The 62,218-nt window shown below is 40.7% G+C and overlaps 1 protein-coding gene across 1 annotated transcript; it reads left to right on the forward strand.

The window, feature by feature from the left end:
- Positions 1-31,353: 31,353 nt before the first annotated feature.
- On the forward strand, positions 31,354-51,573 carry LOC120861012 (m7GpppN-mRNA hydrolase-like). Its single transcript, XM_040236718.1, has 4 exons — positions 31,354-31,564; positions 44,025-44,176; positions 50,454-50,581; positions 50,991-51,573. Exons 1-4 carry the CDS (start codon positions 31,512-31,514, stop codon positions 51,231-51,233), a joined length of 576 nt encoding a protein of 191 aa, XP_040092652.1. The 5' UTR covers positions 31,354-31,511; the 3' UTR covers positions 51,234-51,573.
- The last annotated feature ends 10,645 nt before the right edge of the window (positions 51,574-62,218 follow it).

Here is a 62,218-nt window from a genome sequence, read left to right on the forward strand (position 1 = left end):
CGTCCGATACTCACCCACTCTCACTCTCGTTTTCTTTTTAAAAACTGTTTTCAGACATTTGGTTGTAAAGTGTCACTTCATGTGTGTGTGCTCAGTTGCTCAGTCGTAACTGACACTCCACGAACCTGTGGACTGCAGCCTGTGAGGCTCCTCTGTCCATAGAATTTTCCAGGCAAGAATACTGGAGTGGGTTGCCATTTCCCTGTCACTTCAGCCCAGAGTATTTGTATCCAGACTGGGAACAAACTTTAAAGCAAAGCAAGAACTAGAATGACCAAGTCTGAGACAGTCTCCAGACCTTGACTTATCAGCTGAAAGGGAAAATGCAAAGAATATACTGTCTCCTATTTCTACATAGAGTGGTGAATTTGTAGCAGTAGTAAGATTTTACTCCATTACATAGCGGATGTGGGTGTTTATGCCTTTTTGGATGTCTATCTTCTCTATGAATCAGTCTTTGGTTTTGCCATAAGATATTCAGAAACATTGTGTTACTTATTAACTTTATCAGTTAATTACATTTTCTATATATTTTATGTTAGGAGTAAAACTCAGTTGCTGTTTATTTAGAGGTTTGGGGTCAATCATCCTTTTTACTTCTTTACGGCACTTATCACTGTCGCTGTATTGTGCATTACTGATATATCTCTCCCTACAGAATACAGTCTCCCTGAGAGCCAGAATTTCATTTTGTTTTCAGCTTTACCCGAAGTGGGTCCACATGCCAGGCACCCCAGAGGTGCTTTATGTATCAATCCCAATCTTTCCCCTTTCACCTAAAAATAACCACATCTTGGCTTGTATGGTCATCTCCTTGCTTTCTTTATAAACTGTCACCCAAGATACATCTCTAATCCCTATAGTTTTTTAAAAAATGTACATCTTTTACGTCTCTTTCAATTCTCCAAGTACATTCCAATCTTCCTTTGTCCCACCTTTTTCCTTCCAACTTAGTTCTGGAGGAATCTGGGTTGTTTGATTTGCTTGCAGAGTTTCCTACAACTGGATTTTGTTATTAATAACTGCATTTCCTGTTACTCTGTCTCTTGTATTTTCTACAAATTTGGAATGAGATTATGAACTTGATCAGATTCAGGTACAATTTCATTACAGAGTCCGTTGTAGGTGGCATGGAGGAGACATGTAATAGACAATTGTCTTTCTTTGTGTAGTGGCAGCAATTAATTAGTTGATTAGGCTTTGCAAAATGGTGATATTCAAATTTAATCACTCTTTTTAGTTGGAGAAATACTTCAGTAATGAGAAATTTCTCTATCTCTATAAATATGTGAAATACAGAAAATAGATATACAAAAGGAAGAAAATATACTACCCATAGACCTACAGGAAGAGACCTAGTAAAAGATGCATTTCAAAAGAAGAATAATAAACCCACAGAAGAGAAACTAGATGCACGAAAAAAATAGTGAGCACAGAAATTGATTAATTTTTATTGACAGTGTTGATTTACAGTATTATACTAGCTTCAGGTATAAAACATGATTAAAATTATAGATTATATTCCATTTAAAGGTATTCTGAAACACTGGTTGTGTTCCCTGTGCTGCCCAATGTATCCTTGTGGCTTATTTTATACTTAGTAGCTTGTACCTCTTCATTCCCTACTCACATCCCTATCTTGCCACTCCCTGCTGCCCTCTCCCATCTAATAACCACTAGCTTTTTCTCTGTATCTATGAACCTGTTTCTGTTTTGTTCTATTCATTTGTTTATGTTTTAGATTCCACAAATAAAAGATAACATACAGCGCTTGTCTTTTTTCATCTGAGTTGTTTCACTAAACATAACACCCTCCAAGTAAACTATGAACATTAGGGCACATTTATGTTTTTGAATTTTTGTTTTCTTTGCATATATACGTAGGAGCAAAATTGTTGGATCATATGGTAGTTTTAGATTTTTCCAGAAACTGCTATACTCTTTTCTACAGTGTCTGCACCAGTTTACATTTCCACCAACAGTGTACCAGGGTAGCCTTTTCTCTTTGTGGTTCAGTCGCTCAGTCGTGGCTGACTCTGCGACCCCATGGACTGTAGCTTGCTAGGCTGCCCTATCCATGGAATCCCAAACCCATGTCCTCGACATTGGCAGGTGGATTCTTATCTACTGTATCACCAAGGAAGTCCTCTCACTGTGTTTTTTTATTTGCATTTCTTTGATGATTAGCAATGATAAGCATCTTTTCACGTGCTTATTGTCCATCTGTGTATCTTCTTTGGAAAAATGTGTGATCAGTTCTTCTGCCCATTTTTTATTTGGGTTGTTTGTTTTTCTGATACTGAGTTGTATGAGCTGTTTATATATTTTGGATATTAATCCCTAATTGGTCATATCATATGCAAATATCTTCTCCCATTCAGTAGGTTATCTTTACATTTTGTTGATGGTTCTGTCGCCAGTGTATGCTCCTCAGTTCTGTCTCGTCACAACAAAGATTTGGAGTGGTGGACATTAAAGCCCTCGGCACATGACTGCCCTCGGGTCTTGGACAGACGGTGTTATAGCTCTTAGACAAATCAGTGTCACAGCTCTGTTTTATTTAGAAAATAGCAAGAGAATCCATCTTCCAGGCGTGAGAGCATGCCGACCCAAAGACAGAGAAGAGAGTCGGGGAGCGCTTCAGTGTGTGGGAGAGAGAAAGAGAGAGCGCTTGGCTCCTCCTTTTATATCTCTCCCCCCCCCCCCCCCCACCCCCCACTCCCGGCCTGTCCTATGTAAACTGGGCTAGCCAGGGGTGCTGTTTGTTCTACCTGAGGGAGGTCCTTACTCAGGTCCTCAGACCTTCCTTTGATCTTCCTTTGTTCTATTTTCATGGGCTTTTCCCTTCCTTGTCTTTTAGCCACCACTGTTTTGGACTCCTGTTTCCTATTCTAACTACCTAACAGTTTCTTCCTCAAAATTGAAAGTATCAATACCCAGAAAACAACTTGTAGGCGTACACCACAGAGAAAGTCTTCTCTATGTGTGTAATTGGATATGAACAAGAACATTCTTTGCAGCCTTTTTTTTGAACCTGGGTAAAACTGAAAGTAGTTTAAGTGTGCATCAACAAGAAAATGGCTTTATAAAAATAAAATTCTAGATACTTGAATTATTCACAGGTATATTAACATGAGATAAATTACAAATATATATTGTGAAGAGAGAAAGAAGAGGGTGCAGAATAATGAGTAAAATATGATAACACTTAAAATATACATGACAGTAATAGAATATGTTATGTATGGATACATATGAATATGCAAATATTTGCAGGAATGATATTCATAATTTTGAATGTCTTTTTTGTTTTGTTTGTTTGTTTGTTTATGTTTTGGCCTTGTCACATGGCATATGGAATCTTAGTTCCCAACCAGGGATCAGACCCGTGCCCCCTTAAGGTAAAGCGTAATTAACCACTGGACTGCCTGGGAAGTTCATTCAGTGACATTTATAGAAAGATTTTCTAAGACATGGAGAAAGAAGCTTCCAATACTTAAAATAATGGTGTCACAAAAAGTCAGAGGTGACTAAGCATGCATGTATATGTGTAGAATGATTATTTATAGAGTAATACCATATTTTATAAATCTGCTTATAAAATGTGTGTAAACTTACTTAAGCCAAGTTTATACAAGTCTAAGAAAATAGTTTGTAGTCACTAGAATTGCTGCAGTTATATCAACAAGGCAGTAATCTTTATTCCTTGGCAATCCTGGCAAATGTGAACCACATGTTGGTTTCAGCCGAGTTGTCCTTCCTTAATTTGTGGCTTTAAATATAGCCATGTTAAGTCCGGTTTTCGTGGCTTAGGTAGAATTAATCTGTCAACAATTATACATTTATTAAGTAGTATATCTACAAGTTTCTGTAGGAAATTTTAAAAAGATAAAATATTTTCCCTATACTCAAAGAACTTAAAATCTAATTCTAGAAATAAGACAAACTGAGGACAGTATGAAACCAAATTTAAGCTAACTTATACGTCATGTGTGATAAGAATTTAGAAAAGTTGGAGATCAGATGAAACCTGATAGCAGCAGATGAAGCTTCACGAAGTAAGTGAAATGTGAGTTGGGCTTTTAAAAATGAGAAAAATATACTCTGGTACAGAGAAGGAAAAACGGACTGTGTTCTTTTTCCAGATGGGAGGAAAATTCATTCCATCAACCACTGATCCTGGATTTAAAAACAGGTCAAATCATAAACACTTGTTCAGTAAGGTAGCTTCTGGTTGGATAACTCAGTGCTCATGTCTTTTCCTGCCTCAACTGTTTACTAGGCTGAAAATTGACAAGAGAGTAAGGATTATGCCATGCTTCTTTCTGTCCCCCTTGAAGTCTGGTATAACTTATGGCAAGGAGCAGAAACACATATAAACGTGCAAAAGTGAAAAACAGGGGCTTACTGAAAGCATACTGGGGTTTAGTAGATGTGAATGCTTGCATTCAAAGGGCCTGAGAATTGGAAAGTTGGGCTTTGAAATCTACTCTGTCTCTTCCATCTCTTTCTTTTCTTGATTTTCCCCTTTCTGTCTCCTTCATTGTTGTCTGCCTTCTGTTCACTCACGTTGCGCATAGCTCAAAATAGCAGACTTGATGTGTCAAGACTTCAGCTGGACATTCCTTTTGCTTTTGCAAATTCATTTCTTGGAATGCATGCTGTAAATATGCTCACATAAGTACACAAAAATAAATATATAAAAATCTCTGGGGGAAAAAAGCCAGAAGTAGTCTAAATGTCCATCAATAAGAGACTATTTAAATAAAATTATGGTATAACAATTCAGTGATATGTTTGGTAGGTGAACCTAGTGTTCACCAACATTTCTTAGTCTCTTCTCTTCTGAGTCCATGAAGGGCATATACTTCCCTGCCCCTTTGAAGTTGAGTATGCTGATGTGATTTGATTTGGCCCCTGGGATTAAACAAGCATTTTAAGAGCCCATGGCTGACCCTCCATGCTCCCTTCTAGGGTGGCATTTGTAGAAATACACATTGGGAGGGAGAGACAGAGGCAGCTAGACTGAGCCTTGACAGCCAGGTCAGCGAACTTCACACGCACAGGAAATCAGCTTTTGTGTTAGGCCACTGAATTCTGGTGTTGTTATGATAGCATAACATAGATTATCCTGACTGATACTGTCTACTAAGCAGCCAGTAAAGTGAATGAGGCAGATAAAAATGAGTTGAAATGGAAAACGTCCAAGATAGACTAAGTGAAAAAGACCTTTAAGGGACATAGATTTATACAGAATTATTCTAAATTGTTGCTTTCCAATTGTGGTGTTGGAGAAGACTCTTGAGAGTCCTTTGGACTGCAAGGAGATCCAACCAGTCCATCCTAAAGGAAATCAGTCCTGAGTAGTCATTGGAAAGACTGATACTGAAGCTGAAACTCCAATACTTTGGTCACCTGCTACGAAGAACTGACTCATTTGAAAAGGCCCTGATGCTGGAAAAGATTGAAGGCAGGAGGAAAAGGGGACGACAGAGGATGAGATGGTTGGATGGTGTCACCGACTCAATGGACATGAGTTTGGGTGGACTCCGGGAGCTGGTGATGGACAGGGAGGCCTGGCGTGCTGCGGTCCATAGGTCACAAAGAGTCAGACACAACTGAGCAACTGAACTGACTGAACTATGATTTTGTGAAAACAGATCTGTAGAAAAAGACAGACTGAGGAACTCTTCCAAATAAAGGAGATGAAAGAGGCATGCCAACTAAAAGCAGCGCATGACCTGGTGTTGGATATTGGACCACAGAAAAATGCCTTTTTTTTTTTCCAAATTTGATTTCACCGAGTCTCAGTTGTAGCACTTGGACTCTCAGTTGTGGGATCTAGTTCCTTGACAAGGGATCAAATCCAGGTCCCCTGCATTGGGAGCTTGGAGTCTCAACCACTGGATCATCAGTTGGTTTTCCTTTTGCTATAAAAGACATTAGTAAGATAATTAGTTACACTTGAATAAGATCTGTAGCTTCAGTTCAATTCAGTCACTCAGTCATGCCCGACTCTGTGACCCCACGGACTGCAGCACGGCAGGCTTCCCTGTCCATCACCAACTCCTGGAGCTGAATTCCTTGCTTTTTCTATTATCCAACGGATGTTGGAAATTTGATCTCTGGTTCCTCCGCCTTTTCTAAATCCAGCTTGTATATCTGGAAGTTCTTGGTTCACATACTGTTGAAGCCTAACTTGATGGATTTTGAGCATTACCTTGCTAGCATGTGAAATGAGCACAACTGTGCGGTAGTGTGAACATTCTTTGGCACTGCCCTTCCTTGGGACTGGAATGAAAGCTGACCTTTTCCAGTCCTGTGGCCACTGCTGAGTTTTCCAAATTTGCTGGCATATTGAGTGCAGCACTCCAACAACATCATCTTTTAGGATTTGAAATAACTTGGCTGAAATTCCATCACTTCCACTAGCTTTGTTTGTAGTGATGCCTCCTAAGGCCCACTTGACTTTGCACTCCAGGATATCTGGCTCTAGGTGAGTGATCACACCATCATGGTTATCTGGATCATTAAGACCTTTTTTGTACAGTTCTTCTGTGTATTCTTCCTACCACTTCTTAATATCTGCTGCTTCTGTTAGATCCATACTGTTTCTGTTGATGCCCATTTTTAAAAATTGAAATATAGTTGATTTACAATGTTCTGTTAATTTCTGCTGTACAGCAAAGTGATTCAGTTATACATATATATTCATTCTTTGTTATATTCTTTTCCATTATGGTTTATCATAGAATACTCAGTATAGTTCCCTATGCTATAGAGTAGGACCTTGTGCTTTTTCATTCTATATAACAATTTACATCTGTTATCTTCAAACTCCTGGTCAGTCCCTCCTCCTTGGTAAGCACAAGTCTGTTCTCTATGTCCCTGAGTCTGTTTCTGTTCCATAGACAGATTTATTTGTGTCATATTTTAGATTCCAGCTGTAAGTGATGGCATGATATTTGTCTTTCTCTGTCTGACTTACTTCACTGGATTTGATAATTTCTCACTTTCATGCATTGGAGAAGGAAATGGCAACCCACTCCAGTGTTCTCGCCTGGAGAATCCCAGGGACAGGGGAGCCTGGTGGGCTGCCATCTATGGGGTCACACACAGTTGGACACGACTGAAGTGACTTAGCAGCAGCAGCAGGCCCACCCATGCTGCTGCAAATGGCATTATTGCATTGTTTTTTATGGATGAGTAGTGTTCCATTGTGTGTGTGTGTGTGTGTGTGTGTAAAACATCTTCTTTATCCATCCGTCTGTTGATGAACCTTTAGGTTATTTCCACGTCTTGGCTATAGTGCTGCTATGAACACAGGGGTGTATGTATCTTTTTGAATTGTAGTTTTGGTTGGATATATGCCCAGGAGAGAGACTGCAGAATCATATGCCAACTCTATTTTTAGTTTTTTGAGAAACGTCCATACTGGTTTCCCATTGATGCCCATTTCTTGATCTTTATAATTATACTATAGTTACAGAGAAAAATGTCTGTGTTCTCAGGAAATACATCCTGATGGATTTAATGGTAAGGGGGCATCATATTTGCAACCCAATTTCAAAATGTTCAAAAAATATATATAGAGAGAGGATAATAAAACAAATTATGGCAAAATGCTAATATTTGAGGAGTCTAGGTGATGAGTATGTATTTTCTGTGCCATTTTGGAATTTTTCTATAAGTCTGAAATTATTTCAAAGCAAAAAGCCAAAAATGTGTCTTTACACATATTTATATCTGTTTTTATATTCTTAGACATGTTTAAAAACTATAAAAAGTCACTATCTCTGGGTATACGAATGAACAGATGGATGCAAAGTCCTGGGGTAGAAGGAAGACCTTTCTTTTTTGTAGGACAGAAAAGTTTATTGCAGGCCCAAGCAAAGAGGACAGGTGGCTTTTGCTCAAAAATCTTGAATGGACTTTTACTTTTCTTGGAGTACTTTGATTCTACTTGAATTCACCAGAGAAAATATATATTTGCTGTTGTTTTCAGATACAGAGATTTGGGGTAATTTGGCTTGCAGCAAAAGACAGCTAATATATCTGGTGCCTCCTAGCAAAACAGAAATTACTGCAGGAGAATGATGACAACCTAAACCACAACCCCCAAAACCAGAGAATTTAATGTGATTTAACTATAGCATGAAAGAGAATTTCTGGGAATATTAAGGGTAATTTTCTAGATTTAAAATTTATTAGATAAATTTAAATAAAGGATGGTAGTGTTGAAACCTGAATTAGTGGTCTGGAAAGGGAAAAAATGGAGTAGGAACCACTCCAGTATTCTTGCCTGGAAAATTGCATGGACAGGGGAGCCTTGCAGGCTATAGTCCAGCTATAGTCCATAGGGTCAAAACAAATCATACATGACTGAGTGACTGAGCACACGGGAAGAAAGATTTCAAAACACAGAAGGAAAAAAGCAGTAGAAATGGAAAAATAAATAAATGAATAAAGACATGAAAGACAGATACCAGAAATGCAGCGTGTAAATAATATTACCAGGGAGAGAGAGAGGAACACATGGAGACGAGGCAATAACTGAACCAATAAAGGAAGAAATTTGATATGAGCTAGACTTCACTTTCATTTTTCACTTTCATGCATTGGAGAAGGAAATGGCAACCCACTCCAGTGTTCTTGCCCGGAGAATCCCAGGGACGGTGGAGCCTGGTGGGCTGCCGTCTCTGGGGTCGCATAGAGTCGGACACGACTGAAGCAACTTAGCAGCAGTAGCAGCAAAGGACAATTTGAATCTGAAAATGGAAAGGTTCCTGAGTTCCAGTCAGATTGATTAAAACACGGTAGTAACAAAAAACCAAACATATTTACACACAAATATGTTCTAGTAAAATTCCTAAACTTCAAAAGTCAACAGTACTAATCTTTTTAAAATTAATTTATGTATTTTTGATTGCACTGGGTCTCCATTGCTTCACATGGGCTTTCTCTAGTTGCTGTGTGATTCTTATCCACTGTACCACCAAGAAAGTCCAGCAGTACTCATCTTAGAATCTACTGGGTAGAAAGAAACAGTTACTAAAAAAAGAAAACTATCAGCCTGGCACCAGGTTCCCCATTAAACGTCTTAAGCTAGAGAGGATGAAATAAAATCTACAGAATACTGAAAAAACAGAAAAGAAAATCCTACCCAAGGACCTTTGCCCATCTTAGACAGTATTCATTTAAGATGGAAGAAAAGTCTGTGTGAATCCACGAGGATTCAGAGAGCACTCCACAGAAGTTCCCTACGACACAGACAAGCAAATCAGAACAGGGGCAAGGGGACCAGCAGACTGTTTACCATGAGGTGTTAGGAAATCTAGGGTCTTCTCTGGTGGCTCAGACAGTAAAGAATTTGCTTGCGGTGTGAGATACCCAGGTTCGATCCCTGAGTTGGGAAGATCCCCTGGAGAGGGAATAGCTACCCATTCCATTATTCTTTCCTGGAGAATCCCATGGAGAGAGGAGCCTTGTGGGCTACACAGTCTATGGGGTCACAGAGAGTCAGACAAGACTGAGTGAGAAATCTGATCCGGAACTGCTGTGTGTGCATTCAAGATAAAATTAACAAAAATGAATAAATACCCAACTGTCACTTTTTTTCTATTTTTTAAAAATTGAAGTATAGTTAGTTTATATTGTTGTGTTAGTTTTAGCTATACAACAAAGTGACTCAAAGTATTCAAGTAACCCATGTATATATGTGTGTGTGTATATAGTTATTTACTTATTCTTTTTGATTCTTTTCTATTATAGATTGTTACAAGATGTTGAATATAGTTCCCTGTGCTATACAGCAGGTCCTTGCTGTTTATCTATTCCTTATATAGATAATATATACAGAATATAGATATACATTAATCTCCAATTTATTCTTCCCTCCTTTTCCCCTTTAGTAACCATGACTTTATTTTCTATGTCTATGAGTCTATTTCTGTTTTGTAAATAAGTTTCTTTGTATATCACTTTTTGTTTTTTTCATTCTTCTCTCTTTTTCTTTTTACAAACCCTTGTGTGCTGACTTTCAATAGATCTCAGCAAGAGTGTATCATTTTTTTTAGATTCCACCGATAAGTGATACCATATGATATTTGTCTTTGTCTGACCTACTTCACTTGATATGCTAATCTATGTGTCCATCCATGGTGCTGCAAATGGCATTATTTTATTGTTGCTTTTAAAGAATATTTTTATTTCTTCCTTTCCAATTTTTATTCTTTTAATTTCATTTTCTTTCCTTACTGCACTGATTATGGGCTTCCAGTATAGTGTTGAACAGGAGGAGTGAGAGTGAATATCCTCCTTTGTTCCCGGTCCTAGGGAGAAAACATTCAGACTTTCACCATTAAGTATGATCTTTTAAAAAATGCATTTATTTAATACATATTTAATACCTTCATCAGGTCTTGATTGCAGCCCTTGGGCTCTCTGTTGTGTTGCATGGGCTCAGTTGTTGCTGTGTGTGGACTTAGTTGCCCCAAAGCATGTGGGATCTTAGTCCCCGGACCAGGGATCAGACTTGCATCTTCTGCATTTGAAGACTGATTCTTAACCACTGAAGCACATGGAAGTCCCAATTTCATTCTTTTTTATGACTGATTAATATTCCATTGTATATATTAATATACACCACATCTTCTTTATCCATTCCTCTGTTGATGAACACTTCAATTGCTTCCATGTCTTGGCTATTGTAATTAGTGTTGCTATGAACACAGAGGTGAATGTATCTTTCTGGATTATAGTTTTCTCCAGATATATGCCCAGGAGTGAGACTGCAGGATCAAATGGTGACTCTAGTTTTGTGTTTTGAGGAACTATTTCATACTGTTCTCCATAGTAGCTGCACGGATTTGCATTTCTACCAACAGTGTAGGAGGGTCCCTTTTCTCCAGCATTTATTATTTGTAGACTTTTAAAATAATGCCCCTTCTGGGGACTTCTCCGTTAGTCCAATGGCTAAGACTCTGCCCTCCCAATGCAGGGGGTCTGGCTTTGATTCCTGTTTGGGGAACTAAGATCCTGCATGCCGCATGGTGAGGCCAGAAAAAAAAAAAAGGCCATTCTGACAGGTGTGAGATGATACCCCATTGTGGTTTTGATTAGCATTTCTCTAAGAATTAACAATATTGAAAATCTTTTCAGGTACCTGTTGGCTGTTGGTATATTTTCTTTGGAGAAATGCCTATTTAGGTTTTTTGCCTATTTTTTTTTAACTCCTTTTAAAAATGTATTTGGCTGCACCAGGTCTCAGTTGCAGCATATGGGCTCTTTTACTTGTTGTATGTGTGATCTAGTTTCCTGACCAGAGTTTGAACCTGGAACCCCTACATTAAGACTCCAGAGTCTTAGCACTAGACCACCAAGGAAGCCCTTCTACCAATTTTTCAATCAGGTTGTTTGTTTTTTGATATTCAGCTGTATGAGCTGTTTGCATATTTTGGAAATTAATCTCATTAGTAGCATTATTTGAAAATATTTTCTCCCAGTCCATAGGTTGTCTTTTCATTTTGTTTCTGGTTTCCTTTGCCGTGAAAACGTATTTTAGTTTAATTACGTCCCATTTGCTTATTTTTGTTTTTATTTCCATTATGCTAAGAGATGGATCCAAAAAAACATTGCTGCGACTTATGTCAAAAAGTGTTTTATCTGTGTTTTCCTCTAGGAATGTTACAGTATTTGGTCTTATTTTTTGATCTTTAATCCTTTTAAGATGATATATGTATATGGTGTTAGAGAATAGTCTAATTTCATTCTTTTACACATAGATATCTAGTTTCCCCAGCACCACTTATTGAAGGAACTGTCTTTTCTCCATTGTATATTCTTGCCTCCTTTGTGGTAGATTAATTGACCATGAGTTTGGGGGTTTATTTCTGGGTTTTCTATTCTGTTCCATTAATCTACATTTCTGTTTTTGTGCCTGTACCATACTATTTTGATTAGTGTAGCTTTCTAGTATAGTCTGAAGTCAGAGAACATGCCAATGCCTTTTATCAAGATGCAATAATTGAAAAGGATAGTAATGTCTATGACTGGTGGCAATGGAGGTGAATGCAGGGGAAGGCAAATGCATACAATACATTTAAAACTGTGCATTCAATACTGTGCATTGGGAAAGCAATCTGGGAGTACCTATTAAAATTTGAAATATGCACACCCTTGACCAAGTTCTCTCACTTCTGCTAGAAATAAAGGCACCTGTACTTAAGGACTTGCCTAAAGGACTTTTATCGCAGAACTTTCTGCAAGGACAAAAGGCAGAAAACAATGTGTATGACATCAGTGGGGAAACAATTGACTAAACTGTGGTATAGCCACATCATAGAATATTAAGAAACACAGAATATTATAAATTTAAAGAATGAGTAGATTCTCTATCAGTTGACCTGGAGAGATTTCCATATACTTTTACTAAAGAAAGAAAATTTAAAAAATTTTATAACCATCATTTATTTTGTAAGACAATGAGGAGGAAATCCTCATGTATATATGTTTGTCTAAAAGAGTAGGGAGGGAATTCCCTAGCAATGCAGTGGTTAGGAATCTGCACCACCACATAGTGTGGCCAAAAGAAAGAAAAAAAAAAAGAGTAGGGAGAAGGCATGCAAGGACATGCCAAGATTGTTAACTTGCTCAGAGTAGGGAGAATGGATTGTTGGGGGGAAGGGGAAAGAGGAGGTAAGCCAGACTAGGGATAAAAGCAGGACAGGGGAAGTGAGCAATAATTCATTCAATAAGTCAGGCTACTTGTAGCACCTGTATCAAGTGGGCTGATGGTTTGCAAATAAAACTTAAAATTTGTAAAAACTAACATATGCTTTTGTATAGCTTTTATGGTTGTTTTCTAATTATGGATTTCTGGCAGAATGGGTGTTTTACCTAAATTAGAGATGCATGCTGTACACACCAAGTTTAGCAATGCAAATTCTCTTCTGTAGAAAATTAAACAAACAGACTTTAACGGAGGTACTGATGCAAGGGCAAACCAGTTCTTTGAAACCTGGCGGTCTGCCTGCTGGGCGTTATTTGCCATTCTTTCCTAAACAAATACTTCTGAAGAAACGGCACTCAAAAGCTAGAGTATATAAACTTTAAAACATGAAATTCTGGAAACTACACATTTATGGTTCGCATACTCCACTGTCATGAAAGTAATAATATGTATGGGCAAATGTACAGAAATTAACAATCTATTTTTGCATATGAATGATATCACAGTTTGTACTTTTTCAGCATAAAAACACATACATTATTTAATCCCAGAGTGAGTTCTCCATTGATTTGCATGAATTTTTCATATTCAAAGTTAGGAAAATTAACTTTCAGAAAGCTGCTTACTAGTCAAAACAATAAAGCTCTTTTAAGAAGTAAAATGGAAAGCACTTAATTTCTGCTTAAAAAAAGAAAATTCTCACTGACAGTGTCTATATGTAATCAAGTTTAATGTATTAATGCTCTTTGTGGACATTTGGATTTTTAGAGGGGAAAATGTGTTAGGACAAAGGTCCAAGTTTCTAAAATGGCATTTCCAACACTAATGAAAATGTGGATTTGGCCTTTCGTGTGCAGGGAGGCCCATGCAAAATTAGGACCAAGTGCTGTGGGCCCATCCTTCAACTAGCCCCACCCCTCAGAACCCAAGACAACAAAGGGCATACGCAGACGCCACAGTTTGAACAGGAGAACAATTATCAAAATCTCTTTGTTCATTTACAATGAACAGTCTTTAATTACTAATCTTTTCTTACTGTGTCGCTGACTCAGAAACTGTAGCGCCCTCACCCTTCCAATTCCATACCTCGTTCCCAAACTCTGGTTCTGTTTAGGACCCTCCAGACCTGGCCTTGGGACCTGGCTTCCTGATACAGTTTGACATTGCCTGATCTCAAAAGGTTTTAATCTGAACTTGCTCCCTCTCCTTTGCAGGGCCTTGCATCACCCTTGACAGTGCTGACGGAAGGCTACAAGCGACATAAAATTGTAATCTTAAGTTGCTGGAAGAATGTCGAATTGAAATAGCACCTAAGTTGAGTAATTTTTTAAGGCTGAAGGTCCCATCACAACCATTATCCTGCCAAGCAGATGGTCAAGTTGGATACTCAGCATGTATCCAATCTATATATAGGATTTGGAACTGCTGCTGCTGCTGCTAAGTCGCTTCAGTTGTGTCCGACTCTGTGTGACCCTGTAGATAGCAGCCCACCAGGCTCCCCTGTCTCTGGAATTCTCCAGGCAACAGGCAACACTGGAGTGGGTTCCCATTTCCTTCTCCAATGTGTGAAAGTGAAAAGTGAATGTGAAGTTGCTCAGTCGTGGAAAGAAGGAAAGTCGCTCAGTTGTGTCCGACTCTTTGCAACCCCATGGATTGTAGCCTACCAGGCTCTTCCATCCATGGGATTTTCAGTCGTGGAGGCAGTGTCAAATTCTGCATCTCAGATTTCTTTCAGGCTTTCCTCTCTATGCCTTTTGTTGACTCACTGTTTTTTGGAGGTGTGAATAATATTAGCCAACCATCTGATTCAGCTCTTCCTGACATTTCATTTAGGACATATTGACTTTACTGGTGTAATCAGAGTGCTCTCAAGTTCTCCAGGTTTCAGAGGTCATTCTTGTTGAGTGTCAAAGTAGAGGGTTGAAGCTCTCATCTCCATCCCCACACTTGCTTTTGGATTGCTGCTCCATTCCTGCCACTTCTCTGGTTCTCTTAAGCTTCTTTTTACACTGCTTTGCTCCCCTAATAAACATACACTCCACATGTAGGCACACACTTCTTCCTTGATTCCCCCAAATACAGGAAGACCAGACTTGCTGTGTATGTCAGTCAGGACTTAGCGTTGTAAGAGTCAGACACTCATCTTGAGAGGGTAACAGGCAGGAAGGCTGCTGCTGCTAAGTCAGTTCAGTCGTGTCCAACTCTGTGCGACCCCATAGATGGCAGCCCACCAGGCTCCCCCGTCCCTGGGACTCTCCAGGCAAGAACACTAGAGTGGGTTGCCATGTCCTTCTCCAATGCATGAAAGTGAAAAGTGAAAGGGAAGTCGCTCAGTCGTGTCCAACTCTTCGCGACCCGATGGACTGCAGCCTACCAGGCTCCTCCATCCATGGGATTTTCCAGGCAAGAGTACTGGAGTGGGGTGCCACTGCCTTCTCCAGGCAGGAAGGCTAGGGGTCTCCAGGCAGGAAGGCTAGGGGTCTCCAAACAGAGGAAATAGGCTGCAAGTATCAGATGTTTTCTATCTCTCTTAAGGGGCAGGAGGAAACAAACTACAAGTGTCAGATTTTTTTCCCATCTCTATACAAATTAAAGAGGAGGTTTCTCTTAAAATTCTGTGTTGCCATGATGACACCTGGTTCCACCTGAACTTGTCTTTTCTCAAACCTTGAGCTAATCAATGCGTTTTTCTTATGGGGAACCAGTCACCTGTGCCAATGTTATCTCAAAATGCTTGTTGTGGGTGAGCGGCCTGGTGCCAGTCTCTGAGTTTTGAGGCATTTTCTTTCTCCAATTAGCAACCTGCTAGTAGCTATATAACATCCAGCTAGAGACTAGCAGGGGGGCACTTCCTTCTGATGTCTATGTAAGAAGCTTTCTCAATCTCTTTTGTACTTTAATAAAACTTAATTACACAAGAGCTCTGAGTGATCAAACCCGTCACTGGTCCTGGATTGAATTCCTGTCCTCCAGAGACCAAGGATCCCGGTGTCTTTCATGGCTCAGCAACAACCTTTCAATCTCAAATGGGTTTTAAAGAGTAACCGCACCTCCATAAATATAAGAGAATGTACTGGCTAAGGTAATGAAAAATCCAGGGGCTACAGGTATTTCAAGGCTCAGTTGTATTCCAGGGTTCAAACAATGTGACCAGAATTTTGTTTTTTTTTTCCATCTCATATCCTTGTTTCCTCTGTTTTGGCTTCATTCTCTGGCAGGCCCTCCTAAGTGATAGCAGAGAAGGCACTGAATTTCCAGGCTTACATTCTGAGCCCTTTAGCAAGCAGAGCAGAAAAAAGGCATTCCTTTCCCACAAAGTCCCCCAAATGTCATAGCATTGGGTCTACTGAGCATGACTTGGTTCCTAGCTTAACCCTTGAGAAATCACTGTGACAGATGCTCTTGGATATTGGGGACTAGGATGAAGTGGTTGGGGGTAAGGAATCAACCGCTCCCAAAACACAAGGGTGAAGGTGGGGGAGGAGGTACTCCTGAAGAAAACGTAGCTTCATGTTACCAGACAGAAAATGGATTCTGAAGAGAAAAAGAAAAAGAAAAGATAAGACAGATGCTCACTACATTTGGACATCAGCAGAGAATAAAAAAAGGAATCTATCTTTAAATTAGTGCATACTGATATCCTGGTTCCCAGATCATCTCTGCAGGAGGCTGTCCCACCAGCTGTCACTCTCCTCAGGCCCCTGGGTAGCAGAAGCATCTTTGAGAGAATAGATGCTAGATTTGGGAATCTTGAACTTAAATTCGACCCAGGGTCAGGCCCTCAACTATATGTTTTTTTTTTTTTCCCCTCTTCTAAAATGAGAAGAAATCTTTCTTTTCTGCTCCTTATCCTTTCTACAAACTTTGTAACCCTTTTTTCTGTAGAGGCTCAATTCTGCTCAAAGGAAGAGAAAATTTTGCATCATTCCACAGAGCTGGTTACCTTCCAACTGTTTCAAACTTTTCAGTCTATAGTCATTTCAGGCCTTTAATTTTATATGATCAAAAGCCTACTGTGGTAATTTTTTTTTCCAAATCAAAACAGCAGTCTCCAGACTCAAATGAAAACAACCTTTGCCTCTAGATAAGGAGAAGATTGCTTATGTCAGTTTGGATTACTGTCTGCATGTAAGAGAATAAAGTCCTATAGATATCATGGCTTAACAAGATAAGTTCACCTCTTCTCTCCTCTCTCTCTCCTCTCTCTGTTTCTCAGTAAAGTACTACAGAGAGGTACTCCAGGTCTGATTTGGTCGCTTCAATTCATCAGAGTCCATAGCATCTTCTATTTTACTTCTCTGACCACAGGGTCAGTTGTTGGCCACAGGAAGGTATAAAGAAGAGCTTGTCACTTTTTAAAGAAAATTTATTGACGTCCCAGACTACCCTATGCATATATCTTCTTGGCCAAATTTTGTTGCTCTATCAAATCACATATAGTTGTGAGAAGAGCCAGGAAATAGTTCTTAAATGAGTCCTTAATTTTTTATTTAATTTTTTAAAATCAAAGTATAGTTGATTTACAATGTTGTGTTAATTTCTGCTGTACAAAATGTAGCAAAATGATTCAATTCTTTACATCTGTGAGTCCATTTCTGTTTTGTAAATAAGTTCATTTGCGTCATATTTTAGACCCCACGTATAAGTGATATCATGTGATATTTGTCTTCCTCTTTCTTACTTCACTTAGTATAATAATCTCTAGGCCCATCCATGTTGCTGCAAACGGCATTATCTCATTCTTTTTTATGATTCCATTGTATATATGTACTACATCTTCCTTATCCTTTCATCTGTCATTGAGCATTTAGGTTGTGTCCATATCTTGTCTATTGTGAACAGGACCACTATGAACATAGGGGTGGCATGTATCTTTTTGAGTTATAGTTTTGTCCAGATATATACTCAGGAGTGGGATTGCTGGATCACACAGCAACTTTATTTTTAGTTTTTTAAGGAACCTCCATACTGTTTTCCGTAGTGGCTGCAACAACACACATCCCTTTAACTGAAGGGGAAGGGGAGCCTGGGTGTGGGCAGAGGCTGCTGGCGGTAGCAGTGCTGGTGACTCCTGGCCATCCGGGTGGTGACTGCAGCTGCTCTGCAGCCCCACCACGCTGCTCTGATACTGGAGTTCCAGGGTGCCTCTCCACTGTGCTGTGCACTGCTCTCAATCCCTTATTTGAGCTCATATTTTGCTGTCTGTTTATGGTTCCTAAAATTTGGCCAGTTCAATTTTAGGGTTATACCAGGCAGCATGTTTAACAGCTCTGAAAAATAGGTTTTGGTAATTTTAAGCAACTGCCAGTTAAGTCCCCAGAGAGGGCAATGGCAACCCACTCCAGTACTCTTGCCTGGAAAATCCCACGGACTGAGGAGCCTGGTGGGCTGCAGTCCATGGGGTCACTCAGAGTCCGACACAACTGAGCGACTTCCCTTTCACTTTTCACTTTCATGCATTGGAGAAGGAAATGGCAACCATTCCAGTGTTCTTGCCTGGAGAATCCCAGGGTCGGGAGAGCCTGGTGGGCTTCCGTCTATGGGGTCACACAGAGTCGGACACGACTGAAGCGACTTAGCAGCAGCAGCAGCAGCAGTTAAGTACCTAAGCAAAGTTGAACGGAAGGTGAGTAAAACTGATGAGGGTCTTCATTTGTAATACACAATAAACGCCTGTCACCCGCACAGAAGATGCTGACTGTAGAAGGGCATCATGAAGGATCCTTAAGGTTATGAAAGCATGTGCCTTGACTGTTGGTTCAGTCTCCTGGTTGTGATATCCTGCTACAGTTTTATAAAATATTACCATTGTCAGAAACTGGGTAAAGGGCATATCAGAGGTCTCTTCTTAAAACTATATATACGTCTCCAGTTTTCCCAAAATAAAAGGTTTAATTTTACAAAAGTTCACTGCATCTCGTAAATTATATCTCAATAAAAATTTTAAGTTAGCTGCATTTCCAATTAGTGCACTAAAAAGGATATGTTTAGAATGCAATTAAAAAAAATATTGATTGATTGATTGATGAGGCTGTGCCGGTCTTAGTTGCAGCATGCAGGACTTTATTTGCAGCATGTGGGATATTTTTTAGTTGCAGCATATGAACTCTTAGTTGCAGCATGTGGGATCTAATTCCCTGACCAGGGACTGAACTTGGGCCCCCTGCCTTGGGAGTGTGGAGTCTTAGCCATCAGACCACCAGAGAAGTCCCTAGTGTGCAATTTGGGCTATTCTTATCAATTTTTTCCACACAAATATTAAAAAAATCAGGAGGTCAACTGAATTCAAATGTTCATTTTTTTAAATTATGAACATTTGAAAGTATATACAAAAGAAAAGTATATAAAGAAACTCCATGTACTTACCACCCAACTTCAAAAATTATCACCCTTTTGCTTACCATATTTTACCTGTTTGCCTTGCAACATTTTCCCCCAGTGGATTATTTTAAAGCAAATCCCAGACATTATTTTACCCTTAAATAATAACTGTTTTAAAGCTAGGTGATCCCATGTGCAGTGAATCAGTTCAGTTCAGTCACTCAGTCAAGTCCAACTATTTGTGACTCCATGGACTGCAGCGTGCCAGGCTTCCCTGTCTATCACCAACTCCTGGAGCTTGCTCAGACTCATGTCCATCGAGTCAGTGATGTCACCCAACCATCTAATCCTCTGTCGTCCCCTTCTCTTCCTGCCTTCAATCTTTCCCAGCATCAGGGTCTTTCCCAGTGAGTCAGTTCTTTGCATCAGGTGGTCAAAGTATCGGAGTTTCAGCTTCAGCGTCAGTTCTTCCAATGAATATTCAGGACTGATTTCCTTTAGGATGGACTGGTTGGATCTCCTTGCAGTCCAAGGGACTCTCAAGAGTCTTCTCTAACACCACAGTTCAAAAGCATCAATTCTTCAGTGCTCAGCTTTCCTTATGGTCCAACTCTCACATCCATACATGACTACTTGAAAAACCATAGAATAAAGGAGCTAACGCTCCATAATTTCAATTCACTAAAACTAGCAATTGGAAAAGGTCAGTTTTCATTCCAATCCCAAAGAAAGGCAATGCCAAAGAATGCTCAAACTACCGCACAATTGCACTCATCTCACACGCTAGCAAAGTAATGCTCAAAATTCTCCAAGCCAGGCTTCAGCAATACGTAAACCGTGAACTTCCCGATGTTCAGGCTGGTTTTAGAAAAGGCAGAGGAACCAGAGATCAAATTGCCAACATCCGCTGGATCATGGAAAAAGCAAGAGAGCTCCAGAAAAACATCTACTTCTGCTTTATTGACTATGCCAAAGCCTTTGATTGTGTGGATCACAATAAACTGTGGAAAATTCTGAAAGAGATGGGAATACCAGACCACCTATCCTGCCTCTTGAGAAATCTGTATGTAGGCCAGGAAGCAACAGTTAGAACTGGAATGGAACACCAGACTGGTTCCAAACAGGAAAAGGAGTACCTTAAGGCTGTATATTGTCACCCTGCTTATTTAACTTCTATGCTGAGTACATCATGAGAAACGCTGGACTGGAAGAAACACAAGCTGGAATCAAAATTGCTGGGAGAAATATCAATAACCTCAGATATGCAGATGACACCACCCTTATGGCAGAAAGTGAAGAGGAACTAAAAAGCCTCTTGATGAAAATAAAAGAGGAGAATGAAAAAGTTGGCTTAAAGCTCAACATTCAGAAAATGAAGATCATGGCATCCGGTCCCATCACTTCATGGGAAATAGATGGGGAAACAGTGGAAACAGTGTCAGACTTTATTTTTTTGGGCTCCAAAATCACTGCAGATGGTGATTGCAGCCATGAAATTAAAAGACGCTTACTCCTTGGAAAAAAAGTTATGACCAACCTAGATAGCATATTCAAAAGCAGAGACATTACTTTGCCGACTAAGGTCCATCTAGTCAAGGCTATGGTTTTTCCAGTGGTCACGTATGGATGTGAGAGTTGGAGTGTGAAGAAAGCTGAGCGCCGAAGAATTGATGCTTTTGAACTGTGGTGTTGGAGAAGACTCTTGAGAGTCCCTTGGACTGCAAGGAGATCCAACCAGTCCATTCGAAGGAGATCAACCCTGGGATTTCTTTGGAAGGAATGATGCTAAAGCTGAAACTCCAGTACTTTGGCCACCTCATGTGAAGAGTTGACTCACTGGAGAAGACCCTGATGCTGGGAGGGATTGGGGGCAGGAGGAGAAGGGGGACGGCAGAGGATGAGATAGCTGGATGGCATCACGGACTTGATGGACGTGAGTCTGAGTGAACTCCGGGAGTTGGTGATGGACAGGGAGGCCTGGCGTGCTGCAATTCATGGGGTCGCAAAGAGTCGGACACGACTGAGCGACTGAACTGAACTGAACTGAGCAAATTTCAGGCACCATGACATTTGTCAATGGTTCCTAGAAATGGAAGTAAGGGGGTGGGTAGCCATAGAGAAAAGCTACAAAGCAAGGATACCTATAGAGTGTGACAAGCAGAATAATGCCCCCAAAGATATCCATTTTAATCCCTGGAATCTGTGACTATATTGTTAATGGAAAGGGGCGATTAAGATTGCTAATCATCTGGTTTTAATATAGGGAGAGTGTTCTAGATTATCTGGATGAGCACATTGCAGTCACTGGGCTCTTTAAAAATGGAGGAGGAAGTAGGAGTGAGTCACTGGGAAACAGGACTGTGAAAGAAGTTCAGAGTAATGTGATGTGAGAAGGAATTGACCAAACATTGCTGGCATGAGAGGGGAGGAAGAGAAGCATGAGCCAAAGAAAGCAGGTGGTCTCTAGACGCTGGGAAAGGCGAGGAAACTTACACTCCCTTAGGACTGCCAGTAGGGAACACAGCCTTGTCAACACCTTGATTTTTGCCCGGTGGGATCTGTATTGGGCTTCTAATCTACAGAACTATAAGATAATAATATGGGCTTCACTGATAACTCAGTAAAGAATTCACCTGTAATGCAGGAGGCCCGGGTTTGATTCCTCAGTCTGGAAGATCCCCTGGAGAAGGGATGGCCTACCCACTCCAGTATTCTTGGACTTCCCTTGTGGCTCAGCTGGTAAAGAATCTGCCTGCCATATGGGAGACTTGGGTTCAATCCCTGGGTTGGGAAGATCTCAGTATTCTGGCCTGAAGAATTCCATGGACTGTATAGTCCAGAGGGTCACAAAGTGTCAGACATGACTGAGGGACTTGCACTTCATAAGATAATAAATTTGTATTGTTTAAGCCAAGTCTGGTAATTTGTTAGGGCAGCAAAAAATATAAAACTACAGCAGAGAGTGAGATTGTATCACCCTTTAGCAATGCTGCAATGACTATAGAATGGAGAAGAGAAGCCTAACTTTAAGACAGGAGTTTTATTATGTGGGAAAGGGCTTTTTTAGAGATCTGAATCATTTAACCAGATAATAATATAATTATCTGAAGTTGTTAGAGTGGAGGTTCAGTTTTCAAGTCCAGCTCTCGTGCTAAAAAGATGAGAAGGCAGTTTGATATCAATTTTAGAAATGGGAAAAAGGAATGGACACTCACTGGTGGTAGAGATAATACAGACTTCTGGTATTTTGGATTCTGCTTTCCTTGTGTTTTCTGGGAACAGTTAGGGCTTCCCAGGCTTATCCCAGCTGGGGCCTCTGTCTGGGGAGATTAATGGACCAACTCTGGACCATGAGCTGCACGTTGACCATGTGGAACAGAGATGGAACCCAACTGAGCTGATTATTTTGATAATGAGTGATTGGAGGAGTACTTAGGACTTGCATGCTGTTGTTTCAACAAAAATTTCTTTTAAATTCAATGTGAGATGTTTTGAGACTAACAGCTTTCCCCAGTTAAGATGCTTACAAGGTCAGTTAAAGAAAGAAAAACAAAACAGACTCCAGCCCGCTTACTCAACAACAAAATTTATTCAAAAAAAATCAACACCATAATTAGGGTCTATTAGTAATTTAGTTTCTGAAATTTTAGTTAAAAAAAAAATCCCTTCATCAGTGATAGGGAATTAATAAGAAAATTCTTAAGAACTCTTACAGAAATTATATTTCTGATTTTAAAAAATTAAGAAACTATTTCTAAAACTGGAAAATCCTGAAGTAGTTTTCTTTTTCCTGAGCTATCCTCATACAAAAAGAAGGTTGTTTGCCACCAGAGTAGAGCTTTTTGATTTGAATCTGGTAAGTTTACTTTCTCCCTTTGAACTGCCTCCTACAATTCTGGGCAAACTTATTAGGGCATGGAAGTTAGACATGTCAGAGGAGCAGGAAGGGGAGGGAAAAAGTAAAGGGAGATATGTTAGCGTTCTAGCATCAAAAGTTGCTTTATATATGTATTTATTTTTGAACTTCCCTGGTGGCTCACACAGTAAAGTGTCTGTCTACAATGCAGGAGACCTGGGTTCGATCCCTGGGGTGGGAAGATCCCCTGGAGAAGGAAATGGCAATCCACTCCAGGACTATTGCCTGGAAAGCCCCATGGACAGAGGAGCCTGGTAGGCTATAGTCCATGGGGTCGCAAAGAGTTGGACACGACTGAGCAACTTCACTATGCATATATTTATGTTTAACACACATAGGCATGTATTATATATTATGTTGTATATTTCATATCTATTACATATATTTATATTATATATAATATATACATATATATATAATATGGATATACACATACATAGAGGAAGAGAGAGCAAGTGAACTCTGCATTGATTAGAATTCTTCGGTACAAATATCAAAAACCCATCAGAGCTAGAATGAGTTCATCTGTTCCAACAGATTTCTAGGCAGAGATGCACTTTTTTAAGGAGATTCACACTTACTCATGTTAAGATTTTGTATCTCATCACTGCTTCCTCAGTAGTCTCGGCATACATTTGGTGATAACTTACTCATTTGCCTATTTTTGACTAGCAACAGTTTATACAGTGCCCGCCATGTAACGAAAGCATTCTAAGCACTGGGGATTCAATGAATAGCATGGAAAAGATCCCTGCTTTCCTATAACTTATGATATAGTTGGGGAGGGGAAAAAACGAGTTAAAAAAATCACATTGAGGAGCATTGTATAAAAGGAAAGAAAGGAAGGCAACTGATAATAGCAGTAGAGACTAGTTACGACGGGCAGGGAAGGGTTTCTGAAGAGGTGATGGTTAAGTTGTACACAAAGGATGAAAAGGAGGGAATTATAGATGGAGTGGGCAACATTCCAGGTAGAGGGAATGATATGCAGAAAGATTTTTGAGTTTTTTTTTTTTTTGACCGCATAGCTTGTGAGATCTTAACTTCCCGACCAGGGATTGAACCTACACCCTCAGCAGTGAGAGCATGATATCATAACCACTGCGTTGCCAGGGAATGCCCAAGAGTTTGGAGTTTTTTATGAATTGGAAGAAGACTAGGGCAGCTGGAGTGTAATGAGATGAAAATGGGACATAGAAGAAAGTGAGACTGATAAGCAGGTGCTCCACCTTATAAAGTCTCTTAGACTATGCCATGAAAATTTGATTTTCTTCTGAGGGTCAAGCAGGAGAGCGGTGTGGTCAAATTTGTATTTTAATAGGATCACTCTTGCTGCTACATGGAGGCCGAATTAAAAGATGGCAAGAGGGGAAGACAGGAGAGCAGTTGGGAACCCATCAAAGTTGTCCAAGTGAGAGATGAGGTGGCTTGGACTGAGGTGGGGAAAGCTGAGGTCGGAGAGAAGGGGATGGGTTTTATTTATTTATAATTTGTATTGAAATATAGTTGCTTTAAAATGTGTAGTGTCACGTGTACAGGAAAGTGGTTCAGTTATATGTATGTAAAGAGGGTGGGTTTGAGATAGGTTTGGGAAGTAGATTGGACAGGACTCACTGATAGACCGGAAATGGTGAGAAAGACAGGAGTCAAGACTCACTCTTGGGTTTCTGGTCTGAGCCTCTGGCTGGCTAGTGGAACATATCAGTTGAAATGATTTGGGTCCAAGTAACAGAAAGCCTTGGCTGAAATAAAAAGATACGTGTGGGTTCGTGCAGGTTCAGCTGTAGCACAGGCTTCAGGGTTCACGGAATTCCGCAGTTCTTGAGGAGTCTGGCTCACAGTTAAAGACCCACGTGGGATTTTTCAGGCCTATCTCCTGGCCTGGCAGGCCTCCTGGGGAATGTCCACTTTCCCTCCACAGCCTTGGTGCACAGCCAGTGCCCTGCAGTTTGGGAGAGGGGGCTGCTGTCAACGCTTCAGGCCCCAGACTCCTGTGCTTCTCTCTGTGCATTCCTAGCTCCAAGGCCTTCCATGCAAGGTCTCTTTAATCTTTAAGACAGTTCTGCTGACACTTCCTTATCCAGGAAGGGGGAATACTTTTTCACTCCTAGCTCTTTCCTCCTAGTCTTCCTTCCCCAGTGTCTGTAGAACAGCTGGAGCTTTCTGTTCAGTGAATCCACCCCCAGCATAGATGAATCTGAGCTAATCCACCTGACCTTGACCATTGCTGTGTTCCATGGAAAAATGGAAAGGTCTCGTTTTAACCTCTTTCTCACCCTGTCACAGTAAGTGGTTAAAGGCTTAACTCGTCATTTTTTTGCTTGCTGGTTTAATTGGCTACTTTGACACCTGGCAGCTCTCACTCTCTCCTCTTTTTATTGAGTGTCATCAGATCAGGATATGATGTCTGGGACTACCAGGGCCAACTCACCAATGTCCTGAGTTAACAAGTGGAGTGGGTCCGAGCTGGAAGACCTACAGAGCTGTCAGGAGCTCGGCTGACTTGAGAGAGGCCAGTAAGCTTGTTCAATATTATTTTTAGAATTCCACAAACAAGCTTTTTTTGTTGTGAGGATTATTGTACCTGGAAGTAATTTTCTATTATACTATGCTGTACAGACATCAGTAATTATTATTGTGTCATTCTCCTTGAAGCAGAATTCCTGCTAATTAGTTCTGAACACCTGAATTCTAGCCCTGCCTCCATTACATACTTTAATCTTTATAAGTCACTTAACCTTTATAAGCCTCGTTAATTGCTATCTGCCTATCCCATGTCATTATAAAGACTCAATGAGATAGCATATTTTAAAACCATAAATATTTGATCAAGCCGACAATTTAAACATCATATCAGTATTTTTAAAAAATATTTTAATTATTTATTTGCTGTACCAGGTCTTAGTAGCAATATGTGGGACCTTTGATCTTCTTTGCAGCGTGTGAGATCTTTTCTTAGTTGTGGTCCTTGGATCTTTTACCTGTGGCGTGTGAACTCCTAGTTGCAGCGTGTGGGATCTAGTTCCCCAACCAGGGATTGAAACCAGGCCCTCCTGCATGGGGAACGCAGAGTCTCAGCAACTGGGACCACCAGGGAAGTTCTCAGATCAGTATTATAAGTTAAGAACGCTAGCATCTTCCTTTCCCCTAGCTGCAAAGTCCAGTTTCTTTTCCACTCTCAAGCCACAGACTGCTGTGGACAGATAGGTTTGAATGAGGCCTTGCATTCTTTGGAAGTCACAGCTCAGAGGGCTGCTGCCCTGTGCAGGAGCCCAGCTCTGAGAAGCGTGTGGAGAGGAAGCAGGGATGAGCCAGAGAATGGGCAGGAAAGTAACTTGGAAGATGTGTGCCTTCAGACATTGCTGGAATTCTTTTTGGGGAAGATCAATTTAGCATTGTGAGAGTTTGGGGACTTCTTGGCCCCTAAAAGTCAAAAAAGGAGTTGTGTAGCTGCCTGAGTTGGGAGACTGTAAAGAAATAGGGGAGCAGGAAGAGTTCCTCTAGATTGCTCAGTGGGGCTGGGAACCTGACTGCTTTTCTACCTTTGGCCACTTGGGGATAAACCTCTTCACCTTCCACCATGGTTTGACTGATGTCATTTGTCATTTAGAGTACTCTAAAAGCGAGACTTGAATTACAAGTGGACAGCTAGGAAAAATAGCCACCAAGGTGCTCCCCAGACAGAGAAAAGAAGTTCAGTTAGTGTTTCTGAAATCAGGTTTATCTGCTCGCTGCTTGAAAGCCAGTACTTGAGAGACAAGTGTTGGTAGGAAAGGAAAGACAATTTTATTTAGGAGGCCAGAAATCTGGGGAGAAGGCAGACATGTGTCTAAAAGCCAATTACTAACCGCTGAGCTTTCAAAGGGGAGTTTTTAGGGGTGTATAGGCGGAGAGAGGGGGCCATGTGCAGAACAGCATAGTCAGCTCTGACAGTCACCTTGAAATTGGTCACACAGTGGTCTGATCAGTGTCATCTTGATTGTTTTAAGTACAGTTAATCTTCAGTTCCAGGGCTGATTGTTCCCATCTCTTTGAAGTCAGTTCTCAGAATTGTGTAAGATGGAGAAGTTTATGTCATTACTAGTCTGGTCGTCGTGTAGTTAGCTTTTTCCACCTGATGAGAGTTTCAGTATCTACAAACAGCTCAAAGGATATAGCTCACAATATTATCTGTAGCCTTTGAAGAGAGACTAAAAGTCTTTAACTTTGTTCAATGGCTAAATTATTGTCTGATTGTTTTCCTTTGCTTTCGCGTTTTCTTACTTTTCTGATTAAATTTAATTTTTGGCTAAAGTTTTTCTATAGAAAGAGGCACGTAGAGGACATGGAGAGTGGCATCTATCTCAGGAAGGCCTCGTGGGGTCCTTCGTGTGACAGTAGGATAGAGAGAATGCACACCCAGCAAGACGGAACTGCTGAAGGGGTTCTCCAACATCCTTCTCAATCTGTCATCAAGCTATCAAGCTACCTGCACGCCTCCATCGTCAGACTGTTTAAGACGGCTCTTCTCTTGCTTCCTGTTCGTCCCACGCTTGTCCAGTTTCTGCTTCACTCACACGACAGTCCAATCTTCTTAAATATAGACCTTAATTAGTCACTGAGCCCACCTGATGTCAATTCACCTACAAATGGTAGCCTCCTTTGCTCCTGTCACGTCCCACCTACCATGTGCTGCACGTGGTAGGGTCATTTCAGGGTCACGTGTGTAAGACCCTCCTGTCCAATGTAACACTGATGCTTCTGTTGCCATCTCCAGGGTCATCTTTTGGTCTCGAGGTTGAGCAATTACAAGACTAGCATCTGGTCATCATGTAATTAACTTTTTCCATCTGATGAAGGCTTTTTCTGGTCATCAGAGCCTTCCTTGTTGCCCATGTGGCAAGCTGGGGTGATGACCCCCAGGGCAGTCCTGAACAAATATCTGATGGAAGTTAGTATCAGTATCCTCTTTCTCACCCCTTGAGTAGGATAACCCTTGAAGTGTGCTTCATGCTGGCCTTCAGGGTTTTCCAGCAGGATTAGATCCAGTCAACCCACAGTACTATGTTGATCAAATTCCTTTCATTGGCTTTCTTCCCTTTCTTGACTCACCTCCCTTCCCTGCCACAAGTCTTTCCCAGGATCATCTTCCAAATAAACTACTTGCACTCAAATCCTTGCCTCAGCGCCTGCTGCTGCTGCTAAGTTGCGTCAGTCGTGTCTAACTCTGTGCGACCCCATAGACAGCAGCCCACCAGGCTCCCCCATCCCTAGGATTCTCCAGGCAAGAACACTGGAGTGGGTTGCCATTTCCTTCTCCAATGGATGAAAGTGAAAAATGAAAGTGAAGTCGCTCACACGTGTCCAACTCTTAGTGACCCCATGGACTGCAGCCTACCAGGCTCTTCTCTCCATGGGATTTTCCAGGCAAGAGTACTGGAGTGGGGTGCCATTGCCTTCTCTGGCCTCAGGGCCTATTTCTTACTAAACCCAAAATAGACTAGTACTGTGGCAGGGAGGACTGAAGAGAGCAAACAGAATATTCCAGCCTGTGCTTCCCTACTTGACTCCCAGAATACTTCAGTTTGACCTGAAAGGATTTTCTCTTTAGGGACTCTGACCAGCTAGAAAGAATGACCTACAGATTCCAATGCCATGTTTCTCCAACCAACAGCCCAGTCAGATCATCCTACTATGAAGTTCGAAAGTCCCACCCACATGCTGGGAGCTTCAGTCAGCTCTTTTTTAACTTTCAATTTTGTATTTGGGGCATAGCTTCCCAGGTGGCCACAGCGGTAAATAGCGGCCTGCCAATACAGGAGACATAAGAGACTCAGGTTTGATCCCTGGGTTGGAAAGATCTCCTGGCAAAGGAAATGGCTACCCACTCCAGTATTCTAGCCTGGGAAATCTCATGGACAGAGGGGCCTGAGGGGCTACAGTCCATGGGGTGGCAAAGAGTTGGACACAACTGAGCGACTTTACACACACACACACACACACACACACACAGACGATTCAATGCTGTGACAGTTCCATGTGAACAGCAAAGGGACTCAGCCATACATATAAATGTATCCATTCTCCCCAGAACTCCCCTCCCCCAAACTCCACTCCAATTAGCTTTTATAGCACTTGACTCCAGTTTTTTAGTTTCATACTCTTAAGTATGAGTGAATAGTTGAGCATCACCAGAAAACTTCTGATATGATAGGTGGTGACCAAATTAATAGAAAAAAGCAACTGAGATGAATAAAAGACTATTCAGGAAGAAGAAAGCTTTTAAATGCATTAATATCCTCATAGGAATATGAGATTTATGAATCATGGCTATGACACCATGACTAAGAGACATTTGAAGAATGAAAGAAAATTCTAGAAAAGTAAAAACTACAGATGGCTGGAAAACAAACTTGATGAATCTTGCAATAAAAAGCAAAAGGATAAAGATGGAAAACAGAGTAAAATAGATGGTAAGATGGCTCCTATATCAAATTTGAGCTTGACATGCATCAGAAGCTGAAAAGATAGTCATCAGTTCATATCTGGACAAAACAAAACTTGGGCAGTTATACAGGCTTAGAATGGAGGCAGAGGCGGTACTGGTTAGGCAGCTCTTGGACTAGTGTGGAGAATTAATGTGAACTTGATATAAAGGCAGTGGGTATTTTGTTAAGAGAAAAGATGGGAGATTAAATGGTTCAGTTCAGTTCAGTTCAGTCGCTCAGTCGTGTCCAACTCTTTGCGACCCCATGAATCGCAGCACATCAGGCCTCCCTGTCCATCACCAACTCCCAGAGTTCACTCAGACTCACGTCCATCGAGTCAGTGATGCCATCCAGCCATCTCATCTCTGTTGTCCCCTTCTCTTCCTGCCTCCAATCCCTCCAGCATCAGAGTCTTTTCCAGTGAGTCAACTCTTCACATGAGGTGGCCAAAGTACTGGAGTTTCAGCTTTAGCATCATTCCGTCCAAAGAAATCCCAGGGCTGATCTCCTTGCAGTCCAAGGGACTCTCAAGAGTCTTCTCCAACACCACAGTTCAAAAGCATCAGTTCTTCAGTGCTTAGCTTTCTTCACAGACCAACTCTCACATCCATACGTGACCACTGGAAAAACCATAGTCTTGACTAGATGGACCTTAGTCTGCAAAGTAATGTCTCTGCTTTTGAATATGCTATCTAGGTTGGCCATAACTTTTCTCCCAAGGAGTAAGCGTCTTTTAATTTCATGGCTGCAATCACCATTTGCAGTGATTTTGGAGCCCCCCAAAATAAAGTCTGACACTGTTTCCCCATCTATTTCCCATGAAGTGATGGGACCAGATGCCATGATCTTCGCTTTCTGAATGTTGAGCTTTAAGCCAACTTTTTCACTCTCCTCTTTCACTTTCATCAAGAGGCTTTTTAGTTCCTCTTCACTTTCTGCCATAAGGGTGGTGTCATCTGCATATCTGAGGTTATTGATATTTCTCCCGCCAATCTTGATTCCAGCTTGTGCTTCTTCCAGCCCAGCGTTTCTCATGATGTACTCTGCATATAAGTTAAATAAGCAGGGTGACAATATGCAGCCTTGATGTACTCCTTTTCCTATTTGGAACCAGTCTGTTGTTCCATGTCCAGTTCTAACTGTTGCTTCCTGACCTGCATATAGGTTTCTCAAGAAGCAGGTCAGGTGGTATTCCCATCTCTTTCAGAATTTTCCACAGTTTACTGTGATCCACACAGTCAAACGCTTTGGCATAGTCAATAAAGCAGAAATAGATGTTTTTCTGGAACTCTCTTTCACAGGGTGTCAAATACTGGGATAAAACCCCTTGTCTTCACAGTTAGGACTGGGCGCCTGCAGAGTGAACGAGGTGAGCCACCACAAAAATGACAACTCTCTTCGGGGGGGTTGTAGTGAAAGGATACACAGCTTGGAGGTGGTGGGGGCGGTGGTGAGAGTGTGTGCGGGTTATCTGGTGACGGAAACCACTAGTGCTGAATGCGCCCACAGGCTCTGCACTGCAAAGGTCGGAGCGCCTGCTCAGTCACGAAGAGACTGTACGGAATACCACCTAGAGCTAAAAGCAGTACCCTACAGACTTCCTAGTAGAGGCAAAGAGGGATGATGCGCATGCGCCCATCCACCCAAGGCCCAGAATCAGCGGCGGGAAGTTGGTTTACTGAGTGGTAACTGAGCATCTTGAAGACGGATTGGAGCCGACGGACCAATAAACAAACGCCTCATTGGCTTAGCTTGCTCAGGGTCCCAGTTCTCCACCTTCCCATTGGCTTCGCTTGCTCAGGGTCCCAGTTCTCCACCTTCCCATTGGGTCTTTCAAGCAGAGCAGGGGCGTGGCTCTCGGGACTCCGCGCCCCCCGCCTCGGCCCAGCCTCGGGGTCCCGGGCTGAGGGAGCCGGAAGGAAGTGAGCGAGTCCCGCCCCCTTCCCCTTCTCGTTTCCGTAGGAGGCACCTCCGCTGCTGCCGCCGCCGCTGCGTGTTCTCCGGAGTCTTCCTGCAGTACCCTCGGTCCCCGGCCGCGCGGAGCCGGGATGCACTGCTCCTGCTGTGGGTCCTCATCATGGAGACCAAACGGGTGGAGATTCCCGGCAGCGTCCTGGACGATCTCTGCAGGTACCGTGGCACCCCGCGCTGCTTCGGCCCCCTGTCGTCCGCTGCTTCCCCCCTCCCCCCCCTCAGTTTCCGCGACCCCGGAGACCTCCGCGTCTCCTCTCCCGGTCCACATCCTTGTCCCGGCTTTCCCGTCCCGCCTCTGCTCCCTTTCCCTGTCGACTCTTATCTCCGACGACACCAACCTTCTTTTTCCGCCCTGCCTCCCTGTTTCTCACGCACTCTCCTCCATTCCTCTCGCAGCGCTGGAATTTCCTCATTTTCTTAGTTACTCAGTTTTGCTTTCCCGCAAGCGAAGCCGCTTCGCTAAAGTCTGGGTCTTTGGCATTTTGGGGGCTGCCCCTCTCCCTCCCGTTGCTTTTTCTGACTGACTTCTGCAGACCGTCTTACTCTCTCTTCCCTCCATCTCATTCCCCAGTTCTGTTGAAAGATCCCAAGGTTTTTAAGTCTTGGAGTCCCAGCTTTTCGGACCTTCGGAGAGAACAGTTTTCAAATTTACCTCCCCCCGGGGTGGGGGGTATTCTTATATGTCCGTGGCGTTCTCTCTCAATTGCTGTGAAAAATTACTCTCTTGTTCATCCCTAAACTTACCCTTGGGAGTGAGGGGAAGAAAAAAAGTCTTGAGGGGAAGGAAAAAAGAGTTACTTTTTTCCTCCATCTCTTAATTATCTTTCTTGAACGGTATTCTCAGCTGCTGGGTGGCACCGCACTCCAGTACTCTTGCCTGGAAAATCCCATGGATGGAGGAGCCTGGTAGGCTGCAGGCCATGGGGTCGCTAGGGGTTGGACACGACTGAGCGACTTCTCTTCTCACTTTTCACTTTCATGCATTGAAGAAGGAAATGGCAACCCTCTCCAGTGTTCTTGCCTGGGGAATCCCAGGGACAGGGGAGCCTGGTGGGCTGCCGTCTCTGGGGTTGCACAGAGTCGGACACGACTGAAGCGACTTAGCAGCAACATACTTTTACAAGAGAAATTTTCTGCGTTCTTCTCTCTTGTTGGCTATAATTTCAGATAGCCAAGCAAGTGTACTTTCAAGCATGTGTAAAATAGACTTAAAATTTTACTTCAGGAAAAGGAAATATTTTTGGTGTAGTAATAACCTGAGTTTTCGCTGGTGTAAGTGGGTTGTGAAATAATTTAAATTACAAGTGAATACAAGCTTTGATTAAAACGACCACTTTTCGCTGTATTTATGTCGAAAAGTCTGGCTTTTTGTCTTTGTGTTGCATTCACGATTTTAAGGGGAAAGGAAGAACTGATGTTAGTGGAGTTACAACTGAGTGCCAGCCAGACACTGGCTGCTCTCTTCACATGTATCATTCAATCTTCAGAATAACCCTGTTTGGTAGATGCAGTTTTTTCCATTTTCATCTGTCAGACTCACATTGTAATTTATACAAGGTCATTTTCATCTTAATTTAGAAAATCAAGATTTGAAATATAGGCCTTTTTCTTTCTAATGCGTGTCTTTTTTTCTTAACACTGCTGGATAAAATAGAAAGTCCTCTCTAATGTTATTACTTCACAAAAGTACATGTAGGTAAGTAAAGTGACTAATTCTGCAACCACTAAGAATTAACATCACTGTACTTTAGTGATGATACGGTTATAACTTAAGAAAAAAAGAGGTTTGATGTTTGTTAGATTAAATGACTGGGAGAACATGTCAAAAGTGGAATTATGGTTTTTCTGATTCATCTTTCCAAAATTTTTTTAGAGGATGTACAATTTATAGTCAGAAAAATTAAATATTTGTAGTATTAGGAAACATGAGCAATAGTTGTGTATGAATTAATAGGGATACAGGTGGTTTAGAAAAGATAAGTAATTTATACTTTTGACAGGCATCTAAACTAATTGTTCCATTGGTGGTGGTTTAGTTGCTAAGTTGTGTCTGACTCTTGCGATCCCATGGACTGTAACCTGTCAGGCTCCTCTGTTCATGGGATTCTCCAGGCAAGAATACTGGAGTGGGTTGCCATTTCCTTCTCCAGGGGATCTTCCTGACCCAGGAATCGAACCCGGGTCTCATGCATTGCAGGCAGATGATTTACCAACTGAGCTATGAGGGAAGCCCAATTGTCCCATTAGTATTGGGTTCATATTGTATATTGCTGAAGACTGCATCATTTAAAGAAGTCCTATCAACCCTTATGAAGGTGATTTGATGTGTGTAATCCTACCTAAAAATAATAGTGTTTTGTAGACTTCATGTTAAACATCTGTTACGTGTTAAAGATTCTTACTTGGTTTTCTGGTTAGTGTATTTAAACTATTTTATACAGATCTTTTGGAATAGAGAAAACTTTCCTTTAAGGAAATTATTGGTAGTTACTGTTTTTTGGATCCACATGGTTGATGTGTTTAAAAATTAGGGCTAGCTACTTGATAAACTAATAGGAAACGGTTATCCAACTAAACTCGGGTCTACTTGCCTGACATGCAGCAAAGCCTGTACTGACACAGAATTGTGGTAAAAGGAAGTACTGCTGCATTCACTGCTGGGCCTTGCAAGGAAGGGTGGCAGTTCATGCTTAAAGACAGACTCAAAGGGAAGATGAGGGACGGGGTCATGGTGAGTCATCAGCTCATGGACCTCTTTTCTGATTATGTGGTGGTGAGGTAACAGGGTGGCTTTATAGAATTTCAAATTATCAGCCTGGTTTTAAGGGTCTGAGGTCTGCTTGGTGGTGGTTAGCATGCAGTTGGCTTCCACCTGCTGAGGGTTTTAGTTTTTACAAAACAACTGAAGGATACGGCACAGGATACTACCTACAGGCTTTGCACAGGAATTAAAGGTCCTTGACTTTGTTTTATGGTTAAGCCAGTCTTGTCTTGCTTGACTGCTTTCCTTAGTTTTCTGCATTTTCTTGCTTCTCTGAATCAAATTTAGCTTAGGAGGCTAGAACTTTCCTTTAAACAAGAGGTGAGGGAGAGAGGGTGGGGATGTCCTTGATGACTCCTGCTCCATTTCAGAACCAAATAACCATTTCTTAAAACTTCAGATTTTAAAAGTAATACCATTTTCAAGTTAATGTTTACAGTATCTTTGATTAATTTAAAGATTTTTAATATTAACAATTCTGGCTTTTGCTTATGGGCTCTATCAGAAAATTTCACACTTTCTATGAAAATAAAGCTTAAATTGAAAAAGTTTAGTTTTTTTGTACTTTTTTAACATCTTTTTTTTCGATTTTTTTGTCCTTTTTGAAGTGCCTCTTGATTTATAAGTTTGGTCTTGACTCTTGTTTTCACTCCCTGTGTATTTTCTCCAGTTTTAGTGCTTCTTTATTGGTATCTTTAAGGTGTTTCTTTTATTATTTTGATCTTTGATAAATTACATAGTCCTGCTAATCATGTCTAGTTTAGTTACTGACCATATATTAATATGTTTTGGGGAAATGTAAAATTTGAGAGTGATTTTTATGTGAGAAATTAGAGCAAGAGACTTAAGTTTTCAGGATATGACTTTATGACCATTAGATAGCTTACCTGAGAAACAGAATGTTAGTTTTCAGGCAGTTGAATATGGGGTATTTCATTTACAGGAATATTGTGCAGCCATTAGAAATTCCTAAGGCAGTTAGCAAACAGTAAACCAAAGGAGAGTATTTGTGTCTTGAAAATGTACACAATATACTACTGAGTGTGATAACTAGTCATTTGGTGCTCTTTGTTAAAATTTTTAAATGTTTTTGTGAATACGTTTGTGTGCATGCACAGAATTCTGAAAATATATACGCCAAACTGATAAAACTGGTAACTTCTCGGTGAAGTGGAATTGGAGGACAGCAAGGAAGACTTGTCTAAAATGCGTTGGTGAACCAAAGCTGCTTTATAGTACAGTATGTTTGCGAATGTAGACGTGAATCAGCACCATTGTATGGTGGGTGATATTCGCCTTCGGTGCACCATGGTTTATACCGTTAAAAGTTAAAAATATTTTTCAGTACTATTTAAATCATCTTATTAAAGAGTTGGAAAGCATGATTTTAAAGTAAAAACTGAAAACTGCAGTCTGGTAAGTTGTTCCTCTTAAAGAAGAGTTTGAAGTTATTTATTTAAGTCCCTTTAAGAATTAAATGGTAAGGTCACTCCTGTGTTAAAAGGAGAAAGGTATATTCTGGCAGCTACTGTTGCTATTTTGGTGATCGCATAGGTTAATGAAATAACCGTTTAAATGTTCATTTCACCTGAAACATTTTTGTGTTAATTTCAGTCCTTGAGCTAATGCTTTTTCTATCTGTGGAAACATTGAAAAGATGACTTTGTGAGGTGGAGAATTTTTCCCGTAACAAAATATTGTGAAAAGCATTTTACTTTAGCTTTTAAAATATACACATGTATGTATATACACACACTTTTAAATATATAAAACAGATCACAAACATTCATGGAATGAAAGCATTGAAGTTTAATCTTCCTGTGTAAAATTATTTTTCTTAAAAGTTTCTAAAAAGTTTGCCTTTAACTTTTAAAATGTACTCATTTGTAAGGTATTTTTGTCTTTGTTTTTAAGTCAAACAGTACAGATGACTTTGTGAACTGAAAAGCAGCAATCTCTTGCCCTACCCCTTTCATCCTATTTCTGCTCTGCAGACTTGTGAAGTTTTCTAATGGCTATTTCAATATTTTAAAGTTTACTTGAACCCGTTTCTATCAACTTTAGATTGAGGATTTAGTGTATCTTGGTAGGCACTTTAATTGACACTTACTGTTGCTCTTGTCCTTCTTCCAGTGCAGTTATACTACTACTGTGAGTTGTTCCACTGCTTATCTTTGTGACTTCACTATGCTTAAAGGTTTTGTTTCTGTTCTGTGAACGCCAGTGTCTACTGAGTCTGTATTTGGTAGGCAGTGCCGCATCGTTTCTTCCCTTTCTTTTCTTAGCTACTCCCTCAGCTTCCATCCAGTTGACTTAAAAATTAAGAGTGATAGTTTACTTATGTTACATTTTGTAACATTATGAAATCTTAAATATTCTGCTACTAGTTGATTGCAGGGGGTGAACAGTAATAATGGCATTTGTTATACATCATGACTGTGTAAATACTTTTCATAATAGAGGCAAGTCTACAATGGCTAGGATTCTGAACATAGTCAAGATCCTTTTTTAAGAATCCTGAGAGAGAATGACCAAATAAAGTGTTCTTTCTTATATTCTACAAATTGCTCTAAATGATAACCTTTTAGTTTTTTCTTTTGGATAAAGACGCATATGCTTTGTTCATTATCGCCTGGTTCCTTCTAGCTATTCTTTAATATTTTTCCCCCTTTTGTTCTAACTTTTTTTGCTTCATGTTTGGACTGTGATTCTCTTGTACATTTACCCTTCTCCCTCAAAATGCCTGTAGTTTCTAGCTGCCTTCCACCATCACACCCTCATCTGCTCCTTAGATATCCTTGATCTTGCTCTCAGTCATACCATCTGCTCTTCTAATGAATCCTTTTTTCCTGGAGAATGCTGTCTTGGAGATCTTCACTGTCTAGTCCAACCTGCACTGCACTAGAATTCTCTTTTCCCAGCTCTCCCAGGTTGTATCTCTTCTTTCTTGAATCATCTGTCTAATGCTTTCTTTATTTTCATTCTTGTTCTGCTGATTTACATTCTAAAGTTGTTTCTTTGAGGGGATCATTGGGGAGCAAGCTTTCTGAGCCTGTATGGGACTGAAATGTCTGAAATGTTGCTCTTCTCACAGTTAGGTTTCCAGGTGGCCCAGGGCCCACACTCGCCGTCTCAAGGTTCCGGGAGATATCCTTGACAACACTTTTCTTCAGAGACAGTTTTTTAAAATGAGCTTAATTTTTTTTTTGTCGTGAATTAGGTTTTCCTTACATGTTGGGTGGTTTTTTTAAGATGTTTGAGTTGGGGCTGTGGAGGGACTTTGTGTTGCTAGGCTTCTTTATGAGGATAGATAGGGAGCTGGCTCTTAAACGGTGGGGAGCCCTTGAATGCCAGTGTGCAGGAGTTTTGTTTTGGTGTGCCACCACTCAAACCAAGAGTCTTGGGTGTTGTTCCTCCTTCCCCTACCTTTTGTAGGAAAACTCCTGACTGTCAGGAGTGAAAGAAGTGTGGATGTTCTCCTATTACAGACTTTGCTGTTGTTAGCCTTTTAAAAACTTTTCTTATTCTCATCTTCCAGTTTTATCATCAGGACTTTTCTGGATTGGGATGGGAATAGGATTGAATTTCTCTGTCTTAGGTGTTTTTGTACCCCATTTTAGATTGTGATTAGTATCCTCTAGAAATTTGTTGTGATATGAATTTCTAGTTAAAGATAGTAGATTGTGCACAAGCATCTACTCCACTAAAAGGTAAACAATTTCAAGTGTATAAGCCCACAGGAAAGGGAAGAATGGATGAAGAGATGAGCCACATAATTTGGAAACTATACAACAGAAGTGGAAGTGGCGTGTGGCTTAGCAGAGCTGACAGACTTGTGACAGAGCGAATATTGTAGTGGTCACTCTGCTCCAGAATGAGAGGGTGTTGAGTGATGGCAGGGATGAGCTGGCGAGTGAGTACTGTGCACAGACTGGAAGCCGTCTCTCTTCCCTTGCTCGGCTCCCAGAAAGTGGCAGCCTGGCCTTTGCCTCCTGACGGATCGCAAGGTTTTTGTCTAGGTGATCTGACTAGTCCATGAGGAAACACCTGAAGATACTGACATTGGAAGGTCCTTGATGAAATGGCTCAGCCTAATCCCCTGTAATGGTCCCTCATGTTTGACAAGCCTCCTAAAAAAGCTTTGTGGTCTGTTGCTTTAAGTATGAATATCTGAAATAGGCCTCGATGCAGAATGTAGACCTTAAAACTGGCAATGAAAAACAACTGGAAAGAATGAAACTATGCAGGTAGAAGAAGAAAAAAAACCCAAAACTACTCCTTAGAGAGATAGGTTTTTACAGTAATGTAATAGAATAATCTATGAAAGCATAGTTTAAGCAATTAAAAATAGCCTTTGGAATTTTAAATATGAGAGTAGAAACAAAAAGCCCAGTAGGTGGCTTGCAAGAGACTGTTTCCCAGAAAGTAAGGGTTTTAGAAGCTAGAGGTAGGACATAATAGAGAAAATTGGAGAATCAAAGGATCATTGCATGAGGTCTTTTAGTACTGAAGGACGTGAGTTTCCAAGTAGATAAAGTCCATCAAATGAGTGATGCAGTGGATGGAAAAGAGACAGCTAGAGAATTTTAGAACATGAAAGACAGAAGGAAGAAGCTGGAAGCTTCCAGTGAGAAAAAAGGTTGGACGAAGGAATTGAGGTGGCTTCAGTCTATACATCAGAATTGTAGGCTGGCAGGAAAGGGCACTATCTTCAGGATTCTGAAGGAAAATGATTTCCAACTTGGAATTCTTTACCTAGCCAAATTGTCAAGTGTGAGGACAAAGCTATTTTCAAATTCACTATGTCTTCATATTTATCTCTGCTGCATTTTTTCTCCAGAAGGCATGGAAGGTGGTACCAAGTGAAAATAAGGAAGTACCTTAATCAGGAGGAAGACAGGATGTGAGAACATGAGGTCTAGTGTAGGGTGAAAACGTGGGAACCATGGGATACTAGTGAACGGACAGCATAGGTTGACAGGTGTCTATTAGATGCAGTGACAGTCATTCCGATGGCATCACGGACTCGATGGACGTGAGTCTGAGTGAACTCCGGGAGAGGGTGATGGACAGGGAGGCCTGGCGTGCTGCGATTCATGGGGTCACAAAGAGTCGGACACGACTGAGCGACTGAACTGAACTGAACTGAACTGAACTGACAGTCATTCCAAATTGGAACAGATGAGAAGGCTCAGGGATAGTCTTCAAGATGAAACTGGTGTGTCTGAATGAGCACCTCGAGAAAAGAATTTAGAAAACTAGTGAAGAATTTAGAAATTTAGAAATTAGAATTAGAATTTAGAAAGATTGAGTTACTGACAGATACAGAGAAAGTAAAGCAATGACAAGACATTTATTAATTAGTGGGAGAACTTTTGATTATGCTTAAGAGGGAAAACAAGGACTTCCCTGGTGGTCTAGCAGCTAAGACTCTGCTGCCAACGCAGGGGGCCCAGGTTCGAGCTCTGGTCAGGGAACTAGAATCCTGCGTGCTGCTGCTGAGAGTTTGCATGCTACAGCCAGAAGATCCCATGTGCTGCCACTGAGACCCTGCGCAGCTAAATTAAGTAATTTTTTCAATGGGAAAAAACTGTGGCTTATCATACGGCTTAGTTGTGAGTTGTATTTACAGAATCATAGTGTGAAGCCTCGGAGAAGGTAATGGCACTCCACTCCAGTACTCTTGCCTGGAAAATCCCATGGACGGAGGAGCCTGGTAGGCTGCAGTCCATGGGGTCTCGAAGAGTCTGACATGACTGAGCGACTCCACTTTCACTTTTCACTTTCATGCATTGGAGAAGGGAATGGCAACCCACTCCAGTGTTCTTGCCTGGAGAGTCCCAGGGACGGAGGAGTCTGATGGACTGTCGTCTATGAGGTCGCACAGAGTTGGACACGACTGAAGCGACTTAGCAGCAGCAGCAGAAGCAGCAGTGTGAAGACTTGAATGCTGATCTAACACGGTGGTTCGAATGCTGATCTAACGCGGTGGTTCTAGACTGGGACTGGGTTTTGCTCCTCTGGTGGGACGTGTGGCAGTGACTGGAGATCGTTTTGGTGGTTGCAGCTTTGTGGAGAATGCTGTTGATACCTAATAAGCAAAGGCTATGGCTGCTCCTGAACATCTAGAGCGTACAGCCCAGATCCTCTCAACATAGAGTTGTGTGCTCCAGATATCAGTAGTGCTGGAGTTACAGAAGTGAACTAAGATACCATGTGTTGGGACGATGGAAAGAGGAGAATGGTGTGTAGAATGAGAGGAGAAGGGATAGAGTTAATTCTTCATCTTCTTCCATAATGGAATTCAGTAGAAAATGTCCCAAACTGAGAAGATGAAATAATAGACAAGTGGTTTTTCTTTTCTTTCTTTTTTTTTGAGACTTGAAAGTGTTGGTCGCTCTGTCCAGCTCTTTGTGACCCCATGGACTGTAGCCCACCAGGCTCTTCTGTCCATGGGATTCTCCAGGCAAGAATACTGGAGTGGGTAGCCATCCCTTCTCCAGGGAATCTTCCTGACCCAGGGATCAAACCTGGCTCTCCTGCATTGCCGGCAGATTCGTTTACCATTTGAGCCACAGAGAAGCCCCTTTTGAGACGTGGTGTAAGTTTATTAAAATCAGATAAAAATGAGTCTAGTTTTTGTGTGCAGTTTGTCTTTCTGTATCGTGCATTAGCTAGTCTGAGGCTGGAGGCCTTGTCTGTCTCGGACGTAGTGGAGTTGACTAGTCTGTGGTGTACTGCCGGCGGTCTGATTCAGGTTTCTGCTCTGACTGCGCTGGGTCTTTGTTGCTGCGCACGGGCTCACTCTGGCTGCGGCGTGCAGGCTTAGAAGAAAAAAAAGCAATGGATGTTGGCCCTATCCTGTTGGGACTGCACAGTTCTTGTGATCGGAGGGGAAGGTTCTTGTCCGACAAAGTTTTAACTTCTGTGGATCCCTGTTACAGTCACTTGCTGCCAGCTCTAACCAGTATGGCATTGCTTGGTACTGTGGCATGAGAGAATGGAGAAGAGAGAGGGGGAATTTCCCTCACTGTCTCTAAGCCTGGAGAGATTCCTTTAGATTTCTGTCTTGAGCCTTGAGGCAGAAGTTGAGGGCTCGGAGCTCACTTCTAACCCCCAGTCCACCTTATAGGGATACTGGAGGGTGGAAAAATGGTAAATTCAGATATTTGTCATCCTCCTCAATCTTCCTGCTGCTGTTTACTTTTCACAGTCCTCAAATAGCTGGTCTGTGTATTTCATTCAGGGTTTATAGCTGCATTTTGTGGGAAGGACAGAGTGAAGTGTGCTTGCTTCATCTTATATTTCAAAGATAAATTGTAACTGCCAGTATGTCACTCTAGTATGTGTCAGACAATTGCTAGACTATAGGAGTAAAAATATACAAAGATCAGTTAGTTCAGTTGCTCAGTTGCGTCCGACTCTGCAACCGGATGGACTGCAGCACGCCAGGCCTCCTGGTCCATCACCAACTCCTATAGTTTACTCAAACTCATGTTTGTCTAGTCAGTGATGCCATCCAACCATCTCATCCTCTGTTGTCCCCTTCTCCTCCCGCCTTCAATCTATCCCAGCATCAGGGTCTTTTCTAGTGAGTCAATTCTTCGCATCAGGTGGCCAAAGTATTGCAGTTTCAGCTTCAGCGTCGGTATTCCAATGAATATTCAGGACTGATTTCAGCACCTTATCTCAGTGAACTAACTTGGAACAGTTTATGGACAGTAATGGTGGTAAAGAATTGGCTTGCAATGCAGGAGACATGGGTTTGATCTCTGGGTTGGAAAGATCCCCTGGAGAAAGAAATAGCAAACCACCCTAGTACTCTTGCCTGAAAAATCCTATGGACAGAGGAGCCTGGTGGACTACATACAGTCCATGAGGCGCAAAGTCTTGGACATAACTTGGTGATTGAGCATGCACACAGTAGTAAAAACCAGATAGTTGCTTTAATGGAGTAGGAGTTGAAAGAGCTTATAAATCTATTTGGAGGAGTCTGATTTACCTACCACGGTCGGAGATGCAGTGTCTGTAAGTCATGAGGAATGAGTTAGAAGAAATGAATGAAGTAGGTAATTCTTAAATCATTCCTCATGACCTATAGGTAAGTCATGAGGAATGAATTGTAAGAAAAGGAGAGGAGAGAGATAGTATGTGGATGGCAATTTAGGACATTTTTAAGAAACAAGTGTCACTGGGTATAAAGAACTTTACAGAGTGATAGAGGCTGTGCGGGTGAGCAGGCACTGGGTCTTAAATGCCATGTGGAAGAGATTTTTATGTCTTAGATAATGCCATCAGCGTTGGTGTTACCTGTCTTGTTCTTAATAGAGATGTGGTTTAAGCTCATTTCCCCATTGTTTTTCTAGATTATTGTACATACATTTGTCTTAACTTCTACTGATCCAGTTCCCTATGGGAATGATGTATTTTTATAATTTTTACAGCATTGTTTTGAGATTTGATTTGAAACTTGAAAACAGCAAAGAACATTTATCACCACAACTAGTGAATAGTGTAGGTCAGAGGCCCCAAAGGCTGGGATCTATGCCTGGTGATCTGAGGTGGAGCGGATTTCTTCATAATGATAGAAATTAAAGGGCACAGTAAATGTAACGCACTTGAATCATCCCCAAACCATCCCCCTTGTCCCAGTCCATGGAAAAATTGTCTTCCATGAAACTGGTACCAGAGAGGTTGTGGACTGCTCGTGTAGATGATCAAACTGGGTGATGCTATTTTTAATTTTAAAAAATGACTGTAGACACCAGTGGATTTCTTTTACGTAATTCATTCTGTCTTTAAAAGTCACTAGAAAAAGGTTACAGAAAATGCTAAGCATGGAAGAAGGTTAATGGTGGTTGCTTACTGTGTCCTGTAAATCACATAAATTTTGATTGGTTTGTTGCACAAAAAAGAGGTTCATTATCTTAATCATACATACACATTTGTATATGTAATATAGTGTACACTTATGTTATATATTAACTGTTTCTTCCTGCCTCTGAATGTACTTGGAAAAGACAGTTTAGATTTTCTTTTTTTTAAAGTGAGTGTATTTGAAAGTTATTTTGAACTCAGATTCTTCAGGTGAGCTCTTTGGGAAGTCTGGTCTATTAATGATTTCTTTTACATTTCTTTGTAATACTTTAAATATAAAGATTAAACAGCTAATATCTTTTCTGAGTGTATGAATTTATTTGCATATGTTCTTTGAAAATGTTACCAGACATGGGAGGGAATCCTAGTGATTTTTTTTTTTTCTTTCTTTTTTCTTTGTCCACACCACATGGCTTGCAGGGTGTTAGCTCCCCAACCAGGGATGAAATCTGTGCCCGCTTCAGTGGAAGCACGGAGTCTTAACCACTGGACCTCAGGGAAGTCCCACAAGTTTGTTTTCTAGCTCATGTTTAATTTATTGTTAGTGAGCTCTTAATCTCTACTTGTGAACAGAGGATAGATGGCGTCTTAAAAAAATTGTGTTATGAATGAGTTCATTCATAACTCATTTTCCCTGGTTTCCCTGATGGCTCAGATGGTAAAGAATCTGCCTGCAGTGCAGGAGACCTGGGTTTGATCCCTGGGTCGGGAAGATCCCCTGGAGAAAGGAATGGCAACCCACTCCAGTATTCTTGCCTGGAGAATTCCGTGGACAGAGGCTACAGCCCATGGGGTCGCAAAGAGTTGGACAGACTGAGCGACTAACACTTTCACTTTCCTGCCAGTTTTGCTTCCTTGATCAGTACTGCTTTTGGTCTGTTTTCGTGTTGGTGGGTCAGGAATGAAGCAATTAAAAAGGTTAAAATAAATTGTTATGGTTTGTAAATGTAATTTTTGTATGTTTTTTGTTTTTGACAGCCGATTTATTTTGCATATTCCCAGCGAGGAAAGAGACAATGCTATCCGAGTGTGTTTTCAGATTGAACTTGCCCATTGGTTTTACTTGGATTTCTACATGCAGAACACACCAGGATTACCTCAGTGTGGGATAAGAGACTTTGCTAAAGCTGATATCCTTTTTATTACTATAATGACTGTCTTTCATTCTTGTTAATAAGATGTTTTAGCACAAATTTTCTTTTGCTTGCCTTTGAGATTTATAATCTTTTAAATAAAACATAATGATTTCTAAAATTTGTCAAATACATAAAGCATATACATATGGTTTGTGCCTGATGGTTGTAGGCACAATTTGATAGTAGGGTTGTATCTTGATATTCATGGGGGTGGTTCCAGGACCACTCCCCTTCTCTCCAGGATACCAGAATTCATAGATGTTCCTTGTTTAGTCACTAAGTCATGTCCAATTTTCTGTGACCCCATGGACTATATAACCCATCAGGCTCCTTTGCCATTGGACTTCCCACGTGAGAATATTGGAGTGGGTTGCCATTTCCTTCTCCAGGAGATCTTCCCGACCCAGGGATCAAACCCACATCCCCTGCATTGGCAGGAGGGTTCTTTACCGCTGAGCCACCAGGAAAGCCCGCTCAAGTTTCTTTGATGGTGTAAAATGGCATGTAGAGTCAACCCTGCTATCTGTGGGTCACACATTGTTGCAGGGAGAAGTCAGTTCCGACTCCATGTTGAAACTGTTTCTTTAACTTGCTTTCCATTGCTTTTGTTATTACTACAGTCACACATAATAGCCTGACCTGCCTCTCTGCCTGTTAAAGTGCCTTTGTTCAGAACCACCCCCCCTCCCCTCCACCTGTAGTTGGCAGGAAGGAAGAAATGAACACACCTCCCTGCCTGAGGCTAGCCATTCTAGGAGATAACTTGCAAGATTAATAGTCTTTTTACTTTGTTTCCTCACCTCCCCCCATCTCTCTCTATAAAAGAACCTGGCGTCCAGACCCCGGTAAAATGATTTTGAGACATTAGTTGGCCATCTTGGTTAGCTGGCCCTCTGAATAAATCATATTCCTTGCCTCAACCTTGTGTCTCGGATTCATTGGCCTGTCAGGTAGTGAGCAGAGTGAGCTTGGACTTGGTAACACCTGTTGATACTGGAGGGACAACTGTACTTTTGTTTATATTGAGGACCCCCTAAAATGTGCAGTGATAATTAGAAATAAATTTGATTTTCTTTTCTTTCAGATATAGCTAGCCTGTTTCTAGAACTGATCTGTGTTGTGTTTTTTTTTTTTTTTTTTTACATTCCTCTTGCTGTTCCAGTTAACTGAATGATCTTTACTGAGATTACTAGCTTTCTGGGGTAGATATTCTTAAGTAGTTATTGAATACTTCCTGTGTTCAAAACAGTTTTTGGTTTTGTGGCAGATTCCTTGCCTTCTGAGAAGCCTTTGTTCCTCCCTATTTACAAATAAGATAGAAACTTGTTATAATTATAAAAGATTCACACAAATATTTAAGATTATAAAAGGAAGCTATGTCACAAGGCCAAAACCCTGGTAAATTGCTAATGCTCTTGATACTGTTTTTAGAATTTGGCAGAAGGTGGAGAGTTTTATGCAAGTTTAAGCAAGGCTATGTTTTAAAGGGAATGTAGAATTTTCATTCTATACATTTCCTGTAAGCAGGCTGGGGTGGGAAATGCATTGCAAATAAAGAAAAGAGATGGAGCAAAATTGGGGAGTTGGAAATGATAAGCAATACCTTGGAAAGTAAATTTTTACTAAGATGCTTACAGGGATTCAGGAGGAGATAGGGATGGAAGTTATGTAGGGGAATTTGTGAGTTTTTAAATCTTGAGCCAAATGCTCTGATTTTTATTCTTTTGGTCATTGTTTTTAAACATAAACCATGTGTTGACATGGAGCTATATCCGTAATCACTGTACTACACTAGAGGGAGTAGGAATAGGTGATTTAAAACAACCCTCACACTCAGCTCCCTGTGCTTTCCCTTAGCTGCATGAAATAAGGAACCCCTTAGGGTTCTGCAGAAAATGATGAATGAAACTGTTTATTCTATATAGCGGTTAACCTTTGAAAGGATTTCAGCAAGTATGGAGAAGTAAATGAAAAAAGGAGGAATAGAAGTACTGTCACTATCTTTGTTAGAGTCTTGGTGGCAGATTTTATGAGGAAATCACAGAACACTTTTTAAGGAGCTATAATTTAATTGGAGAAACATGGATAAAATAAGGCTGTCGTCTTCTGTTTTGCATAGACTTGGGGGTCTTACAAGAGCAACTGTACATATTTTGGGGTTCTGGGTAAGATTTAGTGCTTATGCGGTAGTTTAGTCACTGAGTTATGTCCGACTCTTCTGACCCTGTGAACTGTGGCCCACCGGGCTCCTCTGTGCATGGGATTCTCCAGGCCAGAATACTGGAGTGGGTTGCCATTTCCTTCTCCAAGGGATCTTCCTAACCCAGAGTCCTGAATTGCAGTTTTTCCTGAAACACAATTGCAATTGTGTTTATATATATGAATTTTTAAAACTTTCCTTATTATTAAAAGAAAAGCGCTCCTGTTTTAGTTAAGTTTCTTCTTCTAATTCACTTACTTGGAAGAAAAAGCTTCTAATGTGGTAGACTCCATTAAATAATTGAGTGCTTCGTCTGTGCCAGGCATTGTGTAGTGAACAAGGTATATTTGGTTGCTGTCTTTAAGATGACAGGCAGGAAAGGACGTGATTACACTGAAGTCTGGTAGGTTTTGATAAGGTAGCCTAGGGTTCATTAGAAATAGTGAAGCGAGTAATCCCACTCCAATTTGAAAATAGATAAAAATCTTCTTTGGAGGCAGAGTCTAGTGGGCCGTATTTGTCTGGACTTTACCCATAAGGGTAATAAAAAAACATAGGAGATTGAAAAAAGACTTCAGGGAAGACAGTTTAACTTACAGAGAAGTGGAAAGAATGTGAAGTGCCATCACGCCCTTTCTGTGTATTTGCCCATTGTTAACGTTTTGCCACATTTGCTTTATTTCTCTAGGGATGTTTTGAAAAACATTCCTGAGATAGTGCAGGCAGTGAATTGGAGGAACATCAGATTGGAAACCTAGTTAAGATGCTGTTTCATTAATTTGTGAGGGAGAAATGGAAACTTCTGATAGAAGTGAAGATATTAAATTTTGGTAATATTTAGGAGGTAAACTTTGTCTTAACTTGAATGTCTGAGGAGAGGTAGAGGAAGGAGTCAGGGATGGTATCCAGGTTTCTGATTTGAGCGATTGGGTGGATGGGTGTGCCATTCCATCTGTAGAGAAATAAAGGGGAAGTTTTGTGGGGGCACGACGGACACACTGATTCGTGGTGCCTGTGAGACTGGAGTAAAGAGTGTGAATTCTGCAGCCACATCCCGTGCGTGGCCATCCCGTCTTTGCCATTTACCAGCCATGCAACCTTGGACAGATAGTAGGCCTTTTCTGTGACTCTGTTTTTTCATCTATTAATTGTGCATGGTCCTGTGACTTTTCTTTAGTGGCTACTCAGGTATAGCACTTAACTGAGTATGTGCCAGTAGTACTTGCCTGAGTATATGCTACATACCCCTGTATGTGGTATAGGGTGACTGTCTTGGACTTGCTTCTGGTTTGAGGTTTTGCTGGGGAGCTATATTCATAACTGTGGCAAAAGAATTTTGAACATTGCTAAAACATTGATTAAAGTGATGGACCATATTGTGGAGAGGAGAAAATAAAAGCCAGAGGGTGCTAATATGGAGACAGAAGAACAGTCAAAAATAGATGTGGAATAGCCATACATTGTGACTCCTTAAAAGACTGCTGTAGAAAATTATGGCCAAGCTGTTTTATTCTAATCAAAGTACTGTTACAGTTGTGTTGATGGCAGGGTGCAGATTGTTGCTGTGGGAGTTGGTCCCAGAAGTGGGTGTGGATGTGAAGGACAAGGAATATAGGGAACTGGGGCTACAGCTTGTCCCAAGCTTGTGGTAACAGAAGGATTTTGGATGGCACTTATAGCAAAATAACTGTCTACAGTTAGAGTGTATTTTTCATGTTTTTGCAGAAATGTTGAAGAGTCTACTAAAGAATCACTGAATTGTTAAGAAGGGATATGTGTAATACAAGTAGACGTATGGGCTTAAAGCTTCTTCCATTCTTTATTTAATCAGTGTGATCTTCAGTCTTTCTCTTAGAAATGTTGGTAAGGCCCAGTAAGCCAAGATTGAAGATGCAAAATAATTTGGTTTGATGGTTAAGAAAATAAGGCAGTAGTCAAATAATAATTTTAGTAAAAATTAGAAAATAATTATCATTTCTCAGAGCATATCACAGGGTTTTTTGAGTTAAGTACATTGTCTCATTAAATAAAAGTGGTATTTAAAAACTCTCCACTCCAAAGAAACCAAAAACCAAAAAACTTTCCACTCCATTGTTGGAATGAATTACTTTATGTACTATTGAATATGGAGGAAGATTGAAGAGTTGTCTTCAGTGAAGAAATTGATGTCATTTTGAATTGGGTTCTGTTATTTGCTAATTGTGTGGACTTGAGCAAGTACTTTTCATCATTAATTCCAAATATATCTTGGTCTGCAGTTGATTGGTTCATCCACTCACTCTTTTTATGGTGATTTTGGGGTAGGAAAAAAAATGGGTAAATGAAGAGTATAGATAATTTTCAAGATTATGTCTGTTGATTTTAATTTGTTTTGCTAATCTTTGTTATTTTTGAAGAAGTTATTTAATGGGTAGAAAGATGAGATAAAACTTCATTATAGAGGCAATCATGCACTGTGAAATTATTAAGAATGCTGTAGGGAGAAGGAAGAGAGAGGAAAAAGACAAGATAAGTGTTTTCCTCTTTGACACTTCCTCTTTAACACTGTTTGAAGTTACTTCTATTCCTGGGTTACTTTCATATTTTTTCCCCTGTGGTTAAATTTTTAATGGAAAAAATATCCATTTATTTAAAAGATATAGTTAGATTAAAAAAAAAAAAATCTGTGGTGACCTAAAACACCTAAGGAATTTTTACTAACTATCTCAGACCAGACTTTAATGGGAATATAGGAAGCTGGAATCTTCCAAAATTCTTCCATAGAACTTTATGGAATAGTTAATGTTATATCCACACGATTTCCCCATTCCCTAAATGAAAGCAAAGAATATTTTTAACCTAGTGCTTGCCTATTTAATACAGTGTTTTATAGATGGTTGCCTTTTTTGAGCTCTTTGAGAACCTTATTTCTTACTGCAGTTATAAAACCAAAGCATATTTTTAAACAGAAAAAGGTACAGCTCATAAAATTAGTTTTCATAAAATGAATTTAATGTGATGTTTTTGTTTAACTCAGTAGTTAATGTGAATATAATGCTGACTTCTTTGAGGATGTTGATGTGTATGTACTACCAGTTTTCCCTGCACCTTTCTGTTACAAAACCTTCCTTTCTTACATTAACATAAAAATGAAAAGACAGAATAGGTAAGTTTTCACAGAGAACTTGAAAACCCTTGAGAATGTCCTCCATTTGAGAAACACTGTCATAAATTATAATTTGCCCTACAGTTTTCATAATTAACAGTGTTGTAATGAGGCATTTGGTATCGTATGAGTATTGGAAGCCTGAGCATATACTTTACAGGTTTAGGTTGTATTTACTTTAGAAAAAAATTATTTTACTCTGCCCAATTTTGGAGAGACATAACCCAGTTTCTTTTGAAACAGGCCGTACTCTCCTTAATACTCATATTTACCTTTCTCTATAATCCTTAATAAATCTTCCTCTTTAAAATGTTCTAAATTATAAAAGCGATACATACACGTGGTAAAGAAAAATATTCAGCCCCGTAGAGTGGCATGCTTCATTCATCTTTAATTCTGCTTCCCAGAGTTGGAGTTAGCTACTTCCGCTTCTTCTTTTTTGGGGGCGAGGGGCAGCTTAGAGGCTTGTGGGATCTTAGTTCCTCAACCAGGGATTGACTCTGTACCCCGTGCAGTGGCAGTAGAGTCCTAGCCACTGTACTGCCAGGGAACCCAGCTCTTCCTGGTGTACTGTGCTTATATTTCTTGCGGTCCGTTTCAGTATCTGTTGACTCTTAATATGATAAATTCGACACACTTAGTGATTGGAAGTGCTAACGTGGCCCTGAGTTTTTTGGTGTTAACTTAGGGTGCCAGAGTATGTGTATTCAAAGTTGACTTGATTTGTGCCTAGGCTAAATGCAAAAGTTAGAAATGTTTTGTTCAGGAGAAAACAAATGTGAAAAGAAGGATACACTTAAGTGAGGTGAAGATGTGAGTAATTTTGTATAAAGTACAAAATTCATTTAAAAAGATCTCTTTCTGTATATATGTGCTTAAACTGTATTAAGGGAGAAAGTAAATGGCTTCCTTAACACATGGTGTACTCTTCAATCATTGTCCATTTTTGCTGCCTCAAGGTGAAGATGTGGAAAAAATTTTGGATGAATGGAAGGAATATAAAATGGGAGTGCCAACATATGGTGCAATTATTCTTGATGAGACACTTGAAAATGTGAGTGAGAGTAATACAGAATTTTTAAGTGAAATAGTAATCAGCTCTTTTCATCCTAATGTTATATCTATAATGTTCTGAACTGAGGTTTTAAAAGTATACTTAGATTTTTACTGCTGCAAGGCCAAAATTTGCATATTTTGTCTGCATTCTGGGTCTTAATAATTTATACCTGTTGCAGTATGGCATATTGTAAAGGAACTTGATTGCTGAAGAAATACTTTAAAATGGGCAGAATGCCTTTCTTCATAGGAAAAGTAATATATCGAGCCTCCTGGAAGATAGTTAACCAAGTAAGGTTATTGGCGATAACAGTTATCTGAAGTAAGGAGAAAAGCACTTCTTGCTTTTAGAAAGGAATATGGGAAAGGAGAGCAGGCTTTATTTTTATGTCTTGATTGTTTTGCAGGTACTGCTGGTTCAGGGGTACCTAGCAAAATCAGGCTGGGGATTTCCAAAAGGGAAAGTAAACAAAGAAGAAGCTCCTCATGACTGCGCTGCTAGAGAGGTGAGTTATTGCAGTTTGAACAGGAATGTTTGGTGGTTGTGCTTTGAGTGTTGTTTTAGCTTTGGAGACTGGGCTTGTTTGGATCATTTAATCCTCTTTCCAGAACTTGACTGCCTGTGTGGAGTGATACCTTTTGTTATGTAACTGGTAATGTGTTTGTCCACTTCTGTCATTTATTCTTCTCTCATTTGTTTCATTTTCCTTCAGTGTACATTTTAAATTTTATTATTTAACCTTTTTTGTAATATCTTTTCCACTTTTCCTTTTAGAATTGGATTAAATATCTAATTGGATTAAATAAATAGATTGGTTAAATATTTTGGCTCTTAACAGCCTTTGTTTTATGTTTATTGTCTGGGCTTCCAGACAAACGCACAATTTCTGAGACATTTACATTTATTGGTAAAAACTCACTCTAGCTTCCCTCTGCCTGTAGGGTGAAGTTTAATTCTTAGCCATTCCTAAATTTGTCTTTATTCTTAGTCAAGAAGGAAATGGCAACCCACTTCAGTGTTCTTGCCTGGAGAATCCCAGGGATGAGGGAGCCTGGTGGGCTGCCCTCTCTGAAGCGACTTAGTGTAGCATTCTTAGTCAAAAGAATTTATTCTTTGTCCTCTGAATTGATTGATTTGTTTCATCCACTAAGCTTTTGCTTATGTGATTTTCCTACCTGGAAAGGCCTCTCTTCTCTTGCCCATTCAAATCTTAACTGGGTATCTTTCTAGATGGAGGTCACTTTTCCCCCAAAAGATTGCCACAGACTAGCAGTCTGTATTGGGCCTTAGTTTCTTATTTGTAAAAGGAGGATGTTCACTCTTACTTAAATTGTTTACTTTCAAATGTAACCAGTTGGCTGTAGCCCACAGTAATACATTGTGATACATTGTATACGGTATTCTTATTTATCGGTTTTCAACAGTACACCTTGTCCTTGACATTTGAGAAGTTGAGCTATGAGGAAATATGATAAAATGGAAAGAGAACTGCACTAGGAGTTGAAAGGTTTTTGTTCCAGTATAGTTTTAGTGTATGTTGCTCAGTAGCCTAGAGAAACTGGGCAAATCTCTGCAAGATATAAAATTATTAGGAGTCACCTCAAGGACTCCATTTCTAAAAACAAGATATTCATAACTAGAAGTGATATTTTTATAAAGTCTAAGCTGGTAGTGATTGAATTTTGAGATTTTTGAGAGGGCAGTATGGATTTTGTAGCATATTTTATTTGAATCTCTCTCTCTCTTTTTTTTTTTTTTGCTTTATGTTTTTCTGGAGCAATGTTCACTGCCTGGTTCGAGTATATTTATTAGTGAGGGATAATAGTTAAAATTTTTAAAAACCACTAGTGGTTATTTACTGTAGAAAAAATATCAATGCTTATTTACTTTGGAGTAAGATTTTAAAAAGGACTGAAAATGCTGCATTTTAAATTGAGTATGGAACAGCTTATCTGAGCAAGTATTTTGCAACAGCTTATAGCAAGGAAGTTTTATGCCCACCCTTTAAAATTGAAAACTCTTTAGGGAGCAGGTGAGGAAATGCCACATCCTCTTAAGAGCTTTTCCTTTCTTTTCTGTAGATGGCAGGAGATGAAATGGAATACTTAAAAAGTCTTCCCTTTTATGTCTTCAGTTTTTGTAGTCGTCTTGCTTATAAGGAAGGACAAAATGGGAGCCATACTGTCCTACTTAGTGGAGTTAATCCATACGTCTTATACATGGAGTACTCTTGTCCTACAGTAGTGAGATAGTTATCCAGGTCCAGAAAGAAATATTAACTGCAGTAACAGAAATTTAGGCTAAATTAGGTGGTATGGGCTATCTTTATAATTGGATCTTTTTCGAGGAATCAAATACCTAATCTTGGAAAACTGAAGAAGGACCCTAGACCCAAGGGGTCTGCCTGCATCTACTGCTGGAACGCTCCATCTCATGAGTTTTATACACGATATTATAAAGAGTCGGGATGATGCAGAAATCGGGTATTTGGGATAAAAAGAGAAAGTTAACCTGTGAACCAGGACCGTTTTCACCTTGGTTTCTCTTCTTTGTTCTCTCCTCTGGGATATTGAGATAAAAAGTTGTCCTGTCTGTGTGGTGCTGATTCCAGTGGATCACCATAATTTGTAAGAAAGTAAATAAAATTTATTCTTGGGCCCGAGGGAGTGGGAGAATGGAGAAGCCTGTAGGGGAAGGTGCAGCCTTTATGGGAAGTTATCTCTGTTTTTACAGGTGGGTAACTGAAAGAGAGCTGTTGAGTATTCAGTAAGCACAAAGCAGAGATGCAAACCCTGCTATTTGGGTTCTGGAGTTCATGTTCTTGGCTGCTATTTAATATATAGGCAGTCAGGAATGTTTGTAAATTGGTGAGAATTTCTAAACACATAGACAGATGTAAACAGAAGAAATTTGATTTTAAGTACATATATCTATTTCCTGATAACACTTACCTCTCTTATTTGGACCAATATGAATCTCCCCCCGCCTCCCCTGTTCTAAAGATTTTGTCTTGCTCTGAGGAAAGCACAGGTGTACTTAGGAACCACAGTTGATTAATTTCGGGGAAAAAATGTTCCCTTTGATAATAAGAATTAATCCTAACTTCTAACTTTTCTGATCTAAATAATAGCCTCTTTTAGCCGATAAAGGAACTTCTTAGAAAAGACTTTAATTTCTGTTATTTTAAGGGCTAGAATTTTTAAAGGCAAATCTTTTGACTTTTGTTCCTTTTAAGTGAATGCTTTTCTCATAAAGAACAGATTTTGGAATGAAGGCGTAGCATTGCTATATTAATCCACTCAGGCTGGCATAACAAAATGCTGCAGACTGGATGGCATAAGCAGTAGATGTTTATTCTCTACTCCTCTGGAGGCTCGGAAGTCTAAGAGCAGGCTGCCTGTTGATGGATGTCCTGGTGAAGGCTCTCGCTCTGGCCTGCGGTCAGCTGCCTTGCCTCTGTGCGGTCTTCCCTGGGTGACTGAGAGCCCAGGGTGCTAGTTTGCTGGCGTCTCCTCTTAAAGGGCACTAGTCCTGTCGGATTGGAGACCCACCCGCGTGACCTCATGTAACCTGCACCACCTCCTCACAGGCCCTGTCTCCAGGTACAGTCCTATGGGGAGTTAGGCCTTCCTAGGAATTTTGGAAGGTTCCGTCCACAGCAGATGGTATTTTTGAGTGTTAAGTGTTCAGCCAGCCGTCCTGGAGCTGCAGTGTAGCCTTTTGCCACTTGGTGGTGCTGCAGGACAAGAGAAGCAACTGAGGGAGGGGGAGAGCCATCCGTGTCTTAGTTGAAAACAAGATTGTTATTCCATTTATAGGAGTTTATGTTAATATTACACTTTTCATTTTCACTTGTATTAATATATATGGAGAAGTTTTGTCTCAATTTTTAGCTATCATTAGGCTTAGGCTGATGTGTTAAGCACTTTTTCTGTTTTTACCATGTTTTTTCCCCCCTGGTTTCTACCATGGGTTTTATTTTAGGTTGCTTAATAACTTTTAATTTTCTTTATTGTAATTGTATTAGTGTTATTTCATCATGTATGAGTGTGTAGAAGTATTTCTTTTGCTACAGCAGAATCTGACACCTCCTGTAAGGGCTGTGTGTGTGGACTGGGCCGAAGAAGCAGTGGCAAGCAGGCCGCTCAGGGAGAAGCTGTGAGTAATCGTCAGGAGAAAGCTAATGGCCGCCCTAATTAGTAGTTTCTTTGATCACTTGCTTCACCTTTGTTAATTGGGTTATTTCTGAACACTTACTCAGTAGTGAAGAAGATGTAGGATAAAGATGTGAAAAATGTTCTCTAGGTTTTATTGAAAAGCTATATTAAGATAATCTTGGTATATTTTTGTTATCAATTGTGGTGAAACAGCACCTGTTTTTGAGAACATGGAACGCTTGCACTTCACATGTGGTTTCGAGATTTCATGTTGCTGCTTATTATTTGGCAGGACAGCATTTTATTATAATGACACTTACTTTAATGTGCCCTTATGTGATTTAATCTTGATAGAATTTGTACAGAGGAGTTACTGGTATATTCTACCACTTGTAGGCTTATAGGACATAGATTTTAGGCAGAAGAGTTCATTGTCTCTGCTGGTGTTCTTTCGGTAGCACATTTTTTTACTCTTACGTAGAGATTTTTATCTGATATCATTTGAGATGTTAATCCTATTCCATGTGTCAGGAACGTTAAACTCTGAATTATCATACAGGAATGGATTTGATTCACAGAAGGTTTGGTATTAAAAATTGGTTTTCAGTTTTATTTTTTTAGTTGGTGGAAAATTGCATTACAATTTTGAATTGGTTTCTGCTGTACAGTAGTGCAAATCAGTTATGTGTGTGTGTATTTGTGTGTATATATATACTTTTCCTCCTGAGCTTCCCCACCCGTCCCCAGCCATGAGACGACCCCTCCAGGTCCTCACAGAGCGCTAGGCGGGCTTCCTGTGTTATTTAGCGACTTCCTACTGCCTGTTCTATGTATGATATCGTGTATATAGGATTTCCCTGGTAGCTCAGACGGTAAAGAGTCTGCCTGCAGTGCAGGAGGTCCAGGGTTCATGCCTGCCTGGGTCGGGAAGATCCCCTGCAGAAGGAAATGGCACCCCACTCCAGTGTTCTTGCCTGGAGAATCCCATGGACAGAGGAGCCTGGCGGGCTGCAGTCCATAGGGTGGCAAAGAGTCGGACGTGACTGAGCGACTAACACTACGCTATTGTATATAATTTGTCCCACCCTCATGTTCCCCTACTGTGTCCATAGACCCTTCTCTGCTATGTTCACTAGTACCATTTTTCTGCATTCCGTGTGTATGTGTTAGCATACGAAACTTGCTTTTCTCTTCCTGACGGACTTGACTCTCTGACAGGGTCGCTACAGTTGACTCAAGTTCCTTCCCTTACGGTGGAGCAGTCCTCCAGTAGAAGTGTGCCGCAGCTGCTTGACCCTCTCACGTGTCGATAGGCGTCTGGGTTGCTTCCGTGTCCTGGCTCTTGTCAGGAGTGGTGCAGTGAACATGGGCTTCGTGTGTATGCTGGCATTGTGGTCTCTCAGGGTGGGAGTGGCGGCCCCGTAGTGGGATTGCTGGGTCATATGGTGATCTTATTCCTAGCGTTTTAAGGAACCTCTGTACTGTTTTCCACACTGGCTGTATCAGTTTACATTCCCACCAGTGCGGGAGGGTTCCCTTTTCTCCACACCCTCTCCAGCATTTACTGTTGGTAGATTTTTTTTTGACGATGGACATTCTGACTGGTGTGAGGCGATAATCTCATGGTTTTGATATGCATTTCTCTAATAATATGCGATATTGAGCCTCTCTTCATGTGTTTACTGGCCATCTGTATGTCTTTGGAGGAAATGGCTGTTTGGGTTCTGCCCATTTTTTGACTATTTGTTTTGATTTTTTTTTGATATTGAACTGTATGAGCTGTTTATATATTTTGGATATTAACCCTTTGTTGGTTTTACATTTGTTACCTGTACATGTAAGTGAGCTATTAAAAGTTTTTCCTGGTAAATGCTTGTTGAGAATGAGTACCTTATTTTAGAGGTGAACCAATCTTTATCACTTTTAGAATTAAGAAGTCTTGCATTGTATTATCAGAGAAGGCAATGGCAACCCACTGCAGTACTCTTGCCTGGAAAATCCCATGGATGGAGGAGCCTGGTAGGCTGCAGTCCATGAGGTCGCGCAGAGTCGGACACGACTGAAGCGACTTAGCAGCAGCAGCAGCAGCATTGTATTATGTTTATTCTAAGTATGGTTGTACAGGGTTTCAAAGCTGCCTTTGTTACATTACACTAATGGCCTCATGTTATACCATTTCTTCTCATTATAATTCTTCAGCTATAGCCGTTCTCAGCTATCTGGAATATCTTTTTCTTCCTGTCGGTCTTATAAACTTCTAGTCATCTTTCAAGTCCTAACCCAGATGTATCCACAAGATAGGACCCTGCCTATGACAGCCTTCCAGGTGACCACCCCAGCTCACACCTCACAGCTCACCTGTGCCCAGGGCTGAGTTGATGTTCAGGCGCTCACTCGTGTCCCAACTTTTTGCTACCCCATGGACTGAAGCCCACCAGGCCCTTCTGTCCTTGGGATTTTTCCAGGCATGAATACCTGGAGTGGGTTGCCATTTCCTTCTGCAGGCATCTTCCTGGACTGGGGATCAAACTGGCGTCTCCTGCATGGGCAGTTGGGAAGCCCCTCAAGGCTGAGGTAGGCATCCTGATTCTGTGTTCCCGTGGCACCCACCCACTTTCTGGCATGTATATCATATTGCAGTTATCATTTCTTTCTAAGATGGAGCTCTTGAAAGAGCAGTGCTTGCTTTATTCACTTCTGAAATCAGTGCGTAGGATAGGATAGTACCTGTCACTTCCTAAGCACACAGGATATATTTGAATGCATACACTAAAACAACCTTACCATTAATTACATGTTACTCTTTTAAAATTGTGTTAATGTTGTAGTAAGAATAATATAAAGAATAGACCCACCTGTTAATATTTTGCCATGTTTGCTTTATTACTTTTGATACATATGGGTGTGTGGTTTTTATTGTTATTGCTAAATAATTTAGGAGTAAATTGTAAACCTAATGTCCCTTAAGCACTATTACTGCATGTATCAATAAGTTTAAAGAACTAGAAAGTTCTCTTATATAATCACAGTGCAGTTATCAGATTCAGGAATGGGTTTGATAGGTGCTTTTCTCTAACAGATAATTCATTATTCAGATTTGCTAGTTGATCCGTTACGGTCCTTTTCTGCCCTTTCCACCCCTTCTTCCACACAGGATCCTCTCCAGGCTCATGCCCTGTGTTTACATTTAATTGTTGTTTTGCAGTCTTTAATCTGAAACAGTCTCTTAGTCCTTCAGTGTTTGTTTTGTTAAGCATGTGTTCAGTTAGATTCTGTTTGTAACAAATAGGGTCTGCTTACAGGAACTTAGATTATACGATTTACTTTTAGCATAGCTTTTAATTATTATACAGACATATGTGACTGGTAGGTATTCTAATTTCTGATTATAAGATATTCAAAGAAGAGAGTTAAAGAGAATAACTGTAAAAATAGAATTAAGAACCATGTAAACATTATTTTTAAGTTTTTTTTATTGACTGATGAAAGCATAAACTTATCAGGTTATTCATTTTTATGTATGTACATGCCTGTGAAACCACCATCGAGGTCAAAGAATATTTTCAGCAGCTCAGAAGAGTCTTTGCTGCCCCTGCTTTTTAAAATTTTGGCTGCACTGGGTCTTGGCTGTGGCGTGGGCTCCTTGCTGCTGTGCGCAGGCTTTCTCTAGTCAGGCAAGTGAGGGCTTTCTCCTGTTGCGGAGCGCGGACTCTGGGGCTTTCGGGCTTCGGTGATTGCAGCTCCTGGGCTCTGCAGTGCCAGCTCTGTAGTTGGGGCGCATGGGTCCAGCTGCTGCATGTCATGTGCTGCCTTCCCTGACCAGGGGTCCAGCCTGCATCCCTTGCATTGGAAGGCAGACTCCCAATCACTGGACCACCAGGGAAGTCCTGGTCCTTCTGATCAGTGCCTGCTTTTCCCACATTTCTTGGAAGGAACCACTATTTTGACTTTTCTATTACCGTCGATTATTTTTGCCTGTTCTGAGCTTCATATAATTAGGATTTTGCAATAGCTGTTCTTTGTGTTTTATTTCTCTCTCTCAGTGTAATGCTTGTGAGATTCATCTGTGTTATTGTGTATATTAGCAGCTGGTTCTTTTTAATTGCTCTTTGTAATATTGCAGTGTACAAATATACCACAGTTGTTTATCCATTCTCTTATGTATTGGATTATATCCAGCTTTTGGCTATTGAGGATAAAACTGGTATAAATATGCTGGTACATGTCCTTTGAGGAAGATAAGCCTTCATTTCTCTAGGAATGGAATTACTGAGTCATAGGGAAGTTGCAAGTGGTTTTCCAGGTGGTTGAACCATTTACATTCCTACCACCTGCATGTGAGACTTCTTGTTGTCCTTGCCTACATGTAGAATTACCGACTTTAAAATCTTTATCCCATGTTCATGGATTATGAGGATTAATATTGTTAAAATGTCATTACTGCCAAAAACCATCTCTAGATTCAGTGTGATCCCTATCAAGATTTCAGTGGCCTTATTTTTACAGAATTAGAAACAAAAATCTAAAATGTATATAGAACCCCACAAGACTCTGAATAACCAAAGCAATCCTGAGAAAGAAGAACAAAGTGGAAGGTATCACACTTCCTGTTTTCATGCTATACTATAAAGCTGTAGTCATTAAACGGTATGGCAGTGGTACAAAAACAGATGAATGAAACAGATCTGAAGCAAAAACAGATCAAACAATTGAGATCCCAGAAACAAACCCACACATATATGGTCAACTAATATTTGAAGAGGGAGCCAAGAAAACTCAATGGAAGAAGGAGAGTCTCTTCAGTTAATGATGCTGAGGAAATTGAATATTCCCATGTAAAAGAATGAAACTAGACCCCTATCTTATACCACTCACAGAAGTTAGCTTGAAGTGGGTGCATGACTTAAATATAAGACTTGAAACCATGAAACTTCTAGAAGAAAGCAAGATAAAAACTCCTTAATGTGGCTCTTGGCAGTGACTTTTTGAATATGACTCCAAAAGCACAAGCACCAAAATAAGCGAGACTACATCGACCCCAAAATGAGAAACAGTCAACAAAGTAGAAAGCCTATGGAATGGGAGAAAATACTTGCAAACCATATAGTTAATAAGGAGTTAATGTCTAAAAATGTATAACAAGCAAACCATATAGTTGAGAAGGAATAAATGTTTCATAAGAACTTATACAACTCAGTAGCAAATAATTCAATTAAAAAATGGGAAAAAGACCTGAATATACATTTTTCCCGGAGAAGGCAGTGGCACCCCACTCTGCAGCACTCTTGCCTGGAAAATCCGATGGACGGAAGAGCCTGGTGGGCCGCAGTCCATGGAGTCGCTAAGAGTCGGACACGACTAAGCGACTTCACTTTCACTTTTCACTTTCATGCATTGGAGAAGGAAATGGCAACCCACTTCAGTGTTCTTCACTGGAGAATCCCAGGGACGGGGGAGCCTCATGGGCTGCCGTCTATGGGGTCGCACAGAGTCGGACACGACTGAAGCGACTTAGCAGCAGCAGCAGCAGCAGCATACATTTTCCCAAAAAGATAGAGAAATAGCTAATAAGTACATGAAAAGATGCTCCGCATCACTAGATTATTCAGTTCAGTTCAGTTCAGTTCAGTCGCTCAGTCGTGTCCGACTCTGCGACACCGTGAATTGCAGCACGCCAGGCCTCCCTGTCCATCACCAACTCCTGGACTTCACTCAGACTCACGTCCATCGACACAGTGATGCCATCCAGCCATCTCATCCTCTGTGTCCCCTTCTCCTCCTGCCCCCAATCCCTCCCAGCATCAGGGTCTTCTCCAGTGAGTCAATTTTTTGCGTGAGGTGGTCAAAGTATTGGAGTTTCAGCTTCAGCATTAGTCCTTCCAAAGAACACCCAGGACTGATCTCCTTTAGAATGGACTGGTTGGATCTCCTTGCAGTCCAAGGGACTCTCAAGAGTCTTCTCCAACATCACAGTTCAAAAGCATCAATTCTTTGCTGCTCAGCGTTCTTCACAGTCCAACTTTCACATCCATACATGACTACTGGAAAAACCATAGCCTTGACTAGATGGACCTTTGTTGGCAAAGTAATGTCTCTGCTTTTGAATATGCTATCTAGGTTGGTCATAACTTGTCTCTTAATTTCATGGATGCAGTCACCATCTGCAGTGATTTTGGAGCCCCCAAAAATAAAGTCTGACAGTTTCCACTGTTTCCCCATCTATTTCCCATGAAGTGATGGGACCAGATGCCATGATCTTTGTTTTCTGAATGCTGAGTTTTAAGCCAACTTTTCACTCTTCTCTTTCACTTTCATCAAGAGGCTTTTTAGTTCCTCTTCACTTTCTGCCATAAGGGTGGTGTCATCTGCATATCTGAGGTTATTAATATTTCTCATGACAATCTTGATTCCAGCTTGTGCTTCTTCTAGCCCAGCGTTTCTCATGATGTACTCTGCATATAAGTTAAATAAGCAGGGTGACAATATACAGCCTTGACGTACTCCTTTTCCTATTTGGAACCAGTCTATTGTTCCATGTCCAGTTCTAACTGTTCCTTCCTGACCTGCATAGAGGTTTCTCAAGAGGCAGGTCAGGTGGTCTGGTATTCCCATCTCTCTCAGAATTTTCGACAGTTTATTGTGATCCACACAGTCCAAGGGCTTTGGCATAGTCAATAAAGCAGAAATAGATGTCTTTCTGGAATTCTCTTGCTTTTTTGATGATCCAGCGATGTTGCCAATTTGATCTCTGGTTCCTCTGCCTTTTCTAAAACCAGCTGGAACATATGGAAGTTCATGGTTCACGTATTGTTGAAGCCTGACTCGGAGAATTTTAAGCACTCCTTTACTAGCATGTGAGATGAGTGCAACTGTGTGGTAGTTTGAGCATTCTTTGGCATTGCCTTTCTTTGGGATTGGAATGAAAACTGACCTTGTCCAGGCCTGTGGCCACTGCTGAGTGTTCCAAATTTGCTGGCATATTGAGTGCAGCACTTTCACAGCATCATCTTCCAGGATCTGAAATAGCTCAACTGGAATTCCATCACCTCCACTAGCTTTGTTCGAAGTGATGCTTCCTAAGGCCCACTTGACTTCACATTCCAGGATGTCTGGCTCTAGGTGAGTGATCACACCATCGTGACTATCTTGGTCATGAAGATCTTTTTTGTATAGTTCTTCTGTATATTCTTGCCACCTCTTCTTTATATCTTCTGCTTCTGTTAGGTCCATACCATTTCTGTCCTTTATCGAGCCCATCTTTGCATGAAATGTTCCCTTGGTATCTAGTTTTCATGAAGACCTCTAGTCTTTCCCATTCTGTTGTTTTCTCTATGTCCTTGCATTGATCGCTGAGGAAGGCTTTCTTATCTCTCCTTGCTATTCTTTGGAACTCTGCATCAAGATGCTTATATCTTTCCTTTTCTCCTTTGCTTTTCACGTCTCTTCTTTTCACAGCTGTTTGTAAGGCCTCCTCAGA

This window comes from Oryx dammah, unplaced genomic scaffold (assembly GCF_014754425.2).
Source record: "Oryx dammah isolate SB20612 unplaced genomic scaffold, SCBI_Odam_1.1 HiC_scaffold_11210, whole genome shotgun sequence".
Taxonomy (NCBI): Eukaryota; Metazoa; Chordata; class Mammalia; order Artiodactyla; family Bovidae; genus Oryx; species Oryx dammah.

What these genes read in the sequence shown, in the direction of transcription:
- LOC120861012 (XM_040236718.1), top strand. Translation starts at nt 31,512, where the DNA reads ATGGAGACCAAACGGGTGGAGATTCCCGGCAGCGTCCTGGACGATCTC. An exon ending in GTCCTGGACGATCTCTGCAG is followed by an intron (nt 31,565 to 44,024) that starts GTACCGTGGCAC and finishes TGTTTTTGACAG; the next exon opens with CCGATTTATTTTGCATATTC. An exon ending in AAGAGACTTTGCTAAAGCTG is followed by an intron (nt 44,177 to 50,453) that starts ATATCCTTTTTA and finishes CACATGGTGTAC; the next exon opens with TCTTCAATCATTGTCCATTT.